The 72,089-nt window shown below is 39.5% G+C and overlaps 2 pseudogenes; both read left to right on the top strand.

Annotated features, from left to right (window-relative positions):
- Positions 1-14,265: 14,265 nt before the first annotated feature.
- Positions 14,266-15,842, top strand: LOC102952361 (annotated as a pseudogene).
- A 15,819-nt stretch (positions 15,843-31,661) lies between these two features.
- Positions 31,662-51,664, top strand: LOC122230434 (annotated as a pseudogene).
- Positions 51,665-72,089: the final 20,425 nt, after the last annotated feature.

Raw genomic sequence — 72,089 nt, 5'->3', positions numbered from 1 at the left:
GAGTTCTTCACTCTTCCCTGGACTTCTTCTAGAAACTTCACACTTTATAAAATTATGCAGTTATTTTGTGAAAGGTACCTCGATTTGAGTTTATCTGATATTTCTTCATAATTATATTTAGAGAACGCTTTTTTATTTTTTACTTTTGGCAGGAATGTCACAGAAGGGTTGGTCTTCTCATTGCCTCCAATAGGTGGTGCACAATTTTAATTTGTCTTATTAATGGTAACATTCACTTTGACCACTTGATTAAGAGTACCTGCCAGTCTCCTTTACTGTAAAAGTATTCTCTCTCCCCTTTTAATTAGTATTTTGTGGGAGGTGTTTTGAGACTATTTAAATATCCAATTCTATATCAAATGTTCACTCATGAGTTTTAGCATCCATTGGTTATTCTTTTTTTATTCAAGTATAATGAACATACAGTGTTATATTAGTTTCAGGTGTACAATTTAGTGATTCAACAATTCTATACATTAGTCAGTGCCCATCATGATAAGCATACTCTTACTCCCCTTCACCTGCTTCACCCATCCCCCATCGACCTCCCCTCTAGCAACCACGAATTTGTTCTCTATAGTTAAGAGTCTGGTGGGTTGCATGTGTGTGTGTGTCTTTTTATCTTTGTTTTGTTTCTTAAACTCCACATATGAGTGAAATCACATGGTATTTGTCTTTCTCTGACTTATTTCAGTTAGTGTTACACACTCTAGATTCACCCATGTTGTGGCAAATGGCAATCTTTCATTCTTTTTTTTTATGGCTGAGTAATATTCCATTGTATATATGCCACATCTTCTTTATCCATTCATCTATGGATGGGCATTTGGGCTGCTTCCATATCTTGGCTATTGTAAATAATGCTGCAATAAACATAGGGGTGCATATATCTTTTCAATTGAATGTTTTCATTTATTTTGGGTGAATACCCACTAGTGGAAATACTGGATCATATGGTAATTCTGTTTTTAATTTTTTGAGGAACCTTCATACTCTTTTCCACAGTGGCTGCACCAACTTGCATTCCCACCAACAGTGCGTGAGGGGTTCCTTTTCCTCCACATTCTCGTCAATGTTCGTTATTTCTTGTGTTTTTGATTTAGCCATTCTGACAGGTGTGAGGTGATATCTCATTATAGTTTTGATTTGCATTCCCTGAAGATGAGTGAGGTTGAGCATCTTTTCATGTGTCTGGTGGCCATCTGGATGTCTTCTTTAAAAAAAATATCTATTCTTGCCCTTTGTGCAATCCAGTGATTATTTTTATCTGAATCAATATTATTATGATGGTTGCCAGACAGTGATTTTTAATCTAATCATTCATTCTATATTTATTAGTTGGCATTCTGCTGTAAGGAAAAAAATTTCCCTTCTCCTTATCAATTAGTTAATTAACTCATTCATATCGGTATGGACTCATGGATACTTATTTTATTCACTGGATTCTAATCTCTTGTTATCATTATTTATCAAATCTATTATCAAATTGTCCCCAATTTGGCAGTGTCCCTATCATTTTTTTAGTACTTCCTTACTTTCTGGAGTAAGATATTCTATGCTCATTTGTAATTTTCCTGTGATTTCTTCTGAGAGTCCTACTTCCTTTTATTTTTACTTAAAAAAAAAAAGTTTATTTATTTATTTTGCAGGGGGAGGGGCAGAGAGAGGGAGAGAGAGAGAGAGAATTCCAAGCAGGCTCTGCACTGTCAGCACAGAGCCTGATGTGGGGCTTGAACCCACAAACTGTGAGAACATGACCTGAGCCAAAACCAAGAATCAGATGCCCAACTGACTGAGACACTCAGGTGCTCCAGTCCTACTTCCTTTTAAAGGAGAATGATGTTTAGAAATCAAAATGTGGAGCTAGGTATGTTTATTGTTACTGGAACGTCACTGCTCCCAGCTTTTCTCAGTGACTGGCGCTAAGGCACACATACACACGCATTCCACTCAGGCTTCTGACAGCCTGCACTAAGCTGTGAGGTCACTCTCCTCATCTCTTGCTCTATGATCTCACCTTACCACCCTTACCATTTGCCCAACCCACAGCTAGATCCTCTCTTCGCCCTGCTCAGAACCTAACATCCCTCACTAAGCTGCTGTCACTGTCTCCACACAGTCATCCTCTTTACCCCATTGCCACAGCCCTCTCTTCCCCAATTTGGAAACTCTTCATAATTACCCTTCAAGACTCCCACACCCTGGAATTCTACCTGTCATCCCCACCTATCAGCCCCTTTGAGTAACTTTTGAATTATGCAGGATTGGGGCGCCTGGGTGGCTCGGTCAGTTAAGCCTCTGACTTTTGATTTCGGCTCAGGTCATGATCTCACGGTTTGTGAGATTGAGCCCCACATCTGGTTCTGCACTGACAGCATGCAGCATCCTTGGAATTCTCTGTCTCCTTCTCTCTCTGTCCCTCCCCTGATCATGCATGAGTACACACACACACACACACACACACACTCTCTCTCTCTCTCTCTTTCAAAATAAATAAACATGAAAAAAACACGTTATTGAATTATGGAGGATGAAAGGCAGGAAGGCAGAGGCTGTCACAGGGCCAACATCTCCATTAGGCACATAGACACAGTGCCCAAGGCCTATGACACTTGTAGGGGCCCACAACAATGTTGTAATTTTAATTTATTTTAAATTCAGAAAAAAACAATGAACATAATAATGAATCCGGGCTGAATTATATTTATTTTTATATCAAGACAAAATAAAATGTTTACTTTTTTTTAAGGTATGGAAGGCAATTTATTTAGCTTTGTGAAACTTTACTTTCACAATAATACATACCCTTGGCACTGTAAGACCTTATTAAAGTTTTGTAAATTGTGCTAATAAGGTAAATATTTAGGTTGATTTTATGAGGTTTTCAGACATTAAGTTTGAAAAAGTTAGTGGTTATCATAATTTGCACACATGATGACAATGAAAACAGTAAATGAAATCAATGAATACAATTTACCACCCCTGGGGCACCTGGTGGCTCAGTGAGTTAAGCATTGAATTGTGGGTTTGAGCCCCCCATCGGGCTCTGTACTGACAGCTTGGAGCCTGGAGCCTGCTTCAGATTCTGTGTCTCCCTCTCTCTCTCTGCCCCTTCCCCACTTGCACTCTGTGTCTCTTTCTCTTAAAGATAAATAAACATTAAAAAAATTATTAAAAAAATAAACAAACATTAAAAAAATAAAAAACTTGATAATTGTAAATAGGCTAACATTTAAAAATGTATACTTTGATAAATATATGAATAATTAGGTAAACTTGACTAATTAGGAGAAGCTGACTGGGATACACACATTAAGCAATATGTGTTCATCTAAATTTTTTATATTTCATTTTTTTTTTTTTACAAAATACTTATTCAAGTTGTTTAATGTATAACTTCTCATGTGCCATTTTGGAAGTCCTTTATATTAAAGACTATTATTCGTGTGTCTGATGCCAAACAGTGCTTATTCTGGACCTCCATGTTTGTATAAATTTGATTTCTTCTTGAGACACAAGTTTCTTGCTGGATTTCTGAGGTAACGTTTTTATTATTTCTGCAGTGGGTGGTGGACCCTGGTGCATCAGCCAGTCTGGTGATTTACTTCCCTCAGGATGCTGTGAAATTGAATGAGAGCGAGATCATCGTCCTGCTGGTCTCAAAACTTCTGACACGTTTGGTTTAGTATTGTCTCTTCTGTCGGGGAGCCTTATTTTTTAAATTAAATTAAATTAAATTAAATTAAATTAAATTAAATTAAATTAAATTTTATTATTTAATTTAATTTAATTTAATTTTTGAGAGAGAGAGAGGCGGGGGGAGAGCACGTGTGAGCAGGGGAAAGGGGTAGAGAGGGAGAACCCCAAGCAGGCACTACACTTAGTGTGGAGCCAGACACAGGGCTCCATCCCATGACCCTGGGATCTTGAGCTGAGCCCAAATCAAGAGTCAGATGCTCAACTGAATGAGCCACCCAGGCACCCCCTGTCAGGAAACCTTATTAATGGAGTATGTGCCTGAACAACCCTGCGGGCAGATGCCATCTCACTGCCCACCATGACCCAAATGTTTAATTAATTGTTATGGAGGAAGGAAAGTGTCTATTCCCCTTGAAAGCTGCAGTGCAGTCCTGCGGCCTTGATTAGTTTTATAAGTCTAGTTCCTTGTAGAGTTTCTGGAACATAGCATATACTCGATAAATGTGAAATAAATGAATGAATAAGTGGCCAAGTGTTAGGGCTTATGTTTCTTGTTTTTCCCATGGCAGAAAAGAATAGAGCAGAAAAAAAAAAATCATCATATTTGTTGATGGCCTGTTTACTAGAATGAGTGTTTTCTTTGCCCCCAGTAGTTCAAAGCTATCTGTATATTCATCCATTAATTCAAATACTTATTGGCTCCCTACAATAGGAAGTGCTTCCTTTGTGTGTCAGTATGGGATTGTGGAATGTCCAGCTCGGTCTTAGGAGAGCAGGCTGTGTCTATAAGAACAAAATCCTGAACTAACCTCTCCAGCACAGCACTGTCGTCCACGAGCCCCACACGTCGGAAACACGCTGAGCTAATCCTCCAGTTCCAGTTCTACACATCCCCGCTCATGCAGCCTTTTCTATACCTTTGACACGAGCCAACTTCATCTTTTCTCAGCATGAGTCACTGTCAAAAACATACACTTTGTCATAACTGCTGTAGCTCTAGTGCTGTCCGTTGCTTTTTAAACAATCATAAAATCAAATCTAAAGTCACGTTGAGAGCTTGTTTTATTGATGACGTACAATGGGAGACGGATGAGATATTTGGGGCCAGAACTGTTGACCATCTACCATCTTTATTGAGAAATTTCTGATTTCCAATCTAACTAACTCAAATGAGTCGTAATTCAGAGACGTGATAAAGTTAAATTTTCCTCTGTGCTGACTATGAAAAGCACTTGGGAAGCACAATAATAACATAGACATGATTGTATAAGGAATGCTCAATATACTTAAAATAACACTTTCAAGTACCCTCAAATACTTTGGCATAAAATATTCCATTTGAACCTTTATTATTTCTAGGTCAGCTGTTGGCAAACTGTGGCCTGGGGTTGCATCCAGCCTTCTCCCTGTTTTTTTATGGCCTGTAAACTAAGATTTTTTTTTTTTTAACATTTTTAAGTGGTTGAAAAAAATAAAAAGAATATTCTGTGATATGTGAAAATTGCAGTAAATTCAAGCTTCGACGTCCATAAGTAAAGTTTTATTCAACTCAGCTATATCCATTTGCTTATGTATTATTTGTGGCTGCTTTTGAATGATGAAGGGCAGAGTTTAGTTGGAACAGAGACTGTTGGAACAGAGACCAAAGCCAGAAATATCTGCTATCTGAAACTGTACACAAAAGTTTGCCTTCCTGGGTTTGAGGTACTAGAGACACATCAGTGAACAAAACAGAGATCTCTGTGTTGGGGGAAGTCATCAAGAGGGCGTGACTACCAGCTGATCCGAGAGCTAGACCCAGGTGACAGGAGGCTTCTTAGTCCCTCCCCATCATCGGAATGTACATTCTGAGCATCATTCCCGTAGCCAGAGCTGTTTCAAGGGCACAACCTTAAAAAAGAAATGTGTTGTTGAGACCATTTGGATTGTATATGGGACTGAACCCTGTTAAGCGCTCTATATAAACTTTTAAGATTCTGGCAGGTAGGTATGATGACCTACCAATCTGGACTGGCCTGCTTCTTTCTTTGGTCTCTCCTTGCCCTCTGTGTAGGGGGACCAGGTTTGAATTTCAGCCGGAGAACTCCCAAAGTTGCAAACCAACACCCTGCCCTCAGAAAACTTACATTCAAATACGGGAAGACAGGAAACAGTAAGCATAAGTACATTATATATAGTATTATTAGGATGTGATAAATGTGATGAGAAGAAAAGATGTAGAGGAGGGTAAAGGGAATAAGGATTTTCTTTTTTTGGTGGGGGGAGGATGTTACACTTTGGAAGACAGCAATCAGGGTAGACCTCGTTAAAAAGGTGGTACCTGAGCAAAGACTTGAAAAGGGTGAGGAAGTGAGCCACATGGGTGTCTGGGGAAAAGCATTGGAGGCAGAAGGGATAACAGCAGCTCCTCATACGGTTGTTGTGTAGATTGAGTTCATGTATTTAACTAAAAATAGCGCCTGGCAAATGGTAAATTCTCAAAAAAAAAAAAAAAGAGTTCTTTTTTAGAACGAGCTAGCTGTAGACGCTCCTTTCCTCTCTGCCGTGGGCGGATGTACTGAGTGCCTCTTGGTAGGCGCTCACTATAGCAGAGAAAGGCTCTCCTAAGTACTCGGGGTCTTGATATCTTAGCTTTATCTATCCCAGGATTAGCTTTCATCCCTGGGGCTTAGCTCTCAGGGGCAGAGCCATCCTGGAGAATCATGAGCTCGGGAGGTATCATACCTGTGGTCTGTGTACTTATCAGATACGGATCCCGGAGTCTGTCGGCACATACAGGCGCAGGGACTTGCCCTACCGTCACACAATTAGTCAGCAGCAAAGCTTCGATAGGCATGGGGTGTTTTGCTTCCAGGTCTGGTGTTCTGTTCCTGCTCTGCGCTCCTCGTCCTGCAATAAACCTATTTTTACACGGCTTATTTCTTCCAGTAAACTTTCAGGTGTCTTTGTGCAGGGACCACGTCTTACTCATTTTTGTTTTCCCCTTCAGAATCAGGCACTAAACAAACAAAAAACCAAAACCGTTGCAAGAACAGTCAGTGCTTGAATTTGTTGGGTACCGTTTCAAATCGTAACCACTACCTGTAAGTCTGTCAGATAATGCCAACGTGGGACCGACCGTCCCTAGTTTCCTGCGTTTGTATAAAGCATGGGGACATAAATTGTCCTACAAATCAGGGAGCTCCCAGAAGAGATACCGGATATTTACATTTTCAAACTTTTTTATGTTGCTAAATATCATGTGAAGATCCTGGAGCATAAGATGATTCATGAGCTTTGGGCTTTGATGAGCAGTAGCGTCAGGCTGCTAGATAAGAGATGGCATTTCCAGGACAAAAAATGGGGCAGGCAATGCAGGACAAACACTTTGTTGTCCTTTGTCTTAATCCAGGGTGGGTTCTCAAAGTGTGGTTTATGGACGGGCGGCATTAGCATCACATGATGCTCGTCAGAAATGCAAATTCTTGGGGTGCCTGGGTAGTTCAGTCCGTTGAGCGCCCGACTCTTGATTTCGCCTCAGGTCATGATCCCAAGGTCATGGTATTGAGCCCTGTGTCGGGCCCCACGCTGGAGCTGAAATAAAAAAATAAAATAAAATAAATGCGTTCAACAAATTTTTTAAAAATGGGAGAAATAGTTAAGGATATGTGAACTTCCTGGGGACTGCTGTGAGGTGACACTGGATTACGTTTATCACCTGATTCCCATATGCCCTTGCTCAGACTGGCCTATTTTAGAGTGGTGTTACAGGCCCTAGGAATTCGTATTCAACTCAAGAGTTTGTAGCCAACATTTCCCAAAGATTTGGTGGGTATTTTTTAGGTAAATGGCTGCAGGCTCATTTGGGTAAAGTTATGAAATTTCAAGGTCCTGATGTTTGAACAGTCTGGCTTCTGTAAAATATTTGCTTGTAAAGTCCTGCTTTTATTTTATTTTTGTAATAAAAGACACTCAAAACCTCTCAATTTTTGTGCTTGGAGGCTCCATGCTCTACAAACCAGAGTTAGAAATCTCCAAGTGTCAGGCCACTAATTGCTATAAATATTTCATGGTAATTGCCAATCATGCCCATTCTTTTTTAGAGGTTTTTTTTTGTTTTTTGTTTTTTTTTCATTTTTGGGACAGAGAGAGACAGAGCATGAACAGGGGAAGGGCAGAGAGAGAGGGAGACACAGAATCGGAAACAGGCTCCAGGCTCCGAGCCATCAGCCCAGAGCCTGACGCGGGGCTGGAACTCACAGACCGCGAGATCGTGACCTGGCTGAAGTCAGACGCTTAACCGACTGCGCCACCCAGGCGCCCCTAGAGGTTTGTTTAAACCCTTGTTTAAACATCAGTTCTGGGTAAATAAGGCTGAGATGATCTAGGAGTACATTTTTTTCTTTTTTCTTTTCTTTCCAAGGAAGATGGACTATGCTAGTGGGAAAGCCTTAGATGTCAAACATTTTGATGAGATGTGTGTTCATTTGAGAAAGGAACCAGAGAGAGAGAGAGAGCCAATCTGGTGTGTACTGGAGGGAGGGAGAGAGAGAGAGAGAGAGAGAGAGAGAGAGAGAGAGAGAGAGGGAAATCTGAAGCTGAGGATGGGGATACATCAACAGGGAGTGTGAAAAAAGAGCCCATGAGACCAGGTACTGCATTGGGAGGGGCCAGAGCAAGAATCCTCTGATGGCAAAACTGCCTGGAAGGCTGATAATAGAAATATTAAATGTAGATTTTTAACACGTCTGCTGTGTTTATATACTCTTCAGCAGTCGAAGCAACAGAACACAACCAGTTCTGTGATTTATAGTTTCTCTTAACAGAAGAATGTCAAAATTATGTTGGTAATAAGAGCGTTGATAAAGGATTTTGCCTTTCCACTCTCATATGAAATTGGAGAAATGCAGTGATTTAGGTTTGAGAAGAGAAACAATTTGGAGGATAAATTTGGTTTTGTCTTTAGGTGACCTAAACTTGAACAATAAAGAGTAACGAGGACTTCTGTTTCCAGCGATATGGCAGACTAAGTTATCTGTTACCTCTTCCAACGCAAAACACTTAAAAATGCTAGACAAATTACAACGGGCATCCTTTTTGGTGCATAGCTGAATTTATAAGAAAGAAGGGGAAACACCAGGGCCAAAACTTGAGAGTCAAATGAAAAATTGGAAGGGTTTGTAGGTCTCAATAACCAATATACTTGGATTTTAATGGCGTCACAAGGACGGAAGTCAGGTTTTAGGTCCATTGGGTAAGAAATTGATGGGACTTGCAGTGGCAGCAACAATGATGAACAAGGTGGACTAGAAAACAACTACTTTCGGCTAGTCGCTGACCAAAAAAAGCGTTTCCTGATGAATGGTAACTGCAGGACTATTCTCACATGGTTTAGGCATCCAAATTTATTTTGTCCACATGCTCTAATAACATTCAATCAAAAACTTACCATAACAGTGCATCCTTGGACACCTGCCAGAAGCACGTGCCACATCTAGAAGAGCATGCTCTCAGTCCAGGCCTTTGCAAAACAAACGATAGGATTAATCCCCAGGGTCTTCAGATTTTGGAATTATTCATGTCTTTAAGTATGTTCAAGTGAATAAATAACTAAACAAATGAGGGAATAACAATCATAACAGAGAAACAAAACCTTACGAACAGAAGATACAGTAAAACCTTGAGTTGTGAGTAACTTGTTCTGAGTTCTGCAAGACGAGCGAGTGATGTCTTACAATAAGGGTAGTACTTGGTGCTGAATGTCACATGATCACAACTGAATCAAAGGTTCTTGAAATTCGCTTTGATATGTAAGTGCTTTGGACTGTAAGTATGTTTCTGGAATGAATTATGCTAACAAACCAAGGTTTTACAGTAGTAAGTATTAGAAAAAAGAACCAGATAGAACTTCTGGAACAATTATAGCAATCGACATTAGAAACTCCGTGGAAGGGTTAGTTGCAGATTAGAAGCAGTTTAAGTGAGAATCAGTAAGAAATACAGAAATAATCATGAATGCACCAAAAATAAAGAGGGATTCCTTCTTTGGCTAGATTCATACATCTCTTTGGGTTACATTATAATTATAGTTATGTTGGCTTAGGAGCTGTGACAAGACTCGCAAAGAGAAGAAAATGAGTTAGCACTCTGAAGTCTTTACAACTATCTTATTAGCTTAAAGAGAAGGTGATGTCAAAAAATTAAAAATGGAAATTTTCCTATGGTCATAAACATGATACAAATTTCTCTTACTCTGTCATTGGCAGGTGAACAACCAAGGAAAAGTGGGTGTCATTGAATGCCTCAGTAACAGCTGGGATAGTAAACACAGCATCCTCCAAGGGCTCTTCTAGAGGGAAGAGTTGGAAAGTGTGATGAAATAATGATCACTTTTTCTTATTTCAAAATTCTCAATGTGCATAACATACTACCATTTGTAAAAATAAAAATAATATGTCTTACATAATATTTATTTTACATATATGCATGCAATACACAGGAAACTGGTAACGAAGGCTGCCTCTGGTGAGGGGAATTGTGTACCTAGGGGGATAGGTATGGGAGAGAGACTTATTTCTCACAGTTCTCAAACTTTTCTAGTCTTAGGACCCCTTTTGGTCTTTTAAATTTTTTTTAATGTTTATGTATTTACTTAAACTTTTTTTAAACGTTTATTTAGTTTTGAGAGAGAGAGAGAGAGAGAGAAGTGGAGGAGGGACAGAGAGAGAGGGAGACACAGAATCCAAAGCAGGCTCCAGTTTCTGAGCTGTCAGACAGAACCTGATGCGGAGCTCAAATTCATGAACCATGAGATAATGACCTGAGTTGGACGCTTAACTGATTGAGCCACCCAGGCACCCCAGGACCCCTTTTGGTCTTAAAAATTATTGAAGTTCCCCAAGTGTTTTTGTTTATATGAGTAATATGTTCATCAATATTTACTGTACTAGAAGTTAAAACAGAAATCTTAAAAAGATCTATTTAATAATTCACTTAAGGGGCATCTGGGTGGCTTGGTCGGTTGAGCATCCGACTTCGGCTCAGGTCATGATCTCACGGTCCGTGAGTTCGAGCCCCGTGTCGGGCTCTGTGCTGACAGCTCAGAGCCTGGAGCCTGTTTCGGATTCTGTATCTCCCTCTCTCTCTGACCCTCCCCCGTTCATGCTCTGTCTCTCTCTGTCTCAAAAATAAAATAAACGTTAAAAAAAAAATTTTTTTTTAAATAATTCACTTAAAAGTAAAAATAAACCCATGATTTGTTAACATAAATAATATCTTGTTAAATAAAAAATAAAAAGAGCCTTGAATAATAAATAAAATAAATAATAAAGTAAATAAATAAAATAAAATAATAAATAAAAAATAACTATATTTTCTAAAATAGAATTTAGTGAGAAGAATGGCATTGGCTTTTTTTTTTTCTTCCTGCAAATTTTTCTAGTGTCTGGCTTAAGAGACAGCTGGATTCTTACATTAGCTGCTGTATTCAGTGTTTGCGATCTTACACATCATGGAGATTCTGGAGAGCAGCACTGTACCCTTGAGAGAGAATCAGAGTGAGAAAGGGAAACAATATCTTAGTACCATTATGAAAATAGTTTTCATCTCACAGACCTATGCAAAGGATCTCAAGAACCTTGGATTGCACTTTCAGAATTGCTTCTGTATAAAATCTGTTTGAATTCTATACCATGTGCATGGATTAGCAAGTCACAATACATCCCAACTTACATACATGCAAATATCCATACATGCATATGCATGTATAAATGTACACCTTTCAAGGCTCTCTTCTGATCTTTCTGGAATGCAAAAAGAAAGGTAACTGGAGGTTTCTGTGAAACAACCGTGTCACAGTTTTGATAATGCTTTTAGAAAGGAAAAGCGAATATATAGCTATTATATCTAGTATTTATTGGGTGCTTATTATGTACTGGACAGTGTGTCAAGAATTTTACCTGCCTTATATAATTTAATCTTTTCCTGAACCATATGAGAAAGGTGCTATTATTTTCTTCACTTTATTAAGGACAGACTGGGACTTAGAGAAGTTCAATCATGGGTCCGAGATCATGCAGCCATTAGGATTTTGCTACGTCCAACTCCAAAGCACATCGCTTTCAAAAACTAGAGTCTAAATGGTTGTCTTTTTTCTTCTTTTAGTGTTTAAAATTGTGGTAAAATACACATAACATAAAATTTACCATCTTAACCCCTTTTGAGTGTATCGTTCAGTAGTATTAAATACTTTCATAATGTGCAACTATCACCACTATCCATTTCCGTAATTCTTTTCATCTTGTGAAACTGAAACTCTATACCCATGAAAAGATAACTGTTCTTTCCACCCTTCCTCCAGACCCTGGCAACTACCATTCTTTCTGTCTGTACAATTTTGACTACTCTATAAATGGAATTACATAGTATTAGTCTTTTTCACATAGCAAGGTGTCTTCAAGATTCATCCATGTTGTAGCTTATATCAGAATTTCTTCCTTTTTATTTTAATATATGTGCTGCTGAAGTGAGCACAAAATTACCTCATTTTTAAAAGCTGAATAATTTTACATTGTAGGCATCTATCACATTTTGCTTATCACTTCCTCCATCGATAAACACTTTGGTTGCTTCCACATTTTAGCTATGGTCAATAATGCTGCTGTGAATAAAGTCTTTAGTTTAGTTAATATTATTATTATTATACCAATGTTCTTAAGTTTGACAAATGGACCATAGATATGTTAATAACGGGACAAGACAGTTTTGGTGAAGGAATTCTGTGTATGTTCTTGTAACTTTTCTGTAAATTGCAAATTGTTATAAAAGAAAGATATCTTTAAATAGTGAATGACAAACTTTTAATATTTGGTCAGTAATAAATATACCTTCAGGAAGATTCTTCTCACATGTAATTTCTTTCTACTTCAGTATAAGCATGTATTGCTATTTTTGTCTATTTCCTGTTAGTCATTAAGAACCTCTGCTCTTTACTTGCCATAAAAAGTGTTTTTTTATGACTAAAAATTTGAGAATTACAACAGCTTTTCACATATATTTGCATTTTAAACAATTCATGTTATTTAAACAACCCAAAATCATGGTTCAATTTTAATCCCTGTATAACTATTTGGCCATATTCTTTGGCAATACTGTCTTAAAGTCACATAAGTACAGCAAGCTGACAATCATTATGATTGGCTTTATTTTTTAACTTTATTGAGATACAATTGACATGGAACATTATGTAAGATTAAGGTATACAATGTTTTGATTTGATACACTAATATTTTGCAAAACGATTACCACCCTAGTGTTAGCTAATACTTCTGTCACATCATCTAATTACAATTTATTTTTTGTGGTGAGAACATTTGAGATTTATTCCCTTAACAACTTTCAAGTTTATAATACAGTATTGTTAGCTATAGTCCCCATGCTGTACCTTAGATTCTTCAGAACTTACCATCTTATGTCTGAAAGGTTGTTCCCTTTGACCATGTCTCCCCACTTTCCCCACCCCACCCCCTAGTAATCACCATTCTACTCTCTGTTTCTGTGAGTTTGATGTTTTTAGATTCTACATATAAACGAGATCATTCAGCATTTGTCTTTTCTAACTAATACCCTCAATTAGCATAATACCCTCAATTTCTATCCATGTTGTCACAAATAGCAGGATTTTCTTCTTTTTTAATGGCTGAATAGTATTCCACTATACCACATTTTCTTTATCCAGTCATCCACTGATGAATACTTAGGTTGTTTCCCTGTGGCTATTGTGACTATTGCAGCAAAGAACATGGGAGTGCAGATTCCTTTTTGAGTTAGTGTTTTCATTTTTTTTTTTTTTTTTGATAAATTCCCAGAAGTGGGATTTCTGGATCGTATGGTAGTTCTATTTTTAAATTTTTTCAGTAATCTCCATACTATTTTCCATAGTGGTTGCACCAATTTATATTCCCTCCAACAGTGCACAAATACTACACATCCTCACAAATACTTGTTATCTCTTATGTTTTCAGTGATAGCCATTCTAAATGTGCATGAAATCACAAGAACCCAACTAACCAAAACAATTCTGAGAAAGAAGAACAAAGCTTCAAACTGATGATGATCCAAACACTATGGTATTGGCATAAAAACAGACACATAGGTTCTAATTAATGGAACAAAATAGAGGTCCCAGAAATAAACACAACATATACGGTCAATCAATTTACAACAAAGGAGCCAAGAATATGCAATGGGGAAAGAACAGTCTCTTTAATAAATGGTGCTGGGAGAACTGGATAACCATACACAGAAGAATGAAATGGGACCCTTATCCTAAACCACCTACAAAAATTAACTCAAAATAGACTAAGGACTTAAGCATAACTTGAAACCATAAGCTCCTAGAATAAAACATGAAGAAAAATCTCTTTGATATTGATCTTGGCAACAGTTCTTTTTTTATTTGACACCAAAAGCACAAACAACAAACACAAAATAAATGAGTGGGGCCACATTGAACTAAAAAGCTTCTGCAGAACAAAAGAAACAAGCACCGAAATGAAAAGACAACCTATGGAATAGTAGAAAATGTCTGCATATCATATATCTGATAAGGAGTTGCTATCCCCAAACTATGAAGGACTCCTACAACTCAATAGGAAAAAAAGAACAATTCCATTTAAAACTGGGCAGAATAACTTGACCAGGCATTTCTACAAAGAAGGCCTACAAATTACCAAAAGATTTATGAAAAGATGCTCAACATCACTAAGCAGCAGGGAAATGCAAACCAAAACCACAGTGAGAAACAGCTAATTGTTGGTGTTAACAAAATGGATTCCACTGAGCCACCCTACCTACAGCCAGAAGAGATATGAGGAAATCGTTAAGGAAGTCAGCACCTACATTAAGAAAACTGGGTACAGGCCCAGCACAGTAGCATTTATGCCAGTTTCTGGTTGGAATGGTGACAACCTGCCGGAGCCAAGTGCTAACATGCCTTGATTCAAGGGATGGAAAGTCACATGTAAAGATGGCAATGACAGTGGAACCACACTGCTTAAAGTTCTGGTTCTGCATTTGGCTACCCGCTCATCCAGCTGACCCTTGTGTCTGCCCCTCCAGGATGTCTACAAAATTGGTGATATTGGTACTGTCCCTGTGGGCCAGGTAGAGACTGGTGTTCTTTTTTTTTTTTTTTAATCTTTTTAATGTATATTTTTATTTTTGAGAGAGACACAGAGACAGAGAGAGACAGAGAGAGATAGAATGTGAGTAGGGGAGGGGCAGAGAGAGAGGGGGGACACAGAATCAGAAGCAGGCTCCAGGCTCTGAGCTGTCAGCACAAGCCTGATGTGAGGCTCAAACCCATAGACTGTGAGATCATGACCTGAGCCAAAGTCAGACGCTCAACTAACTGAGCCACCCAGACACCCAAGACTGGTGCTTACACCCAGCATGGTGGTCACCTTTGCTCCAGTCAATTTTACAACTGAAGTAAAGTCTGTTGAAATATACCATGGAGCTTTGAGTGAGGTTCTTCCTGGGGACAACGTAGGCTTCAATGTCAGGTATGTATCTGTCAAAGATGTTCATCGTGGCAATGTGGCTGATGACCGCAAAAACGACCTACTAATGGAAGCAGATGGCTTTATGGCTCAGGTGATTATCCTGGACCATCCAGGCCAAATCAGTGCCAGATATGCACTGTGGTAGATTGTCACACAGCTCACATTATTTGCAAGTGTGCTGAGCTGAAGATTTATTGTCGTTCTTGAGAAAAGCTGCAAGATGGCCCCAAGTTCTTGAAATCTGGTGCTGTTGCCATTGTTGATATGGTCGCTGGCAAGCTTTTCTGTGTTGAGAGCCTTTTTGCTGTTTGTGACATGAGACAGACAGTTGCTGTGGGTGTCATCAAAGCAGTGGGCCAATAAGGCAGCTGGAGCTGGCAAGGTCACCAGGTCTGCCCAGAAAGCTCAGAAGTCTAAATGAATATTACCCCCAATACTTGCCACCCCAGTCTTAATCAGTGGTGGAAGAACGGTCTCAGAACTGTTTGTGTCAACTGGCCTTTTAAGTTTAATAGTAAAAGACTGGTTACTGATAACAATGCATTGTAAAACCTTCAGAAGGAAAGGAGAATGTTTTGTGGACCATTTGGGTTTTTGTGTATATGGCAGTTTTAAGTTACTAGTTTTTAAAAGCAGTACTTTTTAATGGAAACAACTTGACCAAAAATCTGTCACAGAATTTGAGACCCATAAAAACAAAATTTTAATAAGGAAAAAAACTACAATGAGATATCATTTCACATCTGTTAGAGTGGCATGATAAGAGATAACAAATGTTGGTCTTGGCACTTGATTTTTTTCAATTTGTCACCAAAAGCAAAGATAACAGAAACAAAAATAAACAAGAGGGGCTGCATCAAACTAAAAGGCACTGCAAAGGAGGAGAAAGAGAAACCCTTTTGGATTGCAGGTGGGAATGTAAACTGGTGCAGCCACTCTGGAAAACAGTATGGAGGGTCCTCAAAAAATTAAAAATAGAGCTACCCTACAATCTAGCAATCATAGGGTAAAGATCCTAGCACTACTAGGTATTTATCCAAGGGATACAGGTGTGCTGTTTCGAAGGGCCACATGCATCCCAATGTTTATAGCAGCACTATCAACAATAGCCAAAGTATGGAAAGAGCCCAAATGTCCATCAACAGATGAATGGATAGAAGATGTGGTATATATACACAACGGAATATTACTTGGTGATCAAAAATAATGAAATCTTGCCATTTGCAACTACGTGGATAGAACTGGACTGTATTATGCTCAGAGAAATTGTTCAGTCAGAAAGACAAATATCATATGATTTCACTCATATGTGGCATTTAAGATACAAAACAGATGAACGTAAGGGAAGGGAAGCAAAAATAATATAAAAACAGGGAGGGGGACAAAACATAAGAGACTCTTAAATATAGAGAACAAACTGAGGGTTGCTGGAGGGGTTTTGGGTGGGGAGATGGGCTAAGTGGACAAGGGGCATTGAGGAGGGCACTTGTTGGGATGAGCACTGGGTGTTATATGTAGGGGATGAATCACTGGATTCTGCTCCTGAAATCATTATTGTATTATATGCTAACTAACTTGGATGTAAATTAAAAAAAAAAAAAAAGCACAGCAAAGGAAATCATTAACTAAATGAAAAGGCAACCTACCTATTGGGAGAAATATTTATTTTATCATTCTGTTTAGCTATTGCAGTGTGGTGGGAGGAAATGTTTAAGTACTTGCTAGGCCTTTCTGCCAGAGTCAGGCAAACAACTTCTGAGGTGCAGCTTTGATCTTGACAGCCCTCATTTGTTAAGGCACAGGCTTTGAAATGGGAAATTGGGAAAGACTTTAGAGAAAAGGTGTTTATTTCATGGTTATATATGAGTATGGGTCTTTACAGAACTGAATCTGTGTTAGCAGCCAGGCTAATAGGATTGGGGAGAAGCCAAGGTTAGTGGTTATGTAGTTAGTATCTATGGCTGCTGGTCTGTGTGGTCATCATAGCCGGAGTGGAGTGGACAGTATGATAAAGGAATCATTGACTCTGGTTAAATGGTCTGACCCATGTTTTCAGATCAACGAGCTTCCCATCCAATATGCTCTGGATACTCATGTACAGAGAATGAGTTATAAGGTTAACTTACTACATTATAAGGATAATAGTGAGGAGAGAGGGCAAGGTGATCGGATGGTTAAGGAAGGCAGCAGAGGCAGTGATTTGAGCTTTGTAAGATGGAAAAAGCAAGTCCTTGAATTTTCCTTTTTAAAAATAACTCTGAGGGGGTGCCTGGGTGGCTCGGTTGGTTAAACATCTGACTAAGGCTCACGTCATGATCTCGTGGTTTGTGGGTTCGAGCCCGCATTGGGCTCTGGGCTGACAGCTCAGAGCCTGGAGCTTGCTTGGGATTCTGTGTCTCCCTCTCTCTCTGCTCTTCCCCACTCACACTCTCTCTGTCTCTCGAAAATGAATAAACGTTAAAAAAAAATTAAAAATAACTCTGAGACTGTGAATGGAATTTGCTTATGTTTATATGTTTCCTTAAACTATGAACTTCTTGAGAATAGGTTCTGTTTTATTTATTTATTAATTTTTAAATTTTAGTGTTTATTTATTTTTGAGAGAGAGAGAGAGAGATGGAATGTGAGCAGAGGAGGGGCAGAGACAGAGAGAGAGAGGGAGACACAGAATCTGTAGCAGGCTCCAGGCTCTGAGCTGTCAGCACAGAGCCTGATGTGGGGCTCAAACTCATAAACCGTGAGATCATGATCTGAACTGAAGTCAGACGCTCAACTGATTGAGCCACCCAGGTTCCCCACGGTTCTGTGTTTTAATAAATCTTTTTATCCCAAACAACTAACGCAGTGCCTATTGAATAATGTTTGTTGAAACAACCAAATTCCTGGGATCAGGATGCACATCTTTTGGCAAGTCCTTATTCGGCCTACTCATGTTTTCACCCCACCTATCTACAGTGTGAATTATTCTTACTTATGTTTGCCAGGTACTATGCATAACGGTGTGATGGAAGGAACTGCTTTGGAGTTACCACACCTGAGTCCCAGAACTGCTTCTAAGTAGCTATGAGGCCTTGGACAAGTCACTTAAATTCTCTTGGTTTTTGCTTTTTAATTTATGAAATGAGGTTTTCGGACTACATCACGGAGGGAAATACCTGGGGAGCAGCATACTGTCAACCTTTCCTCCTACACCTATAACAGGGATGACGTCTTCACATAGCCACTGCCAGGGAGCCAGAAGTGACACTGAAATAAGATCTATTTCCTCTCCCTGAACAAGATCATCTCAAAGGTCTGTGGCCTAAGCTGTGAAAACACATACACAGCTAAAACTCAACTAGCCTCATCATGGGTTATTGGATACCCAGAGTCAATTGATTCCCTTTCTTTTTCATATATTTTCTCCACCCCCCCCTCCAGTTTTTTCCTAGACCTATTAACTTGGCTAGTTAGTATTTCCTATTTCCATGCCTTTCCTTTGAAGTGAGCAGTTAGGGGCAAAAAGAGACATAGAAGACCTGAAAGGTCTCCCACGTCATTTGTCAGTTAGGTATGAATGAGAGCTGCCCACACAGAAGTTCTGCCACCATGGCCAAGACTCCAAGCATGACCAGACTGTACTTGTGCTGATAATTTGTACTCACACTTACTCCTGTAGCACCTGTAGTTACATCGACCCCAACACCTATACCTACACCTATGTCTATAACTGTACCGACACATACCCTATACTTACACTTACATTTGAAAGCTCATGTCCTTTTTTTTCCCCCTTCCTAGTATACAGAGAACACTGCAACAAGCTATACTGTTTGTTGCCAGACTCCTAAGCCAGGAAGAATTCTCTCAAAAACAACTGGCAATGACACATGTGAAACACCTTACTGAGAGTAGGTGCAAAACATTAAAGACATACAGCTTGGACCATGAAAAGACTGCGAGACAAGGATGTGAACTACTGGAAAGAATATAATGTAAAAAACAAAACAAACTCAAAACAATAACAACAACAACAACAACAACAACAACAACATGGAGAGACATAAGTTGCTCACCAGGAGCAAAGTCCAGTGCTAGGCAAACCTCAGAATACTCAAATAATCAAATTGTCTATAATATGTGGTTTCTGGAATGCATGAAGAGTGACAGGCCGATTTTCTAGTAAGACAATCGTTCCTTTTCAGAATCTGCCCAGACTTGTTAAAACCTAACTCTTTCAACGATCTTTGGGTAAGACTTTCCAAAGAAGAGATCATCTTCCTGATTATTCTAATAGCTCGCCTCATCAGAGTGGAATTTTGGATTACTTCATTTCATAAGCACAGGTCAGAGAATAAGCCTCTTGAGAACTGAGTTCCTCACTGGAAACTCTTGGTGGAGACACAGACAGGCAGGCAGGGCTCTGGAATGGGCTATCTTCCCTGAAGAGTTAACACATCCCTCTCCTTCCGTATTTGCCCTCACATAAGCCTGTTTTATTTTCCACACATGACGTATTGATAGCTGAAATTGTTTTATCTTTTCTTTTCCCTTTGGGATGGCTCCCCTGTGGGTGATGGATGAGTGGGGTGCTGACCTTTAAAGTTGCAGGCTCATTTCTTTGGCCCACAGGGGAATATACACCAATTTTTGAATCTGAATGTTTTTAGGCAGAAACTCTCCAGCTCGACATAATCACCACTCCTTCCTGTCTCACACTTGCTTCTTCACACATCTGCGTTCTCTGCCTTATGTAGTAAGGCAAGAGTGTGGGAACTGTGGCTTCCATACAGTGGGTCTCCTGAGGGACCTATAACTTCACAGAGTGGGGACCTCGTACGCACATCAGCATGTACAGTGGCAAATGTTCAAAAAGTATGTGTTCACTGGGGTATAAAGTGAGAGGTTTTATTTTTGGCTCCTTCCAACTTGTAGGTCAAGGAGGGGCATCTTACCCGTCTCATACTTTCACTTTTTCACCTGTAGGAGAATTGAATGAGGTAGTATGTGGAACTGAGAAGGAACTGGAAGGTAGAGTCCCTGTGAAGATTCTTTTAAGACCCCTGATCGGTACTCACCAGACAATGAAGAACTTCCTTGTAGGCCAACTTTCCAGAGGACAGAGCTGCCCCCTTAGATGGGGAGCAAAGCTTTATCAGTCTCAATATTGTAACGCCCCTCTTCATGAAAGATGAAGTCATGAAGAATGATGTGGCCAGTTTTATCCTTTTTGGTTGTTGTTGTTTTGCAGAGGGGATTTGCTGACTGCTTCATGGTGTCATAGCTACAAGCCCATCCCAATGGTACTTTAAAACCGTTTAAAAATTTTTTTCTAGTTGGTAGAAATACTTTTTTTTTTTTTTTTTTTTTTTTTTGTATATTGGTCTAAATTCATTAGGAATTCTAAATGGACATCTAGTTTCTTTTGGATTTTTCCAAACATAATTTTTGGCTAATGGCTGTTTTAAAAATGCCTTTTATTTCTTTTTATTGGTTTATTTCATTGGCTAGTATCTCTAATATGATGTTGAGTTGAAATGGTGAATGGGTATCTTAGCCTCATTTCCAGTCTTAGGGGCAAAGCTTTCAATATTTCCCTCTAAGTTATATTTGCTACAGGATTTTTGTTAAGTATTCTTAATTACATTAAGGACGTTCTTTCTAGTTTTAAAACATTTTTTAAAAAATCATGAATGAGTGTTGAATTTTATCACATGCTTTTTATGGATTCATTGATATTATCATGCTAGTTTTGAATATTAAACGTTGTGTTCCTAGAATAAATTCAACTTGTTGATAATGCATTATTTTTTATATGTCTCAATTCATTTTGGTCACATATTGTTTAGAGTTTTTGAATTGATATTCATGAAAAGATTGTAATTACTCCCTCTCCCCCTTGTGATATCCTTACCTCGTTTTTGGTAATAAGATTATGCTGACTTTATAAAATCAGTTGAGAAGTGTTTTTATTTTTTCCAATTCTCTGTAAGGGTTTGAGTATATTAGTATTATTTCTTCCTTAAATATTTGGAAGAATTTATTCGCGTAGGTGTGTAGACCTGAAGATTTCTTTGTGGAGATGTTTTAAATTATAGATTCAATTTATTTAAATATATACAGTAAAACCTTGGTTAATTCATTCTGGAAATATGCTTGTAATCCAAAGCACTTGCATATCAAAGAAAATTTCCCCATAAGAAATAATGGAGGCACACTTGGGTAGTTCAGTTGGTTAAGCATCCAACTTCAGCTCAGGTCATGGTCTCATGGCTCATGAGTTTGAATCCTGCACTGGGCTCTGGGCTGACAGCTCAGAGCCTGGAGCCTGCTTCAGATTCTGTGTTCCCTCTCTCTCTGCCCCTTCCCTGCTTGTACTCTCTCTCCCACACAAATAAATAAATATTTAAAAAAATAATGGAAACTCAGATGATTCATTCCACAACCCAAAAATATTCATGTAAAAATGATTACAATACTGTAATATAATACAAAATAATAAAGAAAATACAAAATATAAAGAAAAATAAATAACCTGCACTTACCTTTGAAAACCTTCCTGGCTGGTGTGAGGGAGACAAGAGAGAGGAGAGTTATGTGTAAGATGACTTTCACTATCACTAACGTATGTTGACTACAATAAAGTATTAATAAACTCTTGTCATATACTGTATTTAATGTAACTGGCAATAAGGCAGCAGAGGAAAGGGTCTATGTCTGCAGGCAGCCTGACCTAGAATGAAGCAAAGTATCCCTAAGATTACTCTTGTATGGAAAAGCAAAGGACTGTCCATAGGTTCTTTGAAGTGACAAAAAATACACCAATGCCAGCTGTGGGCACCTTTCAATGTTCTGAAAAATCACTGATTTCTGCCAAACACCGCAGCCTGGGAACAAGCATCCGAGCATGGGAAATGATCACCCATAATCCTGCAATGAGAGAGAGAGGGGGAGAGAACCATTGGCTCAGTTGTGGTCATCTGACAGTTGATGTCACATACTACTCGTATTGCAAGATATTGCTTGTTTATAAAGTTAAAATGTATTAGAAATGTTTGCTCATCTTGTGGAACACTTGTACAACAAGTTACTTGCAATCCAAGGTTTTACTGTATTACTATTCAGATTTTCTATTTTATTTTGTTTCAGTTTTGATATTTTGCATTTTTCTAAGACTTGTCTTGTTTCTTTTTCTTTTTCTCTTTCTTTCTTTCTTTCTTTCGAGAGAGGGAGCAGGGGAGGGGCAGAGGAAGAGAGAATCTTAAGTAGGCTTTTGCCCAGCACAGAGCCCGATGCAGGACTTGATCTCACCACTGTGAGATCATGACCTGAGCTGAAATCAAGAGTTGAACACTTAACTGACTGAGCCACCCAGGCACCCCTGTCCTTTCTTTTTTAAAACAAAATTTTGGAGTATGTAGTTGACAAACAATGTTACATTAGTTTCAGGTGTATAAATAATGATTCTACAAGTGTATACCTTATGCTATGCTCACCACAAGTGTAGCTATAATCTCTTATCATACAATGCTATTACAATATCATTGACTATATTCCTTATGCTGTATCTTTTATCCTGTGATTTCTTTATTTCATAACTGGAAGCCTGTTTCTCTTACTCCCCTTCACTCATTTTGCCCATCCCCCCACCCGCTCCTCTCTGGCAACCAGCAGTGTGTTCTCTGTATTTATAGGACACTTGACATTTTCATCCAAATTTTCAAATTCATTTCCATAACATTGTTCCTAACATCTCCTTATGATAATGTTTGTAGGATTTGTAGTGCTGTCTATTCTTCATGCTTGACACTAGTAATTTGTGCCTTGTTTCTTTATTGTTCTTGATAGGGCTATATAAATTTTATTAAAATTGTCAAAGAACTAGCTTTTGGCTTTGTTGATTTTTCTCTATTGTGCATTTATCTTTCTCTATTGTATGTTTATATTTGTTGATCTTTGTTTTTATCTTCATTATTTCATTCTTTAACTTGATACGGGTTTGGTATGCCTTTGTTTTCCTAGCTTTTAAAAATAGGTACTTAGATTACTGATCTTTTGTCGTTCTTCTTTTCTATGTATTTGAAGCTATGTTTCAATCTAAGGACTCCTTTAGCTGCACCTCCCAAATTTAAGAATCATTGCCTAAGACTCGGTCTCAAGTTTATGCTAGTGATGAGTGGTTTTTAACTGGGGTGATTTTACTGCCCCCACCCCCTGCCCTCAGGAACGTTTGGCAATGTCTGGAGACAGTTTGGTTGTCACATCTAGGAGAGGGGAGCTACCAGCATCTAGTGAGTAGAGGTGAGGGCTGTTGCTCAAAATTCTTCAATATACAGGACAGCTCCTCATAACAAAGAATTATGTGGCTCAGAATGTCAATAGTGCTGAGGCTGAGAAACCTTGTGGGTTTAGATCTACTTATTACCCATAAATGTACTTGCCCCCCTGACCCCCAACCCCATAATGCCCTCCACATGGCTTGTTTCTTTACTACTTTAGGATTCCCAAGATGCTACCCCTAATCACACTATACATGTAGTTCTGCATCATGCTATATAATCTCTACTGTTGTATTTTCCCTCATAGCACATTATGCATGTTATCATATGATGTATTATAAATACCATGTATGGCCATACATATGGAATGTTTATTTCTTCTTGCTTGCCTCCCCCATTAGAATAGAAAACTCCTGTCTATTTTGCTCACTGTCCTTTTCCCAATATCTAGAATAATGCTCAATGGTTGAATGAGTTAATATTTGTTGCATGGCTGATGCATTGTTGCATCTGAATGAGCGTTATTTCCAGTTTGAGGTAAATAAGGCAGATGTTGTGTTAGGGGAAATATAAATGTAAACAAGAAAATATTGAATTATCCCTGGTGCAAGAAGGGAGACTCCTCCTCCCCCTTTCCTTAGAGTATTTACTTAAAGAAAACTGTAATTTTGAGTTCTTTCTTTGCCCGTTTGAGATGTCTATAAACCTTTGTAAAAGGTAAATAAGCCTCTAGACAGTTTTTTAAAAATGTTTATTTATTTTGAGAGACAGCGTGCAAGCGGGGAAGGGGCAGAGAGACAGAGACAGAGACAGAGACAGAGAATCCCAAGCAGGCTCCATGCTGCCAGCACAGAGCCTGACGCAGGGCTTGAACTCATGAGCTGTGAAATCATGACCTGGGCTGAAACCAAGAATCAGATGCTTAACCAATTGAGCCACCCAGTTGCCTCTAGCCAGTTTTGTAAGTAGGGATCTTTTTCAAGAACTTGGGAGCCATCCTTTTGAAATGTAATTGAGGAAGATAGCACCTCTATTTCCCAGTCTCTGGGAATAGGGAGGAGCCCAACTTTGGTAGTGTGTGACCCCAAGTTGCTATTTTCCTTCTTGTCTCAAGTAAATAAGCAATGTATATTTCCTTTGGATAAAGGCACATTAGTAAACACGGTGATTTTATCAGGTAAATTTGGGAGGAACTATACGCAGCAAATGGTGTCGTCAAATGCTCTTCCTTGAGGACTAGTTATTGTTTGTCTTGAGAACAATGAAACGGGTTGTATCTGCTTGACTACAGAAAGGGATGAGATTTCTTTTCCGCCTTGCGATCTCTTCAGTGGATTATCTGTGATGTGGATCACCTTCTGGTTTAATGTTTACTCAGTAAGAGGGCTGTTTTCTTTCTCTGGTACTTTTGTGGTGAGTTTTTCTGAGTTGGCAGGACACCCATGGTCTCTGGCTATGTCGGGGAGGTGGGTTTGTAATTTAAAAGATGCTCCTCTGCATTTGTTCTTATTGAAACCAGCACCCTGTCCTCACCTTTCTGTCTCCCTTGGTACTTGTCTCAGGCACATCAGTGCTTCTGAATCTGAGGGAGACCATGTTCCATCAATTCCCTTCTCCCACACCATCTAGGAGCTTCTGTAATTGTCTGGAGAGTGTATGCAAACTCAATTTCAAGGTAGGGAATGAACAGTTTAATACACAAATGGACTCTTCTTTCACTCCTTCTAGTAGATGTGTTTTAGATGGCTCCTTAGTGGGAGCGGGGCAGAAACCAGAGGGATTTTTCTTTTCTTTAAAAAAAATGGTTTTTAATGTTTTTTATTTTCGAGAGAGAGATACACACAGAGCACAAGCAGGGGAGGGGCAGAGAGAGAGGGAAACAGAGAATCTGAAGCAGGCTCCAGGCTCCAAGTGTCATCACAGAACTGATGTGGGGCTCCAACCCATGAGCTGTGAGATCATGACCTGAGCTGAAATTGGATGCTTAACTGACTGAGCCACCCAGGTGCCCCTGATTTTTTATTTTCTTAGGGGAGGTGGTCATCATGGTTGGTACTGTGGTCCAGCGATCCACAGTGGAGTGTGCGGGTATTTTTTTCTACAATCTGCTCCTTTCTGAGGACTCGTGTCTTTTCTGTGGATAGGACACATAATCTGATTTAAGATGTTTAAACAACTCCCTTCCTGAATGGTTTGAGTAAGTGTCCTACAGCTGCACAGAGTTGAGGTGGAGGTGAGAGGGTCAGAGGGAGGTGAAACGTTGTGCCTTTGAGCTAGATTACTCATGGTGGGGGGTAGAGTTAGGTGGGGGCTCATGAGGGGTGGATATGGCTTCATCTTATGTCCTCAAGAAGGTGAACCACCACAAGGCTTCCTCATTCCTTCACTCTCTTTTTCTTCCAGTCCTACCCATTTTCTCCCATCAGTCCTCCCTTAGGTTGTTCTTCCCTTAGGTCCTCCTCACCTGAAGTCCCTGGCCCTTGCCCTCAGGATCACTCTTGCTCTTCCTTCAACATAATGAAACAACATGTTCAGACCCTTCCTAGGCTTCACAACTCAGGCATCTCAGGCACCAGTCAGTTAACACTGGGGTCTTCTTCTGCTGGCTGCTTGATGATTTCCCTGGGGCGAGGGTCACTGGTGATGGTAGCTGCTTTAACTTTGGTTCTCTCTCTCTGTTGGCAACGCTAAAACCAGTTTTTCTCCCAGAGAACTTGATGACAAACACACTTCTCTATTGGAGTAATTTTTTCCAGAAAAATTTTGGTCTATTCTGTGTGAAGTATGTGTGTTCTTCACGAGACCCTACTTCTCATGAAAACAAAACAAAACTGATCCCGGTGTTGTTATGTTACAGGCACATTTTTTTTTCTTCTCACCTAATTTTCATTACAAAGTGTTCCTGGATTAACTGAGATTGCTTCTGCCTAGCTTTTTGGATCAAAGAGCTCTATATTCAAATAGTGCCTCTTTTGGGGCGCCTGGGTGGGCTCGGGTTGGTTGAGTGTCCTGCTCTTGGTTTCAGCTCAGGTCATGATCTCACAGTTTGTGAGTTTGAGCCCTGCATTGGACTCTGTGCAGACGGTGAGGAGCCTGCTTAGAATTCTCTCTCCCTCTCTCTCTCCTCTTCCCCTACTCTCTCTCTGTCTCTCAAAATAAATAAAAACAAAAAAAATAGCGTCTTTCTCTCTCTGACCCCAAATTTCTCCTATGACAGATGTGGTTGAAATTTCAGCTACCATATAAATATTCAGTATTGGAAAATATACTTGCAGTGTGAGAGACAGAAATGTTCCAATGAGAGAGATTACCCCAACTTTTTGAACAGATATCTTTTTTCTATATATAGCTTTGCCAATGATTTGATGAAAACACCCTGTGATTGTGATAAGTCCTGTCTGAGTAAATGTTGAAAATATGTACAGAACTTTCAAAACTATTTTTATTTTGTGTAAGTGGAATATAAAGTAATTCAATATCCATTGTCTTCCTTCCTGTCTTCTCATAATACATTTGGTCTCCAGATGTTGAAGTGAGATATTTTTTTAATGGAAAATAAAGGAGTCAGTGTGGGTTAACATAGGGAAGATATTAATGCATGCCTGAAACTGAGGCTAATGCGAATTTAAATTCCTGGGACCCCTGATGCAACCCTGGCTTATGTTGAACTTGGGACTGAGAGAGAAGGAAGCCCAGTGATGTTAAAGCACCAAGTATTCCAAGGGAGAACTGTAGATGTTTTCCCACATTTTATCCTATTACATTTTCTTGACAACCTTGCCAGGTAGGTTTTCTCTTCTCTTCTCTTCTCTCTCTCTCTCTCTCTCTCTCTCTCTTGCAAATGAAGAGAGTCAAGCTTAGAGAGTTTAGGTAGTTTTCTCAGGCTTCCAGATATTTAGGTGCAAAACCCAAGAACACTTGACTTAGAAGCCCTTGAACTGTCCCACACCTGAAAGTCCTGCATGCCCAGTTCTATAGTCGTACCCTACAATGTTGCTTCAGGACAAAGGTACTAGGGACTTGCTTCTTTACGGTTTCATACCGACATGCCTTTGAGGCCAGAGATCATGACATATCTAGCTTTTTCTTACCAGCTCTGAGCATAAGGAAAGACATTTAGGAAAAGCTCAATATAAGGCTATTAAAATAATGAAAGAAGGGGCGCCTGGGTGGCTCAGTCGGTTAGGGGTCTCACTCTTGATTTTGGCTCAGGTCACGATCTCACAGTCATGAGATTGAACCCCACATCAGGCTCCACGCCCGGCATGGACCCTGCTTAAGATTCTCTCTTCTCTCTGTCTCTGCCTCTTCCCGACATGCATGCGTATGCATTTGTGCTCTCTCTCTCTCTCAAAAATAAATAAATAAATAAATAAATAAATAAATAAACAAACAAATAAACAAATAAATAAAATGGATGAATGAATTAGACATGGCCATCCTAAAAAACCTTTCCAAAAGAGCTCTTCTTTTACGAATTCCCATTTCTTGGGGCTAAGCCTGGCTGGCTCAGTTGGAGGAATGTACAACTCTTGATGTGGGGGCTGTAAGTTAGAGCCCCACACGTGATAAAGAGATTACTTAAATAAATAAAACTTTAAAAAGTTCTATTTTTCTTAAGCCTTGCAGTTTTTAGAACCTATGAGATCACTTGAGGAACTCTTTTTCCATGCCCACTTTAACATTCATAAAATTATCAGATATTTCATTTTGCATTTACAATGTCTCTAACACCTGTTTCCTCCTCTTTATTCCCATTGCCATCACCTCTATTCCAGCTAGCCTCAGGAAGTAGAGAACTATCTTCTCTACTTCCATTCACTCTCTCTGTTTTACTCTGTTTCATCCATCCATCCATCCATCATCCATTTTTTCGTTTCTTCAACAAATGTTTTGTGAGTTCTTACTAAAGATACAATAAACAGACTATCCCAAAACAGTGTGATAAATGTTCAAGAAAGGATTGTTTAGGGTGCTATGAGAATACAGAAAAGGGTCACTCTTACCCAGTTCAGGGAGGACAATTCAGAGAATTCTTCTTGGAGGAGATGTCAATGTGAGCTGAGCCTTGAAGAATCAGTTGAGTTAGAAAGAAGAAGAGAATGGGGAAGTGCAAAATAATAACCATAGGGTCCCTCCCCTGTTGCCTCATCATTTATTTGCCCTTGTTTCGATTTTTCTCCATAGAAGTTTGTAATATCTGGCATAACATGTAGTTTACCTGCCATATCTCTTCTCAGAGTTATCCAATGACTTTCCTTCTCGCCCTCAATAAAAGCCAAAATAATCACAGTGGTTGCCCAAACTACTGTGGTGTGGCTTCTGTTAGTCCTCTGACCTCTTCTCTCCCTACTGTTCTCTTCAGTCACACTGGGATCCTTGTTGTTTCTTGAATGCATCAGGCTGCTGCCTGTCTTGGAGCCTTTGCACTCATTCTTCCCTCTGTGTGCAACGGTCATCTCACAGATGTTTGCATGGCTAACTCCCTCACTTCCTGCAAGACTTACTCATGTTATTGCACAGGGCTTCCCCGATTATCTTATTTGTAGTTATATCCATTCACCTCCTCACTGGAACTCTCCCCCCCCCCCCTTTTTTTTGGCCTAGAAAATAGCACCTTTGATCATACATTTACTTATTTCATTTACTCCCCAAAGAACACAATCTTCATGAAAACAGTGGTCTTTGAGTCTTTTATTTTTTAAAAATGTTTATTTATTTTGAGAGGGGGGAGGGGCAGAGAGAGAGGGAGAGAAGAGAATCCCAAGCAGGCTCAGAGCCTGATGTGGGAGCCAAAATCAAGAGTTGGACACTTAAACCACTGAGCCACCTAGGGGCCCCTTGAGTCTTTTACAATCAATTCTGTCTGGGGCACCTGGGTGGCTCAGTCGGTTGAGCGTCCAACTTCGGCTCAGGTCATGATCTCGTGGTTTGTGAGTTCGAGCCCCGCGTCGGGCTCTGTGCTGACAGCTCAGAGCTTGGAGCCTGCTTCAGATTCTGTGTCTCCTCCTCTCTCTGCCCCTCCCCTGCTCATGCTCTGTCTCTCTCTGTGTTTCAATAATAAATAAACATTAAAAAAATTTTTTAATCAATTCTGTCTTCACTACCCTCATGAGTGCTGGTAGTGAAGACACAATTGATTTTAAGTGAAAAGTCTTAATAAATAAATATGGGTTAAATGAATAAACGGAAGGCTGGAAAACAGGAAATATAAAAGCAAGTCTGGAAGAAATTGTAAGAAAAGGCCAAAACTCTAATTTGGCCTGATTCATTTGGAGACCCCTGATTGAATTGCTAGAGTCAAGGATTCAGTAGTGTGGTATCTCCCTCCTTAGACTCTTGAGGAGCACTGATTTTGCTAAAGGGAAAGGAACATTTCATTTTGGTTGGTGGTAATGACTAAATTTCCCCCTCTCTCTTAGATAATGTTGTTTTAAGCTTTCATCACCACCCAGAGTCACTCATCTTTGACCAAAATATGGGATTCTTCCATACAGCTACAGATTTCCTGGTTACTGTTTATTGCCCTAGTATAGACATTAGGAGGTGGACATTAGGAATGTTGGAGTTTTTGACTAATGGCCTCCGTTTCCTTGGTGTGTAGGAGGCTAGACCATCTGGTGAGAGAAGGTGGAGACAGAGTGGAGATAACATTTGGAACTGCCACCCATTGGATTGGGAAATCTGGCTGATGACAGAAAAGAGATATCTTGAGCAGAATGAAGTGTTGGGAAATATCTTTGATGTGTATTTTTTTTTGCATCATTAGTGCTGTGGTTTCCTTAAAAAGGAAGAAGGAACACAAATTCTCATTGTTAGGAAACTAACAAGTGAGAAGTAATAATGTGTTGTTATTTGCCTGTGGGGATCTTATTGTCCTCAAATGATAGGAACCACTGCAGGGAGTAAAGCCCCACAAGGCAGACTAATCATTTTATCAAAGGATCAGATGTCCAGCAGATATATAAGGAAGAGGATAAGAACCCTGGGTCTTCTGGAAGGCAGGCCATTTCCTAATCCTGGTGAGATTAACACTGAGGTTGAGATTTTTTTTTTTAAGTTTATTTATTTTGAGAGAGAGAGAGAGAGAGAGAGAGAGAGAGAACATGAGCAGGGGAGGGGCAGAGAGAGAGGGAGAGAGAGAGAATCCCAAGCAGGATCTGCACTGTCAGTGCAGAACCCAATGTGGAGCTTGAACTAACTGTGAGATCATGACCTGAGCCGAAATCAAGAGTCAGATGCCTAACAGACTGAGCCACCCAGGTGCCCCAACATTGAGGTTGAGATTAGCCAAAGGTTCCTTGTGGGAGCCCTGCCAATGACCAGGCAAGCCCTCCTGAGGGAACATCCATGCTTGTAGATCCCTTCCCTCTGGTGGTAGAAGAGGCTGCTGGAGACCAAATGCCCTGGTTCCCGCCTTCATCACACTCCCCTAAACTTCAACAGTGAGATTTTTTTTCAGACCACAAACTTGAATTTAGCAGAATGTCCACTAGTGTGCTATAATCAGACTTTAGATAAGCAGAATAGGAATATAAGAAATCAGGTCAGGGGAGGAGCAGGAATTTTAGGGGTAATCCTAGAGCTACGGAGACTTCCAGGAGGGGTGAGAGAACATCGATAGGATCCAGGACCTGAGGAATTTGGGGGCAGGGAATTGTGAGGGCACTTCTACGATGGAATATGGAGAAATTTTATGTCATAGGGACAAATTGGAGCCCACACCAACAGAGAAGGAAGGAAAATAACATTAATGGGGCACTTACTATGTACCTGGGATTTGTCTAACGCTTATGACATACCACTAATGCATATCATTTATATCTCATGACAGTTCTGTGAGAGTATTGTAATCTCAGTATTGTAATCTGTCAGCACAGAGCCCAATGCGGGGCTCGAACTCACCACAAGATCATGACCTGAGCCAAAATCAGGCGCTTCACTGACTGTGAATCAGGTGCACCCCTGTCACATGTAATTTTAAAGGAGCAAAAGTGTCTGGGATTCTTCACTTGTTATTTGTGCCCTTTCATCTACTAGATTCTAAACTTCTACATGATGATGGCAAGGATTTATTTATTAAACAGGATTAATCTTCTGTATCTTTCTTAACAGCATGCGGGTGGGCACTCAGTAAATACTGTTTAGTGCTCCACATTAATCCAGTTGGAGAACATGTTTCAGACCACTTGGATCCTAGGAGAGCAGCTGGGGAAGGTGACTGTTGGTAAGCTTGAGACTGACAAGGGGATCTCAGCCCTTCCCTCAGCCTTGTGCAGGTCCTCACCCTGGGGCTCTGGGCTAGGGAAGACTCTGGCTTTGCTTCTTCACTCTTGCTGGGTGAGAAGAGCTGGATCTGAGAGGCTCCCTTGCAGGTCACAGTCATTCTGGCACATCTAGGAGATTTGCCTGCATCCAAGGCATTGGTTGGGGAAGCTGAGGGTAGCTTGCATTTGTCTAGAGCAGGGTTTCTCAACCTCAGCACTATTGGCTTTTGGGCCAGATAGATAATTTTCTGGTGTGAGGGGCTGTCCTGTATATTGTAGGATGTTTGGCAGTATCTTTGGCCTTGACCTGCTAGATGCCAGGTAGCATCTGCACACTTAGTTGTGACAATCAAAAATGTCTCCAGATATTGGCAAATGTACCCTGGGGAGCAAAAGCATTTGAGAACCACTGATCTCGGGCTTTGTTTTTTCACAAAGAAAATTCACCGATGTGATCACATTGTGAATCAGGAAGGAACTTGTTCTTTTATCTATTTTTTTAATGTTGTTTTTTAAAGTTTATTTTTGAGAGAGAGAGAGAGCGCGAGCTGGGGAGGGGCAGAGAGACACAGAATCTGAAGCAGGCTTCAGGCTTAGAGCTGTCAGCACAGAGCCTGAGGCGGGGCTCAAATCCATGAATCTTGAGATCATGACCTGGGCTGAAGTCGGACACTCAACCAGCTGAGCCACCCAGGCACCCCTCTTACCTATTTTACACAGTTCGTCTAATGGCAGGAAAAGAAATAGAACTCACATCTTCTGACTTCAAGCTTACAGGTCTTTCTCTTTTATATCTCCAAGGGAGATAAGAAAGACCACTAGGAATGAATGACGAAAGGAGAGAGTAAATTGACCCCACCCTGGAGGAGATGTCATTTTTGAGCTGAAGAATGAAAATCCTTATTAAATTACAAGTTTCGACAAAGGGATACCATTAACCACTTTGCTATTTTCAGAACCCGTTTCTTAATTTTATTTGGTGACCTTTCAGTTTGCCCTTTTGAAAGGGAAGACGTTTAGATTTCCTTTCATAAGGAGCTAGTTTTATTTTTGACTGCAGGATTTCCAAAACTTCCAAACCTTTTAAGAGGAGAGGTAAGGTCCTAATAATACTTGTTCACTTCCTCTTGAAGATGCGTCATCGTGATAACATTGTGTGTGCTGCCTTGGCAGTGGTGGTTTCCAGGAAACCCAAAATACAGTACTGCCCTTCAGAACAGAAGTTTGTGCTAATTGTTATTGAGACTAGATTGGAAAACTAGAAGTACTAAAATAAGCATCTGAAAGGCAACCCATTTCTGAGACTCTGTTAATTATTTTGCCCTCTGGGTTTTGAAAAGAGAAAATGTAGTGTGTCTTTTTAAAGTGGGGTGTGAAAGGAAAGAGCCTGAATCTGCTAGGTAGGGGTAAGAGTAGATCTAAACTTAAGATTTTAGTTAAATTCTTCGCCTTGGAAATACAATTCAACTATGACTAGGTACCAGACTTTAACTCACCATATTGAAAGCATGTTGTAATCAGTGATCATTATGATTAGTCAGGGTTTACTTTTCACCGCCACTGTTCCAGGAGCTCGACTTTCAAAGGGAGGCAGTGTGCTGAGGCACAGAGCATGGCTCGAAGGTCTGTCACAATCTGGCTTTTCTCTATGTGTGAAAATGCCTTGGCCTTTTCTAGACGGTTGACCTTATGCAAATTAGGTAGCCTCTTTGAGCCTCAGCTTCCTCATTTGTAAAATGAGGTAATAATATCAACTCTTGTATTTTGGTTAATGACATCAGCTTTTGTGAAGACTAAATGAAAAAAATTGTGTAAAAGCTTAGTTCGTGTTCAATTAGTATTTAATGTTGATAATTTTTGATCACATTTTACAAATTACATAATAATATGTGATTGATATTGTTAATTAATACCACATATTAACATCATGTGATGCAAAATGAAAATCATGTGAAAGAATAATTAACATCAGTATTAATGATTGATTATTATTATAATTGATAATTATTTTTAGGTATGCTGAATTGGTTTTGAACAGTTATGAATATTCCTGATCAACAAGGTGGGTTGGTGTTTCAGGGTTTCCATAATTTTCTCCAAATTTGGTTTATTTATTTATTTATTTATTTTGTATTTTTATTTTGACAGTTTCATTTTTGAAAGTGCTAGTCTTATTCTTCTATATCCTAAACAAATCCCATGGACGGGGGCAATGTGTAGATGTGAAATAAATGTCATTAAAAGATGATGAATAGAATGTGTGCAACACTGGTTACACTTGTTTTGGGAAAGCTATCTGGCTTGCACATGATGATGGCATTTTTGAGGAAGTGCAGAACTAACTTGTAAGTCTGGGATAGTTCAGCAAAATGCTCCTACTAGCTTGCTTTCTCCTTCCCCCTCCCACACTCCCTCCCTCTCTCTCTTTTCTTTCTTCCCTTCTTTCCTTCCTTCCTCTTTTCCTCCCTCCTTCTCCCTCTCTCTCCTTCTCTCTTTCTTTCTTTCTTTCTTTCTTCTTTCTTTCTCCTTCTGTAAAGACAAATGCCTCATGGTGAAAACACATGTTTTCCTTTTGAAATTTCTTAGTAGTAATACAGAATGCTGCTTTCCAGATAATAGGTCCTAGGGTACTGCTTGGCATTGGTCCCAATACTTGCTTGTTGAACTAAACGAGTTGCTCAAATTACATCAAATTTGCTACAGCTGTGAAATTTGATTTTTCACTTGTTTGAAAGGGGAAAAATCCCCCAAAGTTATACTTTAAAAGACAATTTTATTTAACTTTGTTTCATTTTTCTATTGTTTTTGCATTTTATACATTGTTATGATGGCATCAGACTCTATTTTCACTGTGCTTTTTAAAACTGTTATAGCATAAGCATTTTTTGTAGTTTTTTTTAAGCATAGTTTTAGGATGCATAATAGTTCCTTTAGTAAATAGCCTATACTTTATACAACTGTTTACCTGTTATTAGACACTTATGTTGTTTTCCAATATTTTAATTGCTATAAAAATGTTCTGGTGAACATCTTTACATCTAAGGCATTTTTCTTTTTGGTATTTCACAGTCTTTCCTCAAAAATAGCTTTCTGTACATGTAATTACTAAGTCAAAGGGCACAAGACATATTTAATAAATATTAATATTTAATATTAATATTTAATACTAAGGCACATATATTAATGTTTATTTATTTTTGAGAGAGAGAGAGAGAGAGTGTGAGCTGGGGAGGGGCAGGGAGAAAGGGAGACACAGAATCCTGGAGTGGGCTCCAGGCTCTGAGCTGTCAGCACAGGGCCCAATGTGGGACTCAAACTCACGGACTTCAACTCACGAACTGGGAGTGATCATGACCTGAGCTGAAGTCAGACGCTCAATCACCTGAGCCATTCAGGCACCCCTAAGGCACAAAATATTTTAAGTCTCTTCATTCATATAGCCAGATTGGTTTCTGAAAGGTTTTTAACAGCTTTGTATACAAATTCTTGTTTCCTTACCCTTGCCAGAATTGGATATTCCCATTAAAGTTTTTTGATATGTCAAAATATATCTCAATATTTAATATACATATTTTTAGATACTGATGAGGCTGAAATGTGAAAAATATATTTTGTTAGTTATTGAATTTCTCTGTGAATTTTTTTTTCATTTTAATTTAATTTATTATTATTATTATTTTGAGAGAGAGAGAGCAGAGGAGGGGGGCAGAGGGAGAGAGAGAGAGAGACAGACAGGGAGAGAATCTTAAGGAGGCTCCAAGATTAGTGTGGAACCTGATGAGGGGGCTTGATTCCACAACCCTGGGATCATGACCTAAGCTGAAATCAAGAGTCAGATGCTCAACCAACTGAGCCAGGTGTCCCATCTGTGAATTTTCTATTCTCTTCTGCTTCTCTGAACTTGAGAATGACTGCTTTGCTCTGCCCTACAGTGACCTAACAGCTTTAGGACTGAATTGTTCAGGAAGGAAGGGAAAGGGAGGAGGAAGGGGAATGGCTTTCCATTGTTTTAAAATGAGTAATCAACCTCATATTGATGCTTCTAGTCTTAGTGATTGATACATTTTAGAATGACTCTTTAAACCATTGTAATATGTTTTACATGTCTGATTTGAAAATTGAAATTTATGAAAATCTGTATTTAACAAATAGCCAACCAATTCTCCAACTACCATGTATTGGAGTAATCTTTTTCTTTTCCAGTGATTTGTGATCCTTCATTAAAAAAACTGTGTGTGTTCGGCCCCTGGGTGGCTCAGTCAAATAGGTGTCCGACTCTTGGTTTCAGCTCACGTCATGAGGATCTCACAGTTTGTGAGATTGAGCCCAGCTTTGGGCTCTGTTGCTAACAGTGTGAAGCCTGCCCAAGATTCTTTCTCTCTCCCTCTCTCTCTGCCCTTCCTCACTCATTCTCTCTCTCTCTCTCTCTCTCTCTCTCACACACACACACACACACACACTTTAAAAAGAAAATAAAATCAGTTTTGAAAAAAAGATATGCTTAAATATTTCTTGTATTTTGTTGCTATTATGGATGGAATACTTTCTTCCATTCTAGTTGCTTACTTTTAAAGATTATATTTTAATTACATATGTAATTATTAACTACATCTCCTAGAAAAAATAAAGTGTTATTCTGCATAAGGCTAAAAAGTCCCCATGATCATCTTTGATCCTAGCACCTGCAGCAGAGGTACAGAGTTACCAGATGGCCACACAGGTTCAACCTGGATCATATTTTGGTGTGATGCTATCATACAGATATCATCCATGGATTTTCCTATGCATTTACATCATATACATGTCCGTGGGGAACATATATAATATCGTTTTGTGTAAACTTGTGTGTAACAAAATATATTATACTGTATCATCCAGTCACTTACTCTTTTTTCTCCATGATTTCTCTTGGAGACTTTTCTATGCCAATACTTAGAAACTACCTCATTCTTTTAAACTGCTTAGCAGATAGGTTGTGATTTACTTTGTCATTTTCCTGTGTGTGGAGGTTAGTTTGCTTCCAAGTTTTGTTATTTTAAAACACCCCAAGGAGCCTTCAGGTACAGCCCTCTTTTGCACAGGTAGAGTGGTTTCTATAGATACATCCTTTGAAGGAGTCTTCCTGGATCACAGAATGTACATTTAAACACATTCATAGATGTGCCAAATTATTCTCCAAAGTAGCCAGTAGTGTATATAAGATTACCCATTTCTTCATACCACTGATAACACTTAAGAATATCAAACAAATCAATTGTGGCTAATCTGGTAGGTGACATAGCAATCATATTGTTGTTTTAATTAGTCTATTTAAAATTTTTGGCTATCAGTGAAAATTGAACATCTTTACCTGTTTACTGTTTGTATTTCTTCTTCTATGACTTGCCTATTCATATCCTGGACGCGTTTTTCACTTGGTATGTTCATCTTTTCTTTTTTTTTTTTAATTTTTAAAAATGTTTTTATTTTTAAGACAGAGAGAGGCAGAGCATGAGTGGGGATGGGGCAGAGAGAGAGGGAGACACAGAATCCAAAGCAGGCTCCAGGCTCTGAGCTGTCAGTACAGAGCCCGACGTGGGGCTCAAACTCACGAACTGTGAGATCATGACCTGAGCCAAAGTCGGACGCTCAACCGACTGAGCCACCTGGGCACCCCTCACATTTTCTTATTATATTATGGTTCTTATGTACTCTGGATCTTTTGTCTGTAAATTTTTTGTTTATGGTAACTTTTACCATACAGGTTTTAATTTGAATTTAGTCAAGTTTATCTACTTTTTGAATTTTGCTTTTTATATCTTTTTAAAAAGGCCCTCATGACTATAAAGTCCTGAAAATATTCTATTTTTTCTTTTAAAATTTTTACTATTTTGACTTTCATGCTCAGTGCAGAGCTCAACTCAGGTTTAAACTCATGACCATGAGTTCAAGACCGGAGCTGAGATCAAAAGTCAGGCACTTAACTGACTGAGCCACCCAGGTGCCCCTCATGACAACTTGTATGAGGGAGGCATCATTGTCATTTTTTAAAATGTTTGTTTATTTATTTAAAGAGCAAGAGAGCAAGGGAGAGGCAGAGAGAGAGGAGAGAGAATCCCAAGCAGAAGACATGAATAGATACTTTTCCAAAGACATCCAGATGGCCAACAGATACATGAAAAGATGCTCAACATCACTCATCGTCAGGGAAATACAAATCAAAACTACACTGAGATACCACCTCACACCAGTAAGAATGGCTAAAATGAAAAACTCAGGAAACAACAGATGCTGGCAAGGATGTGGAGAAATGGAAACCCTCCTGCACTGTTGGTGGGAATGCAAACTGGTGCGGCCACTCTGGAAAACAGTGTGGAGGTTCCTCAAAAAATAAAGAATAGAACTATCCTATGACCCAGCAATTGCACTACTGGGAATTTATCCAAAGGATTCAGGAGTGCTGATTCATAGGGGCACATGTATCCCAATGTTTATAGCAGCACTTTCAACAATAGCCAAATTATGGAAAGAGCCTAAATGTCCATCAACTGATGAATGGATAGAGAAGATGTGGTTTATATATACAATGGAATACTACTTGACAATGAGAAAGAATGAAATCCTTCCATTTGTAGCAATGTGGATGGAACTGGAAGGTATTATGCTAAGTGAAATAAGTTAGTCAAAGAGAGATATCATATGTTTTCACTTGTATGTGTAACTTGAGAAACTTAACAGAAGACCATGGGGGAAGGGAAGGGGAAAAAATAGTTTCAAACAGGGAGGCAAACCATAGAGACTCTTAAATACAGAGACCAAACTGAGGGTTAATGGGGGGGTGGGGAGAGGAGAAAATGGGTTATGGGCATTGAGGAGGGCACTTGTTAAGATGAGCACTGGGTGTTTTATGTAAGTGATGAATCATGGGAATCTACTCCCAAAACCAAAAGCACACTGTATATACTATATGTTAGCCAACTTGACAATAAATTATATTAAAAAAAATTTTTTTAAAGTATTCATGTGTAGGATTGGGGCGCCTAGGTGGCTCAGTTGGTTAAGTATCTGACTCCTGGTTTCAGCTCAGGTCATGATCTCAGTTCATGAGTTCAAGCCCTGTGTTGGGCTCCATTTTGCCAGTGTGGAGCCTGCTTGGGATTCTCTCTCTCCCTCTCTCTCTCTCTGCCCCTCCCCTGCTCATGCTCTCTCTCTCTCTCTCTCTCTGTCAAAATAAATAAATTAAAAAAAAAAACTTTAAAAAGGTATTCATGTGTAGGATTTAAAGCAATGAAAATAGCTAATGTGTGTTTAATATGAGGCAGATATTGTTCCCTGTGTTTTATGTGTACTCATTTAAGTTTCAGGACTTTTTTTCTCTCTCTTTAAAAAAAAGTTTTTTTAAATGTTTATTTTTGAAGGAGAGGGAGAGAGACAGAGCATGAGCTGGGGTGGGGCAGAGAGAGAGGGAGACACAGAATCTGAAGTGGGCTCCAGGCTCTGAGATGTCAGCAGAGAGCCCAATGCGGGGCTTAAACTCACTGAGATCATGACCTGAGCCGAATTTGGATGCTTAACCAACCTAGCCACCCAGACACCCCTTTTTTTTTCCTTTTTTAAAGTAGGCTTCATGTTTGGTGCATGAAATCATGACTCCAGGCTTGAACTCATGACTGTGAGATCAAGACCTGAGCTGAGATCAAGAGTCAGGCACTTGACTGAGCCACCCAGGTGCCCTTCATGACAACTTTTATGAAGTAGGCGTCACTGTATGTTTTTAAATGTTTGTTTGTTTGTTTGTTTGTTTGTTTAGAGAGCAAGAGAGCAGGGGAGAGGCAGAGAGAGAGGAGAGAGAATTTCAAGCAGGATTCACACTTAGTGCAGAGCCTGATGTGGGGCTCTATCTCTCCCATCACGACTGTGAGACCATGACCTGAGCTGAAATTGAGTCAGACACTTAATCACCTGAGCCACCCAGGCACCCCACCATTGTCATTTTTGTTTAAAAACCAAGAAAGCTGAGGAACAGGAAAATTAAGTAAGTTATCCAAATTCACACAGCTAGAATGTGATTGAGGCTGTCTGGGAACTCTCTTCAGTGTGATTTCAGAGGTCATATTAACTATTCCACAGCCTCTCTTTATACTGGGTACTGCTTGAGCAGCCTTGAGAGGTTGAAGGTCCTAGCAATGCAATAACAAAAGATAAATAAAAGGCATAAGGATTAGAAAGGAAGAAGTGGAACTTTTTCTCAGAAAATATAAAATTGCCTTGTCTCAAAAGAACCTACAGATAAACTTGCCATTTATATATTTAAAATGTACAAATTTAGCAAACTTTATGGATACAAAAGTAAATTAAAATTGTATATGCTAGGACATAAAACTTTAGGACATAAAACTTTAAAAATACTATTTGTAGTGACATCAAACAACAAAAGTAACAACAATAACAAATGCCTAGAAATAACATTCTTGATTGAAATTAAATTTTTTTTTTAACGTTTATTTATTTTTGAGCCAGAGAGAGACACAGCATGAACGGGGGAGGGGCAGAGAGAGAGGGAGACACAGAATCGGAAGCAGGATCCAGGCTCTGAGCCATCAGCCCAGAGCCCGATGCGGGGCTCGAACTTGCGGACCGCGAGATCGTGACCTGAGATGAAGTCGGGCGCTCAACCGACTGAGCCACCCAGGCGCCCCTTGATTGAAATTAAAGAAGGCAATAAATGAAAAAATATACCATGGTCATGAACTAGAGGACTTAATATTGTTAAAATGCAGTTCTTCCCAGATTGATTTACAGATTCAATGCAATTGAAACAGATTTTTTTAGTTAGATTCCATTTATTTATTTATTTATAAATGTTTACTTATTTTTTGAGAGGGAGAGGGACAGAGTGTGAACAGAGGAGGGGCAGAGACAGAGGGAGACACAGAATCGGAAGCAGGCTCCAGGCTCTGAGCCATCAGCACAGAGCCTGATGCAGGGCTCAAACTCACAAACTGCGAGATCATGACCTGAGCTCAAGCCGTATGCTCAACCAACTGAGACACCGAGGTGCCCCTAGTAAGATTTGAAATGAATTTTGATAACTTGATTCTCAAACTCATATGGAAATGCAAAAATGCTGAGAAGAGCTAAGACAATCTTGACAAAGACCAAATTTGGGGGACTTTAACTGCTAGGCATCAAGACTTATTAATAAAGCTATAGTAACTAAAATAATAGACAAATTGATATATAGAATAGAATATAGGATCTAGAAACAGACCCTCATGCAGTCATCTGATTTAGGAAGAGTACTACTACAGTGACATGAAGAAATGATGATCTTTTACTTAAATGGTGCAATTGAAAAACCTGGACCCTCTACTTCACATCATGTTCTGCTTATCTGTCACTGCATAATAAACACCCCAAACTGTAGTGGCCTAAAACAACAGTTATTTTATCATAATTCAATTTTGTGTGCCAGGAATTTGGGTAAGGTTTATTTGGGTAATTCTTCTGCTCAATGTGGTGTTAATATTGGTGGTATTCAGCTGGTGGATGGAATGATCCGGAGGGTCCATGATGACTTTACTCACCTATCTGGCCCCTCAGTGGGTTCTGATAGGTTGGAAATCTAGGCTCAGCTGGGACTATTAATTAAAACATATACTTGTCTTCTCCAGCATGGTGTTCTCAAATAATTGGGCCTATAAGGTGGCAGCCCAAAGCTTCCTGAGTGTTCCAAGAGGCCAAGATTAAAGCTGTAAGGCTTTTTCTAACCAGCCTCAGAAGTCTCAGAATGATATGTATGCCACATTCTATTGGTCATGTAAGTCACTAAGGCTAGCCCAGAATCACAGGGGTGGCATCTAGACTTGGCCTCTCAATGAGAAGTTCAGCAAAGAATTTGGGCCATCTTTATCATTCTAGGTGGATCATAGACCTAAAGGTGAAATATAAAACAAGGCTTTTTAGGAGAAAGCATGGGAGAAAAATCTGTATGACCTTAGGAGTAGGGAAAGATTTCTTAACACAGAAAGCATTAGAACTACTCAATCAATAAGACAGATAATTCCATACAATGTTGGTTAAAGGTGACTTAAACAGGATATATAAATGGCCATAAGAATATGAAAATGTGCTCAACATCACTAGTTATTGGGTAAATGCAAATTAAAACCACAAATCCACCCACCAGAATGGCTAATACTAAAAGGATTGACAATTCCAAGTGTTAACAAGGATGTGAGGCAATTAGAATTCTTACACACTGCTGACAGAATTGTAAACTGATACATCCACTTACAAAAAATGAACATATGCATATCTCGTGACCTAGAAAATCCACTCTCAGAGGTATACTCATCAATAATAAATGCATATGCTCACCAAGAAAATGTAACAATGTTCACAGTATATGACCTTTATTAAAAAAATTGGGAAACAACCCAGATGTCCATCGACAGTAAAATTATAAATTAATTGTGGTATATTAATGCAATTTTTGTTATAATACTAATAAAAATAGAACAAATTATAGCTACCATATGACAAGGTAGATGAACATTATAGATTTAATGGTGAGCAAACGAAGCCAAGAACAAAAAAGCACATACTGTAAGATTCCATTATGGGGAGCTCAATAAAGGCAAAATTAATCATGGTGACAAATCAGAATAATGATTCCATCTGGGGTATATTGACTGGGAGGGAACCATCTGAGTTGGTGCAATTATCCTGTGTTATGATCTGTTGGGGAACACTCATACGTTGAGCTCTGCATATAAAGTTTGTGCCCTTTTCTCTACATACATCAATAAAAAAGTTAAAAATTTTCAAGTAAAAGCTTAACTGAAAAAAGGCATGTACTATGCAAATGCTCTAAGACACAGGATGTTTCCAGTCTGTCTACATACCCGTTCATAACTGCTATGGTCTGAATATATGGTCCCTCCAAAACTCATATGTTGAAAACCTAATACTCCAGGTAATGGTATTAGGAGACAGGGTCTTTGGGAGGTGATTAGGTGGCAAGGACAGATCTCTCATGAAGGAGATTAGTTCCCTTATAAAAGTGGCCCCAGAAAGCTAGCTTGTCTTTCCACCATGCGAGCTTACTAGAGAATTCTGTGATCCAGAAGAGGACACTCATCTTTGCACCATGATCTTGGACTTTCAGCCTCCAGAACTGTGAGCAATAAATTTCTGTCATTTATAAGGCATCCAGTCTGTGGTATTTTGTTACGCCAGCCTGAATCGACCAAGACAATAATCATACCTGGAGAGGCCCATTAAAAGATTGGATTCACAATATGAAATTTAAGAAATTTTGTATGTTTAGAAATACTTTAATGAGTAAATGTAACAACAATAAAGATCATTCGCAAGTTTGCTATAAACTCCCAATCTCCCTCTCTGAAAGTCTGAGAGGAACGATCTTCAGTGTGGTTAGGGAGAGAGCCTCCAGCCTGGTCTGATCTAGTGTATGGTCCTGTTTTCTTTGCCCGATTTGGATTTGGATTCTGCTCATTCCTTTCTTCCTGTCATGTTTTTAATGTTCCCTACCGTGGATGTTAGGAACATGTGATTCCTTGCTAGACCCATCTCCATTCTCTGCTTAGAAATGTGGCTCCTTCCACCAAGCCCCGCACAATGCACCTGTTTGCATGATATGTCAACCTGGAAGTATCTGTGTTCTAGTACTGCTCCCCAAATCTTTCCAAGCTGGGCCCTCTGAATTCACTCCTTCACCTAACAAAGCCAGTGTGTTTATTCACCGTGAGCAGGGCTCTTAAAACAATTTTGGAAGCCCTATGTCATTTCAGATTTATTAAAATGTTTTCATAGCCATATAACATTTTTTTTGCTATAAATTTTTTTGAAAGGATTTTTTTGCTTTCTAAATAACTTAGCTGCAAGTAACTTCCTTAAAATACCACAGGGTGTGATTTCTTGCCAATATTGGGAAGTGATAAAATGTAACTTAAAAGTAGATTTCAAATATGACTTTTTAAAGTATTTTATTTATTTTATTTATTTTTGAGAGAGAGAGAGAGAGATAATGGGGGAGAAGAGCAGAGTGGGAGAGAGAGAATCTCAAGCAGGCTCCGCGCTCAGTGCAGAGCCTGATATGGGGCTTGATCTCATGACAGTGAGATCATGACCTGAGCTGAAATTAAGAGTTGGACACTCAACCAACTGAGCCACTCAGGTGCCCCTCAAATATAATGATTTTAAAATCAACACTAAATTTGGGGCACCTGGGTGGCTCAATCAGCTGAGTGTCCAACTCTTGATTTCGGCTCAGGGCACGATCCCAGGGTCATGGGATTGAGCCATGTGTCAGGCTATGTGCTGAGCATACAGCCTGTTTAGGATTCTCTTTCTCTGTCCCTATGCCCCTCTCCACCTCTCTCTGTATCTCTAAAAAAATTTTTTTAATCAACACTAAATTTAATAATTAGTAAAATAATTTAACTTATAATTAATCATTAATTTGATAATCAATGCTTTATATTTTTATTAAAAATTTTTTGGGGTGCCTGGGTGGCTCAGTCAGTTAAGCGGCCGACTTCGGCTCAGGTCATGATCTCGCGGTCCGTGGGGTCGAGCCCCGCGTCAGGCTCTGTGCTCACAGCCCAGAGCCTGGAGCCTGTTTCAGATTCTGTGTCTCCCTCTCTCTGACCCTCCCCCGTTCATGCTCTGTCTCTCTGTCTCAAAAATAAATAAACGTTAAAAAAAAAAATTTAAAAAAAAATTTTTTTAGTTGACACACAATGTTACATTAGTTTCAGGTGTACAACATAGTGATTATGTTGTACATTATGCTGTGCTTACTACAAGTATAGCTGTCATGTCACCATACAATGCTATTACAATATCATTGACTATATTCCCTATGCTGTATTTTTATTCCTGTGATTTATTCATTCCATAACTGGAAGTCTTTATCTCCCACTCCCCTTCACCCATTTTGCCCATTCCCCAACACTCCCTTCCCTCTGACAACCATCAGTTTGTTCTCTGTATTTTTAGGTCTGATTCTGCATTTTGTTTTTTAGACTCTGAATATGGGGAAAGTCATATGGTATTTGTATTTCTCAATCTGACTTACTTCAATTAGCATTATACCTTCTAGGCCCATTGGTGGTGTCCCAAATGGCAAGATCTCATCCTTTTTCATGGCTGCATGATGTTCCTGTGTGTGTGCATGTGTGTGTGTGTGTGTGTGTGTGTGTGCGTGTGTATCACATATTCTTTACCCATTCATCTATTTTTAATTTTTTTTAATGTTTATTTATTTTTGAGAGAGAGAGAGAGAGAGAGAGTGTGAGTGGAGGAGGGGCAGAGAAAGAGGGAGACACAGAATCCAAAGCAGGCTCCAGGCTCTGAGCTGTCAGCACAGAGCCCGATGTGGGGCTCAAACTCATGAATTGTGAGATCATGACCTGAGCCAAAGTCGGATGCTCAACTGACTGACCCACCCAGGTGCCCCTTTACCCATTCATCTATTGATAGACACTTAGAGTGCTTCCATGTCTTGGCTATTGTAAATAATGCTGCTATAAATATAGGGGTGCAAATGTTTTTTCAAATTAGTGTTTTCATTTTCTTTGGGTACATACCCAGTACTGGAATTACTGGATCAAAAGGTATTTCTTTTTTTAATATTTTGAGGAGACTCCATACTGTTTTCCACAGTGGCTGCACCAACAGTTCATGAGGGTTGCCTTTCCCCCACATCCTTGCCAAAACTTGTTATTTCTTATCTTTTTTATTTTAGCCATTCTGACAGTTGTGATATCTCATTGTAGTTTTGACTTGTATTTCCCTGACAATGAATGACATTGAGCATCTTTTCATGTGTCTGTTGAGCATCTGCACATCTTCTATGGAAAAATGTCTCTTCAGGTCCTCTGCCCATTTTTAAATCAGATTATTTCTTCTTTTTTTTAAAATTTTTTTTAATGTTTATTTTTGAGAGAGAGAGAGACAGAGCGCGAGCAGAGGAGGTGCAGAGAGAGAGGGAGACACAGAATCTGAAGCAGGCTCCATGCTCTGAGCTGTCAGCACAGAGCCCGACGCGTGGCTCAAACTCACAGACTGTGAGATCATGACCTGAGCTGAAGTCGGACGCTCAACCGACTGAGCCACCCAGGCACCCCTAGATCAGATTATAAAAGAAGCCTGATTGTGTAGTTTCCATGCAAGTTCTCTTTCTGTGTATCTGTTCTCTTCTGTAATTGGTCTGCTCTTAGTTGTGCCAGTAGGAGGAGGGTTTCAGAATTTGTTTTCACTGAAAGAATCATTTCCTAATTAGAGTCAAAGCAGCAAAGGAAGCCTCCATTGAGTTGAGACACAAACGCCCGTGTTGGTTAAAGCATTAAACATACTCTCTCCTTGTCACTAGCCCTGCATAAGAATCAGGATAGAGATGTCACTGTACAATTTAACCATTTTGTGATGGATATAATGTCATGAATATCAGGTTTTTAAAAATATTTTTATTTATATTTGAGAGAAAGAGACAGCACGAGTGGGGGTGGGGGCAGAGAGAAAGGGAGACAAAGAATCCGAAGCAGGCTCCAGGCAGCACAGAGCCCAAAGCGGGGCTCGAACTCCTGAACCATGAGATCATGACCTGAGCCGAAGTTGGACGCTTAACCGACTGAGCCACCCAGGTGCCCCATGAGTATCAGTTTATGGTGAATATCATATCTCAAAAGTGGTCCATGGACTGGGGCTGGGCCACCACTATCAGTAGCCAACAAATAAGAACAGAAAATGAGAATATTTAGAACATTATAAGGGCAATTTGAGAGAGTAATTTTATTCTGTGGAAAGTAATAATAAGAAGTTGGGCTGTTTTTTAAGTTATTTTGTTTAGTAACTTATTTTTATTATATTTTTCAAAGGTATTAGATCATGATGGGCTAGGGAAAAAAGGTCCTTTGCCACAGATGGTATGAGAAACACAGATGTACACCACACTTAAATATAGTTAAGTTCTTGACACACACTTATTTCAACAAATAAATTAATCATCATGTGGTTTTGGCCATAAACGATAAGTTTCCTTCTAGATATTGAATTTCTCATTTGAAAAAGCCCTCTGTTCTGAAACGTCTCATGTTATGTGTGGTAATGAAGAAATTCCTCTGAGTGCAAAGATTTTTAGAGAAAACTGATACAATCTTGATAAGCTATTCAGTGACAAACTATATGTTTAAGTAGAAGTACCTTCTTGCCCTTGCCCTTGAAAATTGCCAAAGAATCAGTGTGAACGCCAAAAGCAGATTCTCTTTCATCATGAGCCTGTACAATGTACAGTACACTTGGGTGATACATATATATATATATATATATATACACATTTTTTTGCCTTCACATATGTGAATATGATTTCATGGAGTTTTCCAAATCCTTAGTAATCTTTTCCTAAAGCAATAGACTGTGGTTAAATGCAAATAGGTGAATAACTCTGCCATGATATTTTTTATTTGATATTCTTTTTTTCTTGATGACAAGACTTTTTACATTTAAAGTTTACATTTGGGGCGCCTGGGTGGCTCAGTCGGTTAAGCATCCGACTTCGGCTCAGGTCATGATCTCATGGTCTGTGAGTTCGAGCCCCGCGTCGGGCTGTGTGCTGACAGCTCAGAGCCTGAGTCTGCTTTGGATTCTGTGTCTCCCTCTCTCTCTTACCCTCCCCCGTTCATACTCTGTCTCTCTCTGTCTCAAAAATAAATAAAAAAAAAATAAAGTTTACATTTAAAGGTGATTAGACTTTTTTTAAAAAAAAATTTTTTTTTAATGTTTATTTATTTTTGAGACAGAGAGAGACAGAGCATGAATGGGGGAGGGGCAGAGAGAGAGGGAGACAGAATCGGAAGCAGGCCCCAGGCTCTGAGCCATCAGCCCAGAGCCTGATGCGGGGCTCTAACTCACGAACCGTGAGATCGTGACCTGAGCTGAAGTTGGACGCTCAACCGACTGAGCCACCCAGGCGCCCCTAAAGGTGATTAGACTTTTATGCTATAAGAAATATGAATGGAACATTTAATTTATTAAAGCAACTTTTATGGGGATTGAGATAGAGAGGGATTGAAATGCCACATTAATTTTTAAAATCTTTTTACCATTTATTTCCATGCATGTGACTACAGTATATTGAATTTTCAAATATGCTAATTGACCCATTTCAGCAAGTACCCAGGCTGGCCAGAGGTTTTGTTTATCTAAATATTCACGGTTTTAAATAACAACTGAAAGGCACAGAGATGACTTAATCATATATAAAAGATGGAAAACAAGATCATCAACCTCTAACGACCTTGTTTTTGTTCTCATCCCTCATCTTTCATGATCTTTCTCCATTGTTAGATACTGTTGACCACTTCTGTCGGCACTGGGTTGATTCAATCTGCTACCTGCTTCTCCTCATCACCACCTGCCCCGCTCCGTTCTCCTGTCACTTAAGTGTGGGCGTAGCTCATGTCTGGTGCTCAGCCTTCTTCTTGATTGTACCTCACGTGGGAGAGTGTGGCTTTGACTATCAGATGAATGGCTCCTAGAAGGGAATGATGTCTTTCAGCTCTCTCTCTTCCATGTTTCTGTCTACAAATTCAGCATTACAGCATGGCACATGGAATACTGAAATGTTCCCAGTGATCAAATATTAAATAATTCAGCTAATGATTTTCTTCTTTCAATAGTGACAGAGTCTCTATTTTTTGCTTCCCAGACTCTTTGTAGCTAACTTGAAACAAAGCAGAAATGACAGAGGGGAAAAAACCCCACAATTTCTCTTGTTAAAATTAAAATTAAAACTGCCAGTTATTTTAACAGCAAAAGATGGGTTTATTCAGGAATGAAAGAGAATTGCAATCTGGGACAAACAGGCTGTCATAAAACTGTAGGCAAGTCTGGCGGACAAAGGAGAGATACGCTTTTTTAAGAAGAAAGGGGGCATGTTGAGAAGGCTGTTATGAACTAAAAGTCCATTGCTGTAAACTAAGAGTTTGAAGTGTGGTGGCTTCTCATTGACTGAGCTGTTGTAGGGGTGGGGAGATGGGGGTGGGTGGTGGAGTAGGGAATGAGGAAAGTATCTCTTCTTCTGGCTGGAATAGTAGAGTTGTATCCATGTACAAGGTCAAGTCTGGGCAAGGTCAAATTTGGCTCTTCCTGTTGGGTCTGTAATTGACTATGATTGTAGTTCATGAGAGCTCCCCCTGCTGAAACTTCCTGACTCCATTTTAATGAGGTTTCCTACTACTAATTTTCACTTTCTCAAGGAGCTTAAATTCCAGTAGTGCATGCACAGAATGAAATAAGTTCTATATCAGAAGTATGCACAATGGACGTGCTGTGGGAACACAGAGTAGAAAGTTGGATACAATCAAATGGTGGGCATTAAGGCTGAGGAAAGTGTAGGTGGGGGCAATAGCATATACAGCCTAATGGAGACTTAGCAAGTGTTCTTTTGGTTCAACAGTCTGAGAAATGAATCAAAATTAAGAGCTCAAGAATGGGAAGAAGGATGTAAAGCAAAAATCAGTAAGCAGACAGGCCAGTAAATTTTAGAGTTGTTACTAAGATTATAACACAATGAAAATGTAAACAATATTTCTTAGAAGATAAGATATATAAAGTAAGAAAAAACAGAATAATTGTTTGGATCAGAGAGCTCAGTTAAAACTAGTAAGATAGGTAGGGGAGAGGTTGTCATATTTCACAGGGGGAAATCATGATTGATTTTTATACAGAAATATGGGTTCAGATGTATTTATTATGATAACTATTATGTCAAGATGACAATAGTATAAATAGGGCTTATGACCAGTAAGTTCTAGAAAACAAGAAAAAGCTAATACAAGTCAATGCAGCAAAAGATAAGATTATAAAGAAGGGAAATAGCAAGAAGTATAAAAATAGAAAGCATACAAGATGATATACTAAGCACATTGCTTACAATAATTAATATGAGTGCTCCAAATGTCCCTATTATAAGACTAAGACTCCTAGGCTGGCCTTCAAACGCAAAATCCAAATATTGCTATTTACATACTACAGATACACTTAAACCTGAATGACCAGATAGTTCAGAATAAGGACATTTAGCTTCCACGCTAAAAAGTGTGTGTAATATGTGAAGAGAAAAGATATGCTTTCTGTGATTAATGAAAATTGACAAGTTTTCAAGAGAAGTATTGATAGTCTATAAAAATGTGCTGAATTCTAGGAGAGATTATCTAAAGGGAGTATGGTCTTTTAAAAGAAAGAAAAACCCAGAGAAGATCAAAAGTGAGATAACTTCTTGAAAATCAGATCAGTCTTGTACCTTCTTAGAAAACTTAAGATCTATGAGAGAGATGCTAAAATATGCTGTCTCAATGAACGTGTTACTGCTTCAGAGACACAAAATTAGAGGTATTTTTGCATGAGATCTGATGTTCCAAAGTGATTCTGAAGTAAAGTGGGCATGGTACACACATAGTTGAAAACAAAACTCAATTTTCCGATGAATGAGTGAGTTGCTAATAACTAAAAATGTTAAAAGGTTTTATCTTGTGTTCCTAATGAATTCTTTATTGTCTTTGAATTTTCTATTAACATGCTAAGTATTCAAAATATCTGTATTTAGGAAATCACATAAAATTGAAGGCAATGGCTCTCTCCTCCGCCCATCGAAGATGCCAAAAGGAAAGAAGGCTAAGGGGAAGAAGGTGGCCCTGGCCCCTGCTGTTGTGAAGAAGCAGGAGGCCAAGAAGGTGGTCAATCCCCTGTTTGAGAAAAGGCCCAAGAATTTTGGCATTAGACAGGACATCCAGCCCAAAAGGGACCTTACCTGCTCTGTCAAATGGCCCCACTACCTCCGGCTGCAGTGGCAAAGGGCTATTCTCTATCAGTGTCTGCCTCCCAGATTAACAAGTTCACCCAGTTCTTGGACCACCAAACATCTCTCAGCTGCTTAAGCTGGCCCACAGGAAGAGACCAGAGAAAAAGGAAGAGAAGAAGCAGAGATCGTTGGCCTGGGCTGAGAAGAAAGCTGCCAGCAAAGGGGATGTCCCCACTAAGAGGCCTCCTGCCCTTCAAGCTGTGGTTAACGCTGTCACCACCTTGATGGAAAACAAGAAGGCTCAGCTGGTGGTGATTGCATATGGTGTGGATCCCATTGAGCTGGCTGTCTTCCTGCTTGCCCTGTGTCGTAATATGGGGGTTCCCTGTGGCATCATACAGGGGAAGACTAGGCTGGGGCATCTGGTTCACTGGAAGACCTGCACCACTGTCACCTTCACACAAATTAACTCAGAAGACAAAAGGGTTCTGGCTAAGCTGGTGGAAGCCAGCAGGGCCAGTGACAATGACAGATATGATGAGATAGCCTGTCACTGGGGAGGCAACATCAGGGTCCAAAGTCAGTAGCTCGCATTGCCAAGTCGGAGAAGGCAAAGGCTAAAGGTCACCAAACTGGGCTAAGTGGACGCTGTTGAGTTTTCTGCACATAAAAGTCATAAAAAGTTGTCTTTCGGCCAATGTCAAAAAAATTGAAGGCAAATGATAAACCAGAAGGAAAAAAAAAAACCTGTATAATAGACAGCAAACGGACACCGCTAAAGTATTCAGCTCTCTCATGTAGAGGGATCCACTTTCTCTTCTTCACAGAATCCCTGCACGGGCCATCAAAGTAGAATTTTCAACCATGTGGTAGAAAAGGAAGAGAATTTCCACCCTAAAATCTGTCCTACTCAAAGCTTCAGTGAGATTGAGATTAAGAGAAGGAATTGATCATGAAGGGGTACCACTTACACAGGCTGACTCTGCTGGTGATTGGGGGCTGAAACTCATGGTTCGTAAGTACCAGCCTGTGTCAGGCTCTGTGCTGACAGCTCAGAGCCTGGAGCCTGCTTTGGATTCTGTGTCTCCTCTCTCTGCCCCTCCCCCACTCACACTCTGTCTATCTTTGTCTCTCAAAAATAAACATTAAAAAAAAAAAAGGAATTTCTTTCTTTATTATTATTATTTTTTTAATTCCTGAGCTAACTTTCAGGACTTGTGCCTTGGAAGAAAGCTAGGCTTACCTGGAGTATATCTCACCTGGAGGAAAGTGTTAATTCCAGCTAAGATGTTGTGGAGTCTTCAAGCCCTGTGCCTGAGGGTCTAGATCCCCCCCTAGGAAGGGGAACTATCTACAAAGCTCATCTTTGTAATTTTGCTGGGGGCCTTGTGAGGATGTGTATTTCAGCCCTTTCTGGGTTCTTTTCTCTTTTAGATCTGCCTACCCCAGAGCCCCGCATGTATTTTAGGGTCCTTTTCTCCTAGGGGAGACATTGTCCCCTGAATTAAGAGGCCTATGGTTTATGCACAGAACTGGGCGGGGGGGGGAGGGGGGGGACCCGTGTGAAGTCTGATTAATTCAGGAGTGAGATACTAGCAGGCATTAGCATTTGGCCTCTAAATTCCCCCAATTATCTTTGTCAGTATGAAAGCTGATAATTTGATTTGATTTCTGTATTTGGAGTCTTTATCTGCCATTTCCTCATGATTAGATTTAGGTTATGCAGTCTTAGCAGACATAACCACATTGTTGAGGTTTTGTCCTCAATACCTCAACAGTATATAATTTGACCTAGCATAAAGTAAATAGTTACTATATCTCACCTTACTCATATTTTTTATGACAAAGAATTTCTCAACTTTTTTTTTTTGAAAAAGTAGTCCAGGAATTGATTTAATAAACAAAATTTGATTTACTTAGCATTTTATGTGTGAGTGTGTTTGTCTCAAAGTTGACGATGAAATGTAAAACAGAAGTCAGGTTGCTCAAGACTGACCATTCCAAGCGGCAAGTAATAAGATGGTGTCCTCAGACCCAGTGAGGATGCTTCATGGAGACATCTGGAGGGTTTTCGTGTGTTCCTTCAAGTCGGAGGGATGCAGGGACTAGCAGCTGACCCACAACCACAGAGTCTAAAGGTGAGCGTCACTGGCCTGAGCTCCACTGACTTGTAGCAGAACAAGGGAAGGTGGCCCTCCTGGAATCCACCACAACTTCTAGCCGCTGGTGTGACAAGGGATGCTTGAACTCCCCATGAACCCGTGAGGCCCCACAGGAGGGAATCCTACTGGGTTGTTCCGAATGGGACTCCACACAAAGGGACTGACCCAATGGAGGGGTGGGCTATAAGAAACCAGTGGCTAAAGAGGAAGTTGTAAGTGGCCAGCTGGAGGAGGCATGGTGTACGTCAAAGGAACTGTAGGCGAGAGATTTCCAGTGATGGAAGTTGTCTCTGAAAAAGCCACAAAACCACTCCAAGAAAGAAAGAATTGACATTTAGAACATCCCTCACAGAGAGGTTATCTCTGCCAGAGTATAACTAGCTGTACTGTAACTGTACTTTTATTTACCCTGACTTCTTTTCACTCACTTTATTCCAATCCCTGAGAGGTCCCAAGGCCTCAGCTAGGGAGTGAAGGAGACGGTAGAATAAGAGGTAGATACGAATCTAAGCACCCCCCTTTTGTTTTTCATTACCAGCTTCCAAGCCTGCAGTAGGCCAGAGCCCCCAGAAGGAAGAAGTTTTAAATTTGATGAGAATAGAATTTTGGTTACTATGCTTAAATAGATTTTTTTAATAGTAGAAGAAGAGATACTATGTTTCATTGACTCTAAGATGCTATTGATGATAAGATGCTCCATTATTTCATATACAACTAAGAAAGGAAAAAAAACAACCCCTCCAATTGTGATTATACGATGACATTAAGACTCAGAGAGGAGATGTTAAAATGGAAAGGTATGCTCATTTTAGGCCAGATAAAATATAGTAGTATTTTACTGTTTGAGAGTGATTGGAAAAACTATGAGGTCTGCTTGAGATTTCATTTAGGGGAGGGTAAATGAATTAATTATGCAGGATTCAAAGGGGGACAGTGGTGATAAAAAGTAAAGTTTATTCCTGCCTGTACCCTACAGTGTCCGACTGGCTCAATAACCTGGTTTAAGAATGTAATTTCTCAATCTAATTTCTAGCACACAAACACACATGAGCTAAAGTTGTCTTTCACAGAAGCCTGAACAGAAAAGAGTATCCAGGTACTTGAAGGCTTGTTTTAAGGTTCACATTCTCCAAATGAAATATGTCTAATCCTGCTCCAGAAGAGAAGAACACACTCCCTGAACACTAGTGTTTGTGCTAAATTTTCTTGGTTGGAGTTAAAATTTGGAATACATAGAAATGATGAAATACTTGAGATGTTCTCATAGTTCACGAGGAATGACAGGAAAGAGTTAGATGTTATGCTCTCATTAACAGAGCTGATAATATGTGGAGGTTCATAGTATTACTAAAATATCATCTGGCCTCCCCACGCCTCAGCTGTCTAGATAAACTAAACCACCCACTTCTAAGGTCTGTAGAAGTCCGAAGAATTTCCTTTTGCTTTCATCAGTTCCTGGAGAATTATGTCTCACAGTCCCCTCAGGCTCTGGTTCTCATGGGCATCCGTCTGGATTTGAAACTGGATTCCTGTGGTGGTTTTAAAATATGTCAATGAATTCTCTGACCCTCCCCTCTTCAAGAGATGATACTTAGTTCCTCTCCCCTTAAGTGTGATTTGGACTAAATGACTTACTTCTAATGAAATACATGTGGTGGATGTGACATTGTGTGACTTCTGAGATTAGGTCATAAGGCTAATTAGGCTTCCTCCTTGCCCTTTCTCTTGCTGTGGAGGGAGTAGCTCCCATGTTGGGAGGATCCTTGAGTAGCCCTCTAGAGAGAGAGGTTGATGTGGTAAGGAATAGAAGCTTGGAAGTGAAAGTCAGTTCTTTGGCAATTTACCAAGAGCAAGGGACATTTTAGAAGGTGAAGGTAAGGTCAGAGTTTGTATTTATAGTTCTGTCAGCGTGATTATACCCAGGCTTAGAGCCAATTTTCCCCAACGATACTTAATACCTTAATAAAGTATATAGAGCAGTAGCTTTAGAAAAATAAAGTATTAATAAAGTATAATACTTAAATCTTTAAAAGAAACTTTTCATTCATGAGCAACTGGGTCTTCTCACCCTTGGGTTTTCCTCATTTTAAACCGTTATCTTCAGCCCACGAGATCTTTCTATATCATTTATCTGATCATGCTGTCCTCCAGTTAAAGAACACATCCATATCCCACCGACTCCTACTGCCTCCAGGATGAAGTCCAAAGTCCTTTACGTGGTTTATAAGCATTCTAAGTACTTCCACGATGTGAGATTGTGGTCACTTCTCCGGCCATGGGATATTGACTTTGAGCCTCATGCAATAAAGATTTTATTTTTCACAAGTTCTGTATGAAGCAGAAGACTCCGTAACCTTTACCTGAAGACCTTTTTTGTTCTAGAAATGAATGCTTATTTTTTTGGTCAGTATTTCTTACATACACGGAATTAGTGGACCAAGTGGCCAAAGCTTCTGGGAAAGAAAGAAATGACTGTTTTCACACCTATATAGTAGGACCTACTAAAACTGTGTGGGAACTTCAAACTGGACAGGAGAATGAAAAAAAAAAAAAAAAACTGGTGGAACAATATGTTCCATCTCTGAAAAGATTGTATTAAATTCCTAAACAAAGACAAAGGAAATAATACTTATGGTATATCCACTACGTAGCTATTGAAAAGAAAAAGGTAGATCTATCTTATTGACTTGAGACACTGTCTATCATAAAGAGTGAGAAAAAATGGTTAGAGAACAGTATGTACAGAATGGTCACAAGCAGGTAAAAGTTTATGCATGCATAAACAAATACAGTGTAGACAGTAACTATGTCAAGCTGTTAATGATGATTGTCTCTGGATTATGAGGCGAGTTTGTGGGGGTACTGTCTATATTATTCACTTCTGAATTTTTAAAAGTGTGTAAAAATGTATCCTTTTATAATTTAAAAAGACAGTTCTGTTTTATAAAGATCAAAGATCACAACTAGAAACTTTAAGTTAACATCTTTGTCTTCACATAGACTCTCATTCAAATCCTCCTAGAATGATGAAAGGTTTGATGTCAGAATTTTTATGTATGTATGTATGTATGTATGTATGTTTATTTAGTTTTGAGAGAAAGAGACAGAGCGTGAGCAGGGGAGGGGCAGAGAGAGGGAGACATAGAATCCGAAGCAGGCTCCAGGCTCTGAGCTGTCAGCACAGAGCCCAACGCGGGGCTGGAACCCACAAACTGCGAGATCCTGACCTGAGCTGAAGTTGGACACTCGACCAACTAAGCCATCCAGGCGCCCTGGTGTCAGGGTTTACACACATCTTGGAACCCTTTCCAAAGGTATCTTTCATTAGCTCATTAGTGACGAAAACACTGTATCTGTTATTAAAGTCTTCCCCGTGGCGAACCTCATGTTGCTCCACATACATTTCCCCCCAGAGTTCAACTGGGAAAAAAAATAAAGAGTTGATAATTCTCCTTTATTTAAAAAATTATTGAGTAATTAAAAATTTTCTTTTTCATAGCATGTTTGTCTCCTCCCAAATTTCTTGCCCTTGATCATTTCTTGGAAGCAACAGGGTGAAAATGAAGTGTGTGGGGTTTGAAATGGGTGGAGCCTGTTGTCTCCATTTACCAGTAGGCTCCCTGTGGGAAAGCCATTCCCTTAAACTCTCTGGACTTCAGTTTCCTCATTTATAAAGTGGGACGAGGGTGACTGAGAGGGTCACAGGAAATGATGAAAGTGAGTGTGGATGAACAATAGCATCTTGCAAATATGCTGCTTGACCCTTTGCTTCCTCCTTCCCCCTTCTCTCCTTGCTCTTTTCTTACCACAGTCCGAAGAACTCTGTACGTATCAGTATCCTTTTCTGGAAAACAGAATGAAAATGATCCCTGCTCTTCTGTACTTCAAAGGCTCGCTTGTGTAAGATCCAGCTGGGCAAATGCGTGTGAAGAATGTGGTAAGGAATAGGGTCTGAATGGCAGCTACATTTGTGTATTTGTATGTTTTTGCCCTATGATGGCTCTACAAGCGGGTTTGTCAGAGAGGACATCGTCCTTTCTATTTTATAGATCAGGATGTGGTTGGGGAGGCTGTGTTGCACACAGTCTCACAGCATTAGAACCCAGACTTCCGGATAATTGAAGGCCATTGTTCATGGGTGTTTGCTTCTGTGAATTAAATGATCTCACCTCTTTTCAGCTTTTCTTTCATTAATTCCACACATCAACATAACCAACAAAGAAAAGCAAATGAATTTTTCTGATGATTTTCTTCTCTGGAGTTTTGCTATGAAAGTGAGGTTGAATTATGTGAGCCCTGAGTCAGCCTAAGCCTGTACCGTGCAGGGAATACAGTGGTAAGTGAGAAGACACAGTTCCTGCCTCCGTGGAATGTGTGTCCTGGGGGGGTTGGGCTGGAGTGAGCGAACTGAAAATAAGTGAGTCAACAAATACATGAAAAAGATAATTTTGGGTAGTGATAAGCACTTCTGAATCAAATCGTAGTGACCTGCAGGGGTGACAGGGTGGTGTGTTGGATGGGGTGTGACCCAGGCTCGAGTGGTCAGAGAAAGATTCTCAAAGGCGATGGGCTCAGAGAGAGCCCTCTCTTCACCCTCGCGTCCCCATTGCCAGTGACTAGACCAGTGCCTTGTAAACAATGTGTGTTCGGTAGATATTGGTTGAATGAATGAATCAGTGAGTGGAGGAGCCATTCCTGCAGAGATCCAGGAGTGTTTGGAAATGCTTTTGTTATACCAGCTAATACAAATAGCTGCTCTTGTTTTGCTCTTATTATGTGCCGGGCAATTAGGCTTAATGATTTGCATTTCTTTAAAACCTGAATCCTCACAATTCAAAGAATTAATTACATTACTACCCGGTTTTTCAGGTAAGGGCTATAATGACATTTGTGGTACAGGGAATGGAATTTTATGTTATAGACTCTTGAATGTTCTTGTTATTCCTTTTAATCTGAAATGCTTTAAAAACAACAACTGTCACATTTTAATTAGTCAAAATGCTAGGAAAGGTGGTGTTCTGATTCATCTAATTTTCTATCGAACACATTTGTTAAAGTTCTATATAAAAATAATAGTTTCGGGTGCCTGGGTGGCTCAGTCGATTAAGTGTTTAACTTCAGCTCATGTAAAGATCTCGCAGCTCGCAGGTTCAAGCCTGGCATCAGGTTCTCTGCTGTCAGCAGGGGGCCTGCTTCAGATCCTCTGTTGCCCTCTCTCTCTGCCCCTGCCCCCGCTTGTGCTTGCTCTCTCTCTCAAAAATAAATAAAACATTAAAAAAAAGAAACTTAAAAAAATAATGGTTTCTCTATCTGTTTCATTCATGTTAGTTATAACTGAACTGTAGAAAGTCTGAGTTGAAAGAAACTGCAGAATTCAGCCAGTCCTATAGTATTTTTTTTATGCATAAAGATACTTAGGCATCAAGAAATTAAATGAAACTCTTTTTTTTTTTTTTTGTCTTTAATGACAGTGAATTTTTGTAGTGAGTATTTATAGTGGGTAAAACTATACCAAGAATGGTCATGAGGGGCGCCTGGGTGGCTCAGTTGGTTAAGTGTCTGATGCTTGATTTTGGCTCAGGTCATGATCTCAAGGTTGTGAGATCAAGCCTCTCATTGGGCTCCATGCTGAGGGGGAGACTGCTGGGGATTCTCTCTCTCTCTCTCTCTCTCTCTTTCTCTCTGCCTCTCCTCTGCTCATACTTTTTCTCTCTCTCAAAATAAATAAACATAAAAAAAAAACAACCCAGAAGCACAGCAGAAACTAGCATCGCATGTTTAATATTAAAAAAAAAAATACAAAAGAATGGCTACCATTTGGTAAGCACACAAGTCCTGTGTTTCACTAACAATTCCTTTCCTCTTCATAAGAACTGCAATGACATGTCGTTAGAACACCCACTTTACTGATAGACACACCTGAGGCTTAGGGGCCTAAGTAACTTGCTCAATGTGACATTAACTCTAACTGGTAGACCTGGGATTTGAAGTCAGATACACTCCTCCAATATACCATGCTGCCTCTCCTTAAATAGGATAGACTAATAGTAAAAATATTTTAGAGACTGGTTGTGAGAATTATAACAGTTTGGATTGACAGTTTACTTGTCCCAGGACACTGGAATTTATGTTACTTTTGTTCACTTTGAAGGTTGCAGCAAACTTATCTCCACCCCAAAAGAAAGCAAAGGGTCGAAAAAAATTCCAGTTATTTATATCTCAGTTAATATGTGTAGCATCACACATCCGATGATCAACAAAATCCGGTCATTTGGACAGTGAGACAGAGGGCTCTGGGCAACTACAGACAGGGAAACTTGTCAGAGACTCTTGGGGAAACCCCTACCTTAAGAAAATCCCTCCATGATGACAAAGTGTCCCAGGGACCTTTGAGATTCTCTAAGGGCTGATAAAGTGCAATCTAAACACCAGTGGCCGATACTATCTTTCATGTCTTCTCTGAATGACTGAGGATTTTGGCCTCTGATAGTCTTTTCTCCTCCTCTTCCTCATAGGAAGTTCCTGGCTGGAGAAACCCCCAATATGGGTGGGCTAAAGAGAAAGGACTCTGGGGCTGCTTGGTCTTCCCCAGGGGCTGCTTTAAAGATCAACTTCAGCTTTTATTTTATCTATCTATCTATCTATCTATCTATCATCTCATCATCATCATCTACCTATATATCATTATCTATTTTAGAGGAGTTGGGGGATTATAATGAACAGCTATCAACCAACCAATAGAGCCTAGGGATTAAGTTAATAAAACATGGCTTCCAGAGATTGGAGAAGCCAGGCCCAAAGTAATTTTAGCCATGTGAGGCCATTTGAGGATGGGTTTAAATATCACTTAGTCCTTGGAGTTGAGGAGCCCCTGAGCCCTGACACTGTACCCCCCATCCATCATGCTCCACACACATCCGCTACAGGGGCATGCTGGAATTCTAATTTATCTAGTCATTATAGATTGAGGAGCAGATGAACTCTACATTCATGATTACACATTTGATTATTTCTGCAAAGTCACTGTTTTGCAGCATTCCCAGAAAAAGTCTTAATCTCAGGGTTACAAATCAGTCACTACAAAAACATTTATGAATTACCTGCTGCAAATCTTTAGATAAAACATGTTGAATTTTAGAAGTTAGGCTATCCTTAACCAGTAGAAAGATATCTCAAGGAAAAGGGCAGAAAAAAAAAATCCTCATTTCTCCGAAATGTAAACGTCACAATCTTGGTTGAGCTAGTCCTTTGGCCTTTTCTTCTCATACCCGAATGGATCATCACAGCCTTCTTGGCCATTGAAATCAGTGTTATGAGAGAGGAACCAAGGACATCTACATTTTATAACAAAAGACTATCAAGGGATACACTATTTTCTGTGACTGGAATTTACACCCTGCCACCCCAGCTCCCCCCTGGGGTTTATAGCTCCACTGTAGACATGCCATCCTATACTGTGATTACTCCTTTGCTTCTTTGCCTCCCCCACCAGGCCAACTTCTTTAAAGGCAGCTTACAGTGCCTATCTCACTGTGCTTGTCTTTGATAGAATTCCACAGGAAAACATCTACATGAGACAGGGATTTGTGTGCGGGGATATTCTCACACCTGAGAGGGAATGAAGGCAGTAGGATGGGTAGAGGAAAGAGTCGAAATGGAAAACCTCATGAGATCCCATCAATACCTTGGGTAACTCTAAAGCTGGAATGACCCCTTCAGAACCCTGCCCTCTTGAGGCAAGTGAAGTGGGCTTTCATTACTCATCTGCTAGTCATGGGATGAAGGTTGGCTCTCCCAGTGGAGGCCTCAAGAAAGGCAGCTTTCACGGGCCAGAGGGCAGTTCCCAGGAAATAACTCACCTAGAGTTGTCAGCTGCTGCCCAAACTCTCCAAAGCTAAGGGAATAATGAGTGTGCTTTATTTAATTCTGGATGCAGGGATCTGGGTGGTAATGCCATAGCATCCACTACAGTACTCAAAAAATATTCTTTTTTTTTTTTAAGTTTATTTATTTATTTTGAGAGAGACAGAGAGAGTGCAGGTGCGGGAGGGGCAGAGAGAGAGGGAGAGAGAATCCCAAGCAGGCTCCACACTGCCAGCGGCAGAGCCCAACATGGGGCTTAAACCCATGAAGCTGTGAGATCATGACCTGAGCCACAACCAAGAGTTGGACGCTTAAGTGACTGAGTGACCCAGGCACCACTAAAAAATATTCTTAAATAAGAGACATTATAGTTCAGCCATTTCTCTAAGTGACTGGTGTTTTTGATGTCATATATGTAAGAGGAATATTTTAACCAACTGAGGATGTATCATGCATAGCTGTTAGTTCAGAAGCATCACTTTTAGGGATCCGTGATATAGCTACCCATGATATAGCTCATACAAATTTGTGTGAGCACAAATTTGGTTTGACATATAATTAACTTCACTTATCCAGTATGATCTGCTTGAAGAAAGTCTGAGACTTGGGTTGAAAGGCCTGGGTTCTTATTAGAACTCTGCCATTTACTACAGTACAAGTCATTATACTTCTTTGTTCTCAGTGTTCGCATCTGTAAAATGGCAAAAATGATACTTTGGCTGGCCTCTCCACAGGGCTGTAGTGCACAATAATACAAAGGATGCTTGTCAAAGCCTTGGCATGAGGAGCCCTGGATGCTGAGGGTAGTGCAGATGTACAGACAGAGAGGAACAGGTGGGGGGTGGGAGGCGACTGCAAAGGGAAGGGGTGAGGAAGAAAGGTGGCATTTTCCTGAAGTAAGAAAACCATCTCTTGCTGCTTCACCACTGCAACTCAGGCTGGCTCAACAGAAGTAAATTCGAAACAAAATAGAACAAAACACAAAAGAGACAAGACAAAACAGTCAATTGAATTATATACATTAAGTAAATCTTTATGCATTTTAGAATGTGTTTCTCACCTTCTCCCCACCAGTAGAGGCTGCAACAATCATATTTTTGGGGGGAAAGGAAAACCACTGTATTTGTTTAGTTCTGGGGGGTTCTTGGCTACATATAATATAGGATCTATCACCTCAACACCACTTTGACTCAACTTGTTCATCCGAAAGCAAGTAGGTGTTCATTTTCTAAGTCTCTCTTTATCTCTCTCTCTCTCTCTTTTTGTTGTGGTCGTGGTTGCTTTGGTCTCATTTTTAATCTTTCCTGGTGACAACTCTCTCTTAGTCCCTGTCCTGAAAGTAAGTGATCATCCTTCAGGTCAGGGTAGAGCTAACTAACACGGACTTCCCCAGACACTACCCGCAGCGGTGGAAATGTTTCCTTTGAATTTTAAGCCTTTCAGCACTGATGGCACAAACTTGGTTTTGGCCGAAAACTAGAGAAAAATGTCATGTGGTCAACTCCAGGGAGGTGTAGTTGGCTTATTTCTAACCAGAGGCATTTCCCGACTGGTTGGCCACATGACACTAGTTTTCCCTTCTACCCCAGAGGCTTTCTGCTGCACATTCTGCTCCTCCCTCTACTCTTTCTTCTAATCATCCATCCACACATCCATGCATCCATGCATCCATCCCTCCATCTCCCTCCCATCTGGTTAAGATGCCAGCGTTGGTTGCATTACATATTTCATATTTCAGAATTCCCTTTTGCAACCTCCTGTCTGGGGCGAGATGTGGATGAATTCTGCCTTCAACTTCAACACCTTGCTCCTGGGACCCACATTTTTTCTGGCATGGCCTCCAGCTCTGGGAGCTGGTGATTGGCTAGCAAAGCAGCAGGTGATTGGCTTTCAACAAAGCAGCAGGGCCAGTTGGGGTCAGGTCTGCTTTGTGCTTCCTGTTATTTCAAGACTTAGGGATTAGATTAACCTGGCACTGAACCCTGGCCTTGGAAACAACATGTTTGTTGTTATTCATAAGGTGCCCTAGAAGGAGACCACACCAATGACTGGGAAAGCTGACTTTACTTGGGTTGTAGTAGATCTGGCCTCCATACCACTGCTCTTTTTCCTGTGTAGCCAGATATCTCCTCCCTTAACCCCTGAACCTATGCCCTGGGGTTTAAAGGAAACAAAGTGTCACATATCATTAGATGGTATATCATTAGATGGAACCATCTTTCTCATGGAAGCCTGCCATGATCCCCAACCCCACCACCACCCAAGGGTAGACTGGGTACCCTTCCTATGTACTCTAATGGCACCATGTACTTTCCCTTGTGTTTTTTGTATCTTTCTCTTCTACAAGCCCCCATGCAATAATTAACAAAACAAAACAAAACAAAACAAAACAACCCTCTTGTTCATCATTGATTCTCTAGAGTTTGGAACACAGAAGTGTCAATATGTATTTGTTCCTGAATTAACTGAACTTTGGAAAGTGTAGATCGTCTTCCAGTTTTCTGAGAAGGAAGAAAAATAGCAATATCTATTTTGCTTTTCTGGGTGCCATCAACCCAGGGCTCTGTGGCCCATTAAGAGGCAGTGCTGAGGGTAAGAGGATATTGGCTTCTTACATGTGACTCTGTCTCTCGATGTTTTCTGTCCATCCACACCATCCTCCTTGCTGTACCTAGATCTTGGCAAGCACAGTCTTCTCCATGCAGGGCAGGGGGAACATGGCTGGCAATGGATAAAGGTGATCAGGAGGATATAACAAGCTGCTAATAAGTGCCTTTTTCTTCCTGCCTACCCACCTCCATTAATATGGTAGGGAGATATGTGCTTAGCAGTGTATCCATGCTGTCAAGATCCTTGCCAAGCCTCTGTTCTTTCCTTCTTCTTTCTCCCTACTTCTCCCTAAATTCTCTTCCAGTCTTCTCTTCTGTCAGTTAAAAAACCCACCATATCTTATACACCTTAGAGTAAATGATCACTAGTGTATGGCTTAGGTGGCTTCTAAAGCTGATAGGGATACTATGCAACCTCTGCATGATTTTTTGTCTTTAAGGTCTATCTCCCCACTGTGTTATGAGCTCCTCGAAAGTATGGCTCTTTCTCACACTCTCTTACCCCAATGAGTAGAACAGATGCCTTCTCTGCATCAGGACTCTAGTCAATATTTGTTGGGTGAAATTGAAATTTACAGTGTTAGACATCTAGGTCGTGATGGATAGATGTACTCGATACCGTCACCTTTTGTCTCCGAGGGGTCAGGGCTTCTAGCCAAGTACATTCTCTTCCTAGCTCTCTGGCTACCTCATACTTACCTTAAAAAAATATCTTCCTCTGAGAAACCCTCTAGGGTGATGCAGACTTGGGCTAGATGTTCCTCCTATGTGGTTGCATAGAACCCTTAACTTCTCAGTATCATCGGAGTGCATGAGAATAATTCTATCATGTTGTAGTTGCCTGTGTAATTTGTCTTTTTCTCTCATGAGGCCAAACATTTCCTGAGGGCAGGGACCTTGTATAGGCCTCCTCTTTTTTTATGATCTGACTTGTTTGAGCAAAGCTATCCAAGAAAACTTTCAGTGAGGGGGGAATGCTCTTTTCTGCTCTGTCCAATGAGGTAGCCACTAGCCAGATGTGGCTATTGAGCCCTTGAAGCTAGCATAATGAGGAACTACATTAATGGTATTTAACTTCAATTCATCTATATTTAAATTTAAATAGCCACAGATCACTAATGGTTGCAGTATTAAGCAGTACTGTTAGAAACTTGTCTGTTATTCTTTCCAAAGAACTTTTAGCATTGTTGATTCTTTATTTTGTTTCTTTCTGTTCTGTTTCAATCAGTTCTGCTCTAATCTTTATCGTCTCCTATTTTCTTTCTTTCTTTTTTTTTTTTTTAACGTTTATTTTTGAGAAGAGAGAGACAGAGCATGAGTGGGGGAGGAGAGAGAAAGGAGACACAGAATCTGAAGCAGGCTCCAGGCTCTGACTGTCAGCACAGAGCCCGAGGCGGGGCTCGAAACCACGGACCACGAGATCATGACCTGAGCCAACGTTGGACGCTTAACTGACTGAGCGACCCAGTCGCCCCTCGTCTGCTACTTTCTTTGCTTTTTTTTTTCTTGTTCTTTTTCTAACTTCCTAGCTTGGAAGCTTATTATCATTAATTTTAACACTTCTTTCTAATGTATGCATGCAAAGCTGTACATCTTCCTCAAAGTGTTGCTTTATTAGTCTATAGTCTTTTAATCTATAGTAATTAATTTAATCTATAGTATTTTATTTTTTAAAGTTTATTTATTTTGAAAGAGAGAGAGAATGGGGGAGGGGTAGAGGGTGAGGGTGAGGGAGAGAATCTCAAGCAGGCTCCCCACTGTCAGCGTGGACACCGATGCAGCACTCAAAATCACCAACCAGGAGTCATGACCTGAGCCAAAGTTGTACTCTTAACCAACTGAGCCACCCACGCACCCCTAATCTATAGTATTTTATTTTTTTAATGTTGATTTATTTTTGAGAGAGAGGGAGAGAGAGAGAGGACAGAGCATGAGTGGGGGAGGGGCAGAGAGCGAGGGAGACACAGAATCCGAAGCAGGCTCCAGGCTCCAAGCTGTCAGCATAGAGCCCGACGCCGGGCTCGAACTCACAAACCGCGAGATCATGACCTGAGCCAAAGTCTGATGCTCAACTGACTGAGCCACCCAGGCACCCCTATAGTATTTTAAATAAACTTTATTGAGATTTAATTTACACACATTAAAGTGCAAACTTTAAAATTTTATTTATTTAAATTAAAGTTAGTTAACATACAGTGTAGTATTGGTTTCAAGAGTAGAACCCAGTGATTCATCACTTACATATAATTAACCCAGTGCTCATCCCAACAAGTGCCCTCCTTATTGCCCATCACCTATTTAGCCCATCCCCCTCCACCTTCCCTCCAGCAATCCTCAGTTTGTTCTCTGAATTTCAGAGTCTCTTATGGTTTGCCTCCCTCTCTGTTTTTCTTATTTTTCCCTCCCTTCCCCTATGTTCATTTTTTCCCCTTCAATTCCACATATGAGTAAAATCATATAATATTTGTTTTTCTCTGATTGACTATTTCACCTAACATAATACACTTTAGTTCTATCATTGTTGCAAGTGGCAAGATTTCATTCTTTTTGATTGCCAAGTAATGTTTCATTACACACACATACACACATACATACATACACACACACCACATCTTCTTTATCCATTCATCAGTCAATGGACATTTTTTAATTTTTTTATTTTATTTATTATTTTTTTTAATGGACATTTTAAAAAAAGTTTATTTATTTATTTTGAAAGAGACAGAGAGAGTTTGAGCAGGGGAGGCAGGGGAGGGACAGAGAGAGAGAGGGAGAATTCTCTGTACTCGATGAGGGGCTCAAACTCACTAAACTGTGAGATCATGATCTGAGCCAAGATCAAGATTCGGTTGCTCAACCGACTGAGCCACCCAGGCACCCCTCAGTTGCTGGACATTTACAGCAGTTCTAGCAACAATAAAGTGCACCCTTTTTAAGAATAAAGTTAGATGAGTTTCAGTGGATGTATACACCTATGAAACCACCGCCACAATTAAAATATGACTTTTCCCATCTTCCCCAAATGTACCTTCATGACCCTTTGCAGTCATTCTCTCTCCCATTAACCTATTTTTACTAGAAATGTCTTTTGCCTTTTGTAGAATTTCAAGTAAATTGAAACAATTATCATCTACTCTTTGTCTCTGTTTCTTTATTTCAGCAGAATGTTTTTGAGAGTTATCTGTGTTGATGTATGTAACAATAATTATTTCCTTCTTATTACAGATTGGTATTCTATGAGATGGATAGATCACACTTTGCTTATCGATTTATTTCTTGATGAATGTTTGGGTTGTTTTCAGCTTTCAGCTATTATGAATAAAGCTGCCTTGAATGTACATGTACAGGTTTTGGTGTGGAGACATATTTTCATTTTTCTTGGGTAATTACTTAGGTGTGGGATTGTTGGGACATATGGTACACGTAAGTTTAACTTTATAAGAAATGGCTCAAGCGTTAAAAAAAATGCTTGTATCATTTTCGATTTTCACCAGGAATATATGAGAATTTCAGTTTCTCCACATCCTCATCAATACTTGCTATTGTCAGTCTTTCAAATTTTAGACATTCTAATGTGTGTAGTTATCTAACTGTGGTTTTGTGTTGCAGTTCCCTGATGACTAATGATGTTGAACATCATTTCATGTGCTCATCAGACATTTGTGTAACTTTTGTGGTATGACTATTTAAATATTTTACCCATTTAAAAAATTGATTATCTTCTTAAGCATTCAGTGTAAGACTTCTTTATATATTGCCTTCTTTTTAGTCTTAGGGGAAAACATTTAGTCTTTCAATATTAATTGTGCTACTAGCTGTGGGTTTCTTACAGATGCTCATTCTCGGGTTGAAGAAGTTGGTTCACTTCAAGTTTGCTGGGAGGTTTTATCATAAAAGTGTGTTGAATTCTGTGTGCTTTTTCTTCATCTATTGAAATTATATATTTTTTAAATCTGTTAATATGGCTAATTTCATACAAATCTACAACGTGTATTTTTTGTACCTTTTTGTTAGTATTATGATTTTGAAATTTATATTGTTTTGTGTATCAGATTTATCTTTTATTTTATTTTTTATTTTTTTATTTAAATTTTTAAAATATTTGTTTATTTTTAAGAGACAGAGACAGAGCACAAGTGGGGCAGGAGCAGAGAGGGGGAGACACAGAATCTGAAGCAGGCTCCAGGCTCTGAGCTGTCAGCACAGAGCCCGATGTGGGGCTCAAACTCGTGAACCATGAGATCACGACCTGAGCTGAAGTTAGACACTTAACCAACTGAGCCACCCACGAGCCCTTATTTAAATTTTTTAATGCTTATTTATTGTTGAGAGAGAGAGAGAGAGAGAGCAGGGGAGGGGCAGAGAGAGAGAGGGAGACACAGAATCCAAAGCAGGCTCCAGGTTCTGAGCTGTCAGCACAGAGCCCAACACATGGCTCAAACTCACGAGCCCTGAGATCACGACCTGAGCCAAAGTCTGAAGCTTAACCGACTGAGCCACCCAGGCACCCCTGTAGATTTGTTTTTTAAAGTTGTTCTGAGCGATGCCTGGGTGGCTCAGTTGGTTAAGTATCTGACTCTTGATTTAGGCTCAGGTCATGATCTCCCTGTTTGTGAGACTGAGTCCCACATCGGTCTCTGCTCTGACAGCATGGGACCTGCTTGGGATTCTCTCTCTCCCTCCCTCTCTCTCAAAATAAATAAATAAAAACATTAAAAAATTAAAAAAAAATTGTCCTGAAGAACTCCATTGTGTGAATATGTCCCCAATCTACCTTCCCTAATCATTTAGGTTGTTTCTACAGTGGAGCTATGATAAATAACCTTTCTACAAACGTTGTACATGCCTTCTGTGGAGGGAATAAACATTCACATTTATTGGTAAATGCCCAGGAGTAGAACGGCTAAGTCATAAATTAAGTATGTATATCATCTTAGTAAATATTGCCAAATAGTTTTGTAAGCTGAAGCACACCAATTTCCTCTCCTATTAGTACTATTAGCATGAGAATTCCAGTTGCTCTACATCCTTGCAAACACTTGGTATTGTCTGTATTTTAATTTTATTAATTCTGGTGGGTGTGTACTGGTATGTCATTGTGGTTTTTAATTTGCATTTCTATGATGACTAATGATGTTGAGCACAGTTTCATATGCTTTTTGGCCATTTGGATCTCACGCTCTCTCTTTTTTTTCCTTAAGTAAGTATTTGGATTTTTACTCATTTCACCCCCACTAGTTTGTCTGTCCTTCCCTAATTGATTTATAGAATTTTAAAGATATAGATAATAAGTCTTTGTCAAATGTATGTATTAAAAAAATCTCTGTGTGGCTTGGCTTTTATTATCTTAATAGTTACTTTTGGTTTTAAGGAAGTCCAATATATCAATCTTTTCTTTAAGGTTAGTGCTTTCTGTGTCCTGTTTAAAAGACCTTTCTCTTCTCCAAGTTCAAGAAAATATTCTTCTATTTTTTTCTATGAGAATTTTTACTGCTTTAGCTTTCATATTTAGGCTTACGATCTATTCGGAACAGATTTTTAGATGTTCTATAAAGTTGGAATTAAGGTTAATTTTTAAAATTGGATATCCAATTGATCTGTCACTAGTTTTTGAATTGATTATCCTTTTCCTACTGAATTGGCATCTTTGACACAAATCAGGTAACTGTATATGTGTGGGGTTTTTTATGGCTCTCTATTCTTTACTGTTGCTCTATTTTTGTGCCAATGTAATATTGTCTTAATTTCCTCAGTTTCATAATGTCTTGATGTCAGATAGTGTAAGTTGTCCACCTTTATTCTTCTACAAGACTGCCTTGGCTATTCTAGGTTCTTTACATTTCCATATAAATTTTAGAATAAGCTTTTAAAATCCAAAACAAAACAAAACAAACCTCTGCTGGGAATTTAGATTGAGATTGAACTGAATCTATAGAACAATTTGGGGTGAAATGACATCTCACCAATTTTAAGTTTTGTAATCCATGAGCATAGTATACTGTTCTATTTACTTATGTCGTTTTTTTTTTTTTTTAATGTTTATTTTGAGAGAGAGAGAAGAGATAGAGAGTGGAGAAGGGGCACAGAAAGAGGGAGAGAGAGAATCTCAAGCAGGCTCTGCATTGTCAGTGTGGAGCCCGATGCAGGGCTGGATCCCATGAACTGTGAAATCATGACCTGAGCTGAATTCGAGTTGGACACCTAACCGACTGAGCCACCCAGGCACCCCTAGTTATGTTGTCTTTAAATTGTCTTGTCAAGGTTTTGTTACTTTCTTAGTTGCAAAGAGTTAATTAAAAAAATATGTCTTCTAGATTAACTGAATCTTTTAACCTTGCCACATGTTTATTTTAGGTCAGGCATCAGCAAACTTTCTTCTGTAAAGTTCCAGAATAAATATTTCCAGGTTTGCAGTGCATACTCTCTTCAATGATACAACTCTGCTGTTGCAAAGTGAAAGCAGCCATAGACAATATGTAAACAAATGGGCATGTCTTGTTCCAATAGAACTTCATAAAAACAGGCAGTGAGCATAATTTTTGCTTATAGGCCATAGTTTGCTGACAGCCTTAGACAATTCTCTTGTAAATAGGCTTTAACTGGCTCTCTTGTGAATAGGATATAACTCAATTTTTAAAAATCTAAGTGAACAGTCTATACCTTTTAAATTGTTGACTTTAGTTCATCACAGTTAAAAAAATTTATTCTCATATATATTGACTTTTTTTCCCACTCCATCTTACTGTTGCTTTGTATTTGTTCTACTTTTTCATGCTTTTCTCTTGTCTTTCTATTAATTAAATTTTTATTTATTTCCCCTCTAGTTTTTCATTTTTATTTCTATTGCTTTCAGTAATTACTCTTGCGACTTTGCCATCAAATATCAAACATCAAATATCAAAGTCTAACTTTACTGAATAAGATAAGGATCTAGAATACTTTATTTTCATTCACTTTTGTATTAGCTTATATACTATTACTGTCATACACATTCTTAGGTTCTTTCTTTTTTAACCCATTGATCAGTCTTTATTATTATGGTTTTCCTATAAATAAAATGTTTAAATTCACCCATATATTTACCATTTTCTTTGCTCATAATTTTTTTCAGCTTCTAAGTCCAGCTTAGACTTCTTTCAGGGAACATCTTCCTTATTGCCTGAAATATATTCTTAGAAGTCTCTTTAGGGATGTCTGTTGGTGGTGACTACTAGTTTTATTTATCTGGAAATGTCTTTATTAAACTTAATTTTTGAAAGGTAGTCTTAATAGCACACAATTTTTGGTTGACAGTTATTTCCTTTCAACACCTTAAAAACACTAGCTTGGCTTCCATTGTTATAGTTGAAAAGTCAGCTGCCAGTTTAATCTAATTTTTTATTCCTTTGTAGGTGATCTGCCTTTTCTCTCTGGTTTTCAAAACTCCTCCTCGACAACTATACTTTTTAATTTCACACCTGCCTGTCCATTTATGATAGTCTTTTGATTATTGCTCATTTTTGTGACTCCATCTCTAGAAGCATTTCATACATAATTATTTTATATTAGGTATCAGCTAATTCCAGAGTTTTAGTAATTTGTTCTCTAAATTTACTGTTGTTTTGTTTTGTTTTCCCTCTCAGTCAGGGAAACTCAGTCAGGGAAATACCCTCTCAGGTGCTTTTGGTGACTGGGAAATTAAGCAATTTTTCTTTGAGTTCCTAGCTGGTTGAAGTTAATCTATGAGGATCCTGAGGCCATAAACTGGAAGTAGTTTCAGTTAGTAGAGGATTTCCAGTTGTTTCTACCAGCATCCAGGAGGCACTACCAAACTGGGACCACTTTCACCTCTTTCTAGGTTTCTGACTTTCCGTGGGAGTCTTTGATGTAGGTTGCCTAATCTGAGGCTTAGTTCCTCGTTTAGCTGCAGTTCTGATCAAATGACCTGCAGAAAATCTTACATTTTTCTCTTGCTTATTCCTCATGGATTCCTACTCTGATTTCAACTCACTCTTTTTTGGTGGGGGAGGGAGGACTTGGTTTTCTGGGGCTGTTGTTGGTTGGAGCCTTCACAGATATCCCAGAAATGCATTTAGGTGTGTTTCATCCAGGAAACAGGAGGAGAAGGGTCCTGCAGAGAGTGTAGTCCACCATATAGGCAAAAAATAGTCTTTAAGAACCATGTTCAGCTGAATCCAGCGTCTGTCACAACTATTTGTTGAACGAATAACTCACTTTTGACATAGAGAAGGTAGTTATCAGTATAGTATGTCTTGATAGATCTGGGACAGATTTGCTGCTGAATGATGTTGCTGCCATTGGCTTGTAGTTGATGCCTGCAATTCTCTTTCAAAATGAGTTTTTTTTTGTAATGAAAGCTCTTATTACTTAATAAATGGCAAGTTGCGCCTCAGCTGGTCAGTGCAGGTGACATACCAAAATTTTTATCAGTCACTTTTCACTTTTACCTTAATAAGAATTTATTATATGTATAAAATCAAAGAATCATCACATGTCCAAGCTAAAAGGAACATCAGACTTTATAGAATTTAACAGTTTTATTGTAAATATCTACATACATATTATTCAGAAGCAGGGGGTTTAAATGTCTAGGCTAAGATCCAAAAATTGACTCTAGAACCACAAAGAAAAAGCAGATTTTTGATAAGAAGTTTGGGGTGGAGAGTGAGCAGGAGACGGTTTGACATCAGACATACCTGGCTCTGCCACTTAGTGATGTGTGACTGGGCAGATTCTCATTCTTTCTGTGCCTTAGTTTACTCTTCTGTGAAACAGGAATATTTTAGTATCTCATTTACAGGATTGTTGTGAGTGTTAAATGAGATAAGATATGTAAATCTTTCAGCAAGTATCTCCTGGATAATGAGTACAATAACTGTC

This window comes from Panthera tigris, chromosome F3 (genome assembly GCF_018350195.1).
Source record: "Panthera tigris isolate Pti1 chromosome F3, P.tigris_Pti1_mat1.1, whole genome shotgun sequence".
In the NCBI taxonomy this organism is placed as follows: Eukaryota; Metazoa; Chordata; class Mammalia; order Carnivora; family Felidae; genus Panthera; species Panthera tigris.
The sequence above is the reverse complement of the archived record's forward strand: the minus strand, read 5'-3'. Positions and strand labels throughout refer to the sequence as shown.